Genomic DNA, 63,728 nt, shown 5'->3' on the forward strand with positions numbered 1-63,728 from the left:
TTCACTTTGTCACTCGTCTATAATTATGATGCACTGGACTGTTGTGCTGTTAATTATATGTGTTGTAAGATTAATCGTTACCATAAACAGGAAGAATGGAATTTCACCCTACCTGTTACCACACACACTTCTTTATGGGTGTGTGGAACAGAGAGACATATGAGGGACATTGTTGTAAATCGAGACTGTTTCATTTTGCCTGTTGTTCAGGTGTAAAGCTGAGTTTTGAACATCATGTTTCTGTATCATCTGTTCTCTGCGTGTTTTTATATCTTTGGCGTCGCAGCTCTGTTTGTTCTGCGATGGCGTCCGTCCTCGCAGAGCGTCTCGCCGCAGCCCATTAGCAGCGCTGATGACTCTGAGTAGAAACTGCAGCAGGAACGTCATTAACATCTGTTTGTGGTCCACGCAGCGAGGTTGAAGGCCATGTGAAAACAAAACAACAACACTGACGAGACTAACAACTGCAGAGTCTGGAGCAGCGACTGAACGTGGGTTCCCATGACTGTGTCATCCCCGCCCTCCCCTCCCCTCCCCCCTGCCTCACTCTCCCTCTCCTCTGTTGTTTTTCTTCCCAATAACCGTCCATCCTTCAGTCTCACCATGTATTCCTCTTTACTTTCTTCCACTACCTTCCTATTTCCCATCAGATCACTTTTGCCTCCCATTTCTCACACCCCTTGTCTCTCTCATCTCCTCTCCCTCTGCCTCCTCCTTTTCTGCCCTTCCTTCCCTTTCTACTCTCAAAGCATCACTCCCCTCTGATAAGAAGTTGCTTAGTCCAGCTGCCAGGTGGTGAAAGAAGTTTTCCGACTCTCTGTATCAGACAGCATCTGTCCTGCTACTGTGCCCATAAACAAGATACCAAACTCCTACCACCTGCATGATCTTTCTTTGGTAGTTGGATGTGACACCTGGACTTGCTGTAGAGAAAAGGGCACAAACAGATTCCTTACAGGTTGTACAGTAATCAGCACTTTCTGGAACATGGTTGGAATCTTTAAAACTGGAGCAATTTGCATCTGCAGTCAGTAGCAAAGCTTGATGTGTGTTTTTTGGGGTTTTTTTTGAGTGTCTCAATCTAATTTACTTGCAAATTACGATAAAAAATAAAAACTAGAGCTATAACTGTACCACTTTCAAATTTTAAAGCTATACTGACTAGATGTTTAGGAACTCAAAGCACTTTGCTAAAGTTAGGAAAACAATGCCATTTTTGTAAAATATTTAAAAGTGATCTGAATTCCTAACGTCCTTCTCTGGTCATTGGTTTAACCCCTAAAAACCCCTCTGTATATCAAAGTTACGTATTTAGTAAAATAACTCTACATTATTGTCGTCTCTAGAATGTGCAGATCTCTTTCTGCTTGCATTTCACCACTCGCAGCAGCTCGAGCACACCAGCTTACTGACAGCTCTGCTCAAACACTGTAAAGTTACTCAGTGCTACCCAATGGCAGGCTGTAAAATTGGTGTAATTTATCATGCATGCAACATGTCTGAAAGACAGTAATGCTACAGAGAGCCCCACCCTGCAAGTTGACAGAATTGTTTCATTTGGTTCGTCACATATGAAACCCCAGAAATCTGAATCAGTGTTTCTGTTACAGTCATCAGTACGCTGCAGTTTCGTGGTGGAAATGCTCAGTCAGGGTGTTCACTGCCTGTTTCACTCATGATGTGTCTTTCAGCATAAACAGCATACGGACATGTTAACATGATTTTTAAATGTATTTTTTCCCCTGGAGTGGGTCTTTAAATACTTCCAGGTATGAGTTCCAAGATGAAAACACCAGGTGTCACAATCCTGTGCTTTGTAAACCCACCTAACCACTAGAATGTTATCAGCACAGTAAAACATGCTTTGGCACATCACAGCTCCTGTACATTGACTGGTTATCTTGTCTGCATGGTGTATATTCTGTGAGCTCCAAGCATGCCGTAGGACACTCACAGAAATTTGACATTTCCTTCCATTTACGTCTTCTTATGTTCTGTTTTCTATTTTCTACTTTTCTAGATCATCCAGCTGCATGTGTAAAGACCTCTGACAGGAGTGAGTGTGCTTCTTTTGTTTTGAAGGTTTGTAGTTTGATCCTTGGAGAACTTTTTGTCCATCAAGACAAACTGGATCGATCCCAGTGTTGAGGCTAACAGCTTGTATTCACTGAGCAAAAGGCTAATTATTAGGATCTTTGCACAGATAAAGGTTTTGGACGGGAGCACAATAATGTGTGGGAAGTTGTGTAAAAGTATAAAAATACATTTCTGTGGTAGCCTTTAAGAGCTTTTTGTAATTGTTTATTATCAGTGTAAGTACTTCTAAGGGAAGTGAAGTACACTCACAGTTTTGCAATGCCCTGAAATACGTCCAAGGCGATACTAGTGGGGAGCTGCCACTGCCAAACTGCTCACACACACATTACCACCTCGCAGGCCCTCCTGGCCTGGTGTGTGTGGTGTAGTTATGATAGGGTACAGGTGGCAACTTCATCATCAGCAGAGAAAAGTGCTATAAATATACCAGAGTCTGAGAGGAGCACACGCACATGAAGGAAAGGCGACACATAAATACAGGGAGGGAAAAAAAGTCTATTCATGAAGTAAAAAGAAAGAGAACAGGATCTATTGTGCTGGAATCAAACAAAATCAAAACAAGGCAGTCCCAAAGAGAAGTTAAGAGAAAGAAAAGAAAGCAGCACGGACGCTGTTCTCGTCTTCCTTTAGTGTTCCTGGCTCAGGACCAAACTCAGAGTCTGACTGCCTCCCGTGGGGAGAGTAACTCCAGGCCTGAATTCCTTTGTGTTATTTCATGTTTTCCTCTCTGCCGCAACAATTTTCTCCCTGAGACACAGTCTGTGCAACAGCCCTCATTAAAGGGACTGTACCAATGTTTGCAATGTTGTAAAACACGCTGTTTAGGCAGCTATGTGCAGAATACAAGCGCTTACAAACCGGCTCACACGCACACACAGAAGCCCGCTGCCGGCTGTACAGTGTGCAAACACATGCACACACACACACATTAACACTCCCTCTGCTTCACAAACTTTGTTTTCCTGCCTTATTTACATTCCTCTAAAGCTACAAGTCGAGCAGTTTGGGAGTTTGGGAGGGACTTCAGGAGAAGAGCGAGGGTCTTACATAGACAGGAGTCATTTCCGCTGTGTTGGGGAGGTCTGTGAAGGGTCAAGCCTTCCACAGCCCCGGCTGTGTGAATCACATAAACACTGACTGAAACACTCCCACTTTGTACCCGACTACAGCCCTCCTCCAGCGCTCACACAGCAGGAGCCACACTTAGCCTATTACACACCACTTTGTACTGTACCATTAGAGTGTTTCAGGAGGGAAATGTCCATTCACTGTTGAATCCTGCAGGACTTTAACCTTTTGGACCCTTTTTGGATGTAAAAAAGGGTTTTGACTGGCCACTAACAGTCTAACGAATACTCTGGACAACCCAGATGATACTGTCAGGGTTATTTTCTCAGGCTTTGCAAAGCTCCTCCAAAACCACAGAGGATGTTGTACAACAGTCGTTTTACTCAGAATGACCAAACTGAGCCTCTATGTGCAAGGTTTCTGGACTGCTCTTTATGTTTTTGTAAATTCTATCCATCTATTATCATTCTGAAGTTCTTTGATACACTGACAGGTCGTACTAGAGAACACTAAATACTCCTTCTTTTGCCTAAAATTGAATTACAATAAGGTTTACTGGCGTATTGATTTCTTCCCATGAGAAAATCCCGCTTTAGCGTTTCATTGTCAAACAGCAGATCAAACATAGCTGCGAAGGATCTGGATCGCTGTGTTTGTTTTCTCGCACTCCCGTCAAAATCTGTTCCTCTTTCTCAGCCTCGCAAACACACACAAACACACGTAACACAAAGCAGCTTTACAACAGAACAGCTGACCTTGATGAGAGACGTGCTCACCGCGTACAGTAGATGAAGAACGGAGGCGAAGCGATCAAATATTAACGCGCCCGGTTCTCTTAAAGGTTTCTTTCCTTTTTTTTTTGTTCGAGTTCTGCCAGATCAAACTTTCCTATCAGCTCACTGTTATTTACTGCAAACCTGCTGCACAATCAGCGCTTTGTATCACATGAGAACTCTGAGGATTATCACAAGTTATCATTAAAGGTCGACCCCGGTGCAAATTATTAACATGATCGGAATTCATGTTGGACTGATAAGATCGCTGTTCACATCTGGTAGTATTGTTTAAAAAAATATGTGTAATTGTGCAAAAACTTTAGCAATGAAGTATTTGAAGAGTTCATTTTCAAAAACAGATAACTCCATTTTTGAAGATTTTCAGAAAACTTATTTTGTTGTTGTTTGCTTGAGATAATATCAATCAAACTGAAGTTGAGTGGATTTGACTCAGTAGAAATGACAAAAATAAAGATAACTTAAGTTTGACTGATATTATCGCAGGTCAACGATGGAAAAGGGAATTTTCTGAAGGTTTGTGAAGATGGAGTTATCTGTTTTTGCAAATGAACTCTGGTATAAACCCACAACCAGTCTCACACAAAGTCAATCAGTTGCATTATCAAATGTGATAATTTAACTTTATTTCAATACACTTCTACATTCATGTTCAGTTTTGTGTTTTGTGAAAACGTTTGTTGCAGATGAAGTGATCCAAACTTTTTTCTTCGAAATCAGGCACGTCTAACAGTTTTCTACAACACTAAACATAATCCTTCAGATCACATTTTATTGAACAAGAGGAATATTAATCTGCACTTCATGGGAATTCAGTGGCTAAATGCATGAGCTGCATATTAGGTAGAGTTTACAATACATGACTGAGTTGATACACACAACGTTAAATGGCTGCAGAGTTGATTATCAAGCTGCCAACATGTGTTTTGTTTTTGCTTTTCTTTATTTTATATCGCCGTAAATTCAAGAATTCTAACTTCTGGGCTTAAAAACACAAAGCGACACTTTGGTCCATTCCCCAGAGCTCTGGCTGTGTGTGACTAATCTAGATGGAAACAGGATTTCATCTGGACGGTGCTCGTGCTAGTCCTGGCTTGTCTGAGTGACCGTCTCATTTTAGCCTCTCAGATCTCCCGCAGCGTGTTTATGTGTGTGCAGGCATCTGTGCGTGGGTGATGCAGCTGCGCATGTTTGTACCACGCATGTATTTAAATACTATAATTTACATGCATGTGTTTAGTGTCAGTGGATTTGATGATGTCTATCTGGCTGTGTTTGTGTACGAGTGTGAGTGACGCCAGCGGATACTTCACTGTCAGTGATGCCGGTCAACTCATTTCGCTGGGCTGGGGGGGAAAACGAGCAGAGTTTCAGGTTTCAGTTTGTTCCTGTGAACGCAGCACAGACCCACACTTGTATTTAGTGTCTCCGTCCACAGCTCATTTACAGCTAAGGTGACGGGAGGAAGTATTTGGTTAGTGGTGCACCTGCAGCAACTTTCCCAAGACTGTGTATTAATACACGGGCTGAAAATGGAAACGCAAACTCGTAGACTGAACTGTAAATAAAGAGAAATGCGATAGGTCGGTGAACTTTCGTGACACAGTTGGCGTGGAGATGTTCAAAAGAGAAAAGCGGGTGAAACGCAAAAACAGATTTTCATTGGACTTTTATCGTGAATGATGCTCATTGTTTGTGGCAGGAAGTCCCTCTGTGATTACCGAATAACCCTCTAAATCTAATCTCTGTGTCTAGAAATGGCTTAGAATGAACCCTACACTGTTGTGTCCTTTCACAATATGCAGATCTAAAGAATCCGCCCACTATTTCACCACTCACCGCACCTCGAGCACACCGGCTCACTTATAGCTCTGCTCAAACACTGTAGAACTACAGTAGAATGTTGGAGTGAAGTGATTCGACTATACATGCTCAAACCAGTCGGAAACCAATTCTGAATTAAAACAATCACACAGAAAGTCCCAGCCGTACTGTAAGTTGACATTATTGGTTCTTGAGGTTGTTACAAACGAAATCCCAGAAGTCTGAATCTGTGTTTTTGAGACTGTCATCAGTACACTGCAGCTTTAAGGTCAACCATGGGTTCAACTGCCGATTAACTGTCTGTCAACATACAAACCCCTCCCCAACAAAACGGACATGCTTACAAGATTTAAAAAACCCAGATTCCCCGGTGGTGAGAAGTTGGAGATTTAAAGGATTTTCGAGCCGCTAACAGTGAATGAGCAGGTTCACTGTGGGATGTCATGAGTTCACTTAAACAGGAAACACTGGCGCCACATCAGACTGAACCTGTGGCTTTTTATTTGATCACAACACTGAAGTGATGTTAAATGCAAATGAACCGGTATGGCAGTCTGGATTATTATCTTTTCAACAGCCTACTTTGTTGCTCACAGCCACAGGATTGAAGCCAGCGTTGCTCATCATTTAGGATCACAACAACACAACATGTCAGTACATGTAGCCAGTACAAGGGATTTTAAAATTCTGTTTTTTGTGGGTTTACTGTAAACTAATTATCAGGGTTTGTAGACTAATGCTGACAAGTGCACGACTTAATGGACCGAAGATGTTTATACTCTGTCTTACACGAGGAGAATTATGTGAAATTAGCCACCGTGGAAACAAAACAACAAACATTATTTTTTGTGAATTAACTTGTTTTGTGTTCAGTTTGGTTAAGAATGAAGAAATATGAAGCCGAATGAATCTTCTGACTTTCAGACGTCAACATCCTTCTGTGTGTACCCATAAACTCTGGTGTTCTAAGGTCATTTCCTGTCGCTGATTAGGGATTACTTTCTCACTTCTAGCAAATCTCTCTGCAGTTAGTTCAGAGGAGGAAAGACAACCGCTTCTTCAGGCGTGATTTCCCACTTAAGTTTTAAACAAACCGAACCTGAAGCTGCTCTCATTAATGTGTTCACATTAAACATAGATCAGGGTTTGAAGCTGGGAGCCAAATATTTCCCTCAGATATAAGGCGATGAATATAAAACTCTAGGCTAAATGCACTCAGAGTTCTGCCTCAAGGCCATCTGCAGTGATCCAGATCTGATCACAAATTCAGTGTTTCTTCTGTTGATCACGCTCCACCTCTCCACCAAAGTATCATGAAATCAACTGTCGTGCCAAAAAGTGATCATCTCCTAAAAACTGGCCGCGCGCTGTTTGGTAAAACTGCATTACCCAGTTTATAGCCCAGAGGTCTGCAGCTGTTTTATCTGGATCAAACAAGCATTCATCAAATAGTGCAAACACACAAAACGTTGTATCTGTGGTGAGTGCAAAGGGATGTCTTTGTGAAACTAACATTTCTTGTAACCAAATAATTGTTGCCATAAAATATATTGTTTCCAGACTTTAGCTGCATGTGTAATATCTTTGTTTGGACTGTAATTAACATGATTGTCAGATGGGTTTCATATACAAAAGCAAAGGAAATGATCTCTTTTGTATTTTTTCTACAAGCTATAACCTTTAAGATGTAAACCCTCCTGACTATAGTCCAGTCATGTTGATGCATGAACAACTTTCACAATGTAGGAGCTGCTGTCACTTTTTGGCAGGTGGAAAACTACATTATATGAGCTGAATCCTTAAAGAGGTTTCAACTTAGAAAAAACGACAAAATTGGTTAAAAATAATGCAGAGACATTAGATTTTCAGCTTTTGCCAGATGATGCCTTTTTGCGTAATCCTGCTGACAGAAAACAGACGGAGGACTAAATGCTGCCAGAAGGATGAGCAACAGAGCAGCTTTCAGGTGATCGTCTCTGTTGTTTTAATAAATTGCTCCAAAAATGCAGCTGTTTGGTTTCTCTAAACAGCCCCAGACGTCTCTGAAGCGCACCACGGACCATCTCTCCTCTGGATATATTTTTTTTTTTGCAGGTGCAGCATGCCTCGGGGACGCGCACGGCTGCGCACTCCGGCTCCTCGCTGCACCTCCCACTTCCCCAGCTTGTTTAAGTGCTCGCCTCCTTCACTTCAATGAGCGCTATTGTTGAACAGTCCGTGCGCCCCTGAGCTGCTGGCGGACACTGGGTCTCCGAGCGGAGCGCGCTGCAGTGATACACCTTTCCGTCGTGAACTCTGTGTGGACGCTAACTCTGCGGAGGTGCAAGGAGAAGTTCGTGAACAGTTTTGGGCTTTGCATCGAGAGACTCGCCGACAAAAGTGGATACAAGTTGCGAGTGGGAGCTGCTCCAGCGTATTCCCGCGGACTTTGGATTACTTTGCCAAGGTAAGCCTCTCGTGCGCTTTTGTTGTGGTTTTTAAACTTTCAGTGCGCGTTTCTGTGCAAACCGAACAGCTCAGCAACTCCTTCTCTCTGTTAGTAGACTTTGATGATGACTTTGCAACCTCCTACATCACAGAAACAGCGCTCATGTCTGGACTCTTTCTGATGCTGTGGTATCGATTAGAGGCGCGCGGTTCATCAGTTCTTCTGTAAACTCTGGCGCTGATAATTGATCCAGCCTCGGTTCCCTGTCGTGCCTTTAGTCAGCCTGCTTCACATCTGAACACAGACTTTGTCAGCGTCTCCTCGCATTCCTGTGCCGGTGCACGGGTCGCGGTATCGCGGGTCAGGATCTGGCGTCCAGACGCGCTCAGCCCGGGGGGGACGCACGGAGAGACACTGAGAGGAGTGTTCCCTGCAGAGATATGTGGAAACTGGATTACCTCTTATCTTTGCTCGTTGCTTCAGACCGTGTTAGTGTCGAATGTTTCGGATTAGAGGTTGTTATCTGCCCCGGCACGGTTTTCTCTCTCACTTCTGTTAGTTTTCACCTCCGATGGGAGACTTTAATCCGTATGATTGATCGGTGATCCCCCAGAGAGGAATCAGGCTGTTTCCACCGGGACGTGGTCAGTGTGACAGTTTGGAGTGATGACTTTATGAGGTCTGGCTCTGATGGTTCCTGGTCAGCTTTGGTTATACCGTCTCTAGGTGTGAATATGTTCTGAGAAGATTTGCAATCAAATTGACTTTAACTGGTGCTGAAATGGATAATTAATGATTAGTTGACTGGCATTAGGCAGTTTGCATATATATAAAAGCAACGCTGAAAAAATGCAACTTCTAAGTTATAAGAATTGAGTTTGTATCTTTAAAAAAAAAAAAAAAAGTTAATAGTTACTGGGGGATTATAGTTAATAATCACTGTAAATTCATAGGTTGGAGTTTGAACCAGTGGTCTGATAGAACAACCACATACTGGGAACTATTTTCTGACATTTTAAATAACAAAACATTTTGAAATATAAAAACAGATTAAGACTCCAAACGATCACCTTTCTGATTGTATTTTGGTGAGCAAGATGGATTTTTTCCCCATCCAAACCTCTTTAAATCTGCACTTCATGGCAATCAGTTTACAAAATGCTTAAACCAGTTATTAGGGAGACTTTAGAATCCAAGGCTGCATTCTTCAGTGTTGAGCAACTGTTGATTGATTGATAAATTGATTAGTTGACAGACACAAGTTTAAATGACTTAAAAACTGGCTTCTCCGATGTGCTGTATATTTAGTTTTTATCTGTTTCATGTTATTGTAAGTTAAAGGATTGTAGCTTGTTGAGGAATTTGAGGATGTGACTTTGGGTTTGGGAACAAATTTATCTAACATTTGAGAGAATAAACTGTTAATCTGAAGGATATTTAAGAGAAGAATCATTAATGACGATACAGTAAATTGCAACGCTGGCTGTGATATGATGATGATGATGATGATGATGATGATGATGATGATGATATGAGCTCACATTGTGTAGAGATAAGTTATTAAATAAGGATGGCAGTAAAATGCACACTTACAGTATAATAATCATCTGTCAGATTATCTTTCTTGCAAAAAAGATGAAAAAGACAGATTTTATTGATCTGTATTCACGTCTAGATTGGTATTTATGTGCTTCATGTAATAATAGATTGCTAACGTGTTGCATGACAGAGCTGTTTATCGAACAAACCCACACAGGGATATGCAGATTATGACCTGCTGTTTTCACCTCACATTATAACCTGCTGCCTTCAGCGTCTGCTCTGTGAGGAGTCGGAGGCAGTAAAACAAACCCAGTGTGGAGCGTATGAGTATGGGAAAAGTAAAGAAAGGTGGAGACAGAGGGATGAACCGAGGTACGTACGGGGAGAGAGAGGGAGAAGCAAAGCAAACATTCCTGACTCGGTGTCTCAGCAATTTAATTAAGGTTTTTGTGAGATGCTGCAGCGAGCACCTCGAGGTGAAGGCTTAACCCCGACTCCCCTCCGTTTCAAGCTCGGACTAATCCCGAGGGTCAGCTAATAAGTGTTCGGGTCATGCCACCATGACAACTAAATAGGGGGGAAACTGAAGGAAAGCTCCCCAATCAGGGAGTTAATAACCCCATGAAGGAAGTTAAGAGGTACAAGGTGAAGAGGATCGAGTCAGGGATTGGACAGTGTGTGTGTGTGTGTGTAGGTGTGTGTGTGTGTGTGTGTGTGTGTGTGAGAGAGAGACTTCACTTGTTATCAGCTGCACCGACTCAAAGCCCCTCCTCTTAGCGGAGTTTAAGTGTGCCCTGTGGTGCTCTGATGTTACACACCCACACAGCCATCCACACACACACACACACACACACACACACACTCCTCCCTTCAGGTCAGATTTCGGTCACTGTAGATTTTTTTCATCAGGGAAATAACATCACTGAAACAACTGGCCGTTCTTATTTTCTAACTCTTGTAACTCAAGTCCAGCTTACTCAAACATTTTTCTATTTATATTTCCTCTACGTTTTGAAGCATTGATGCTCCGGCTGCAAAAGTTTTTCTTGGCTCTCAAGGACAGAAAGCGTCTCCCTGCTGTTGTCGTCTCGACCGTTTTTGCCATTCGGTCATTCCTTTCCTGCTCTCTGCATTTGCTGTGTTTGACATGTGCAGATGTGACGTTTTTACCACTGCAGAGAGGCTCGTTTCCAGCCTCACCCTTCTGCTCCCTTGTTCTGCTTTCTGTTCGATCTGTTTTCCATCTTGGTATTTTTTTTTTTTTTTTACTGTTAGCCTAATATTTTCTCCGGGTTTGGCTTTTATGTGGAACAGAATGTCACCATTACTCTCACTCCAGTGCTTGTGATAACCATCCCCATCACCAGACAGAACAGAGTCTGCAAAATCCTGGATTACATGTAATGTCCAATGCTAACTTTGTAAAATGATATACATTTGAAACATCTGTGCTGTGCAACTGTGGCCTGGTGGTTAAGCCTGGGAGAAGATCAGAGACATGGAGAGGATATGGTTGGATACAGGCATATTAAAAACGTGGTTCAGGTTGAAGAATGATTGTGGTTGCGGGTAAATAACTACATTATAAATCTGGTCCATGCACCACCCTGTACTCTCCTACTTCACACTTACCTGAGGCACATTTCTTCCTGCATTGGCACTGGATGTGAATCGTGTGCTGCAGACTTGTCCAATTACAGCCTCCTCTGTCATTCATCTTCCTGTCTCTCGTTGCCTTCCACATAGGTTTCCCGCCCAAAAACGAGCCAAAAGAAAAGACAAACCCGATTATTTCCACTAATTGTCACTGTAACTCTACGTGACATAAGACCTCCTGTACATGCCTTTTTGCTTTACTTTGGTTTTTTGAGGGGATTTCTGGTTGGAGTCATGTAACAGTGGGTGACAGCAGTATTCCAATGAAGTTGTAAATCATAAGAAGAAGATGGAAAAGCAGGTCCAGCAGTGACATTATTCAAAGTCACATGTGAGATCTAAAATTTCCTTTCTTTGGTGCCTCTGGAAGCAGACGTTCCAGTTTTTACTGGAACTGAAAAAAAAATGAACTGAAAGATTTAGTATCATATAAAAAGTCGTCAGCTTAGTGGCTTCAAACAAAAAGGAGTCATGTTGTATTTCTTCTTTTTATCAACTGATTATTCCGTTTCCATTTCTCCACCATAGCCAGGCATGAAAACGTGACTTTTTCTTTTATTTGTGGAGTTTCCATTGCTTAGTTTTTGAACACAAACTGCACATTAAAATAAGTGGAAGACGATCTCTGTGCAGATGTATAGCTGGGGTGGACGGAGCTGTAAGCTCATTTGGGAACGTTTAAGGAAGCAGGGACCGCGCAGATGGAGCGGACGTCCAGCATCAGGCCCGACTGCTGATAAATCATCCGGCTCAGTTCTGTCATTATGCTGCTCAGGGTGTGTTTCCCCCAAGTAGCTTTAGAATTTGACAAATGTATTTTTCCAAATTATCCAGCACTCTGAATCTAAACCATCCAACCTCAGTGTGTCCAGAGGCTTCAAGTGAGATCACTTTGATTATTGATTAATTGCAATTTCCAAGACCGCAAAAGTAACATGTTTGATTTGTTTGCTTTGTCGGACCAACGGTCCAAAACCCACAGCCAGTAAATCTGAAATAAAATAAAACAAAACAGAAAAGCTGAACATACTGATGCTGGAGAAGCTGAAAGCAGAGAATGTTTGACATTTTTCCTGGATGAATGACTTCAGGGACTAATTGACTATCAAAATTCAATAACTGACTTGACCAGTAGAGGTGTCAGTTACACAGTGTGCTCTGCTCATTACTCAGCCTGTGTTGTTTTATGGTTACGTTTAAAGATATTGATGATATTGTGCATTTAATATATATCACCACAAATTAGTCAAACCCTATACTTCCAGTTACTGGCAGTGGACAGCTATGATTGGAGCTGGATATTGCTAAGTTTGGTTTCTGTTTTCAGCGACGTAAAAAGGCTCGCATTACATCTTTACAAGCTTCTTTGACACCAGAGGAATTCTAGACTCTACCAGGCTGAGCCTTAACACGCTCACCAGAGGGGAACCTCCACTTTCCAAGAGCTCGAGCCCTTCCTCCTCCCTCTGCAACCCCCAGGGATGGTTTAGGGGTTGTTACTCCTTTACTAACCCATGAAGCGTGTCTCTAAGTACCTCCCCCCTCCCTCATCCTCACAGTGCGTTGTATAAACACGGCGGTTCAGTAGGAAGGTAAAGAGCGTGACACATGCAGACTCCTCGTAACATTCCTCGGTGGTACCAGGAGACACCGGGAGGGAAAGATGCTTCCAACGGCAGATCTGTTGGCAGATTGTCTAACACAGAAAGACCAGGCTGAGATTACAACAATTTACCTTCTGACAGCAGTTGGTACACCTTAATGAAGAAGAAAACTGACTTCAGATTTGCCTCTTAGTCAAGCAGCAAATCATAGGATAGTAGAAATATGAAAATGATTGAAGACACTGACCAAGAATTAAGCATGCTTTCTTTGCGAGAGCTGACAGGAGCAGAGCCTCTGAATGCAAAGAAAGCTTTCATACTTGCTACCTAATCTGTCTGAAGTCTTTAAGATAGCCCCCCCTCCCCACCATCCTCCCATCCTTCGACAGCAGTCATACCGCTACCTGAGGGCGAGCGTGGGTCTGTGTGTGTGGGGGGTTGTGGGGTAGATTAGGGAAACCCCACCTTCAAGCCCCCTTTTTCTGAGCCCCACTCTGTCTTTTTTTTTCTCCTGAGGGCACATAGCCTGGCTGCACACACATGCACCCTTTCATCCCCATTCAGCGGCCCTCATTCCCCTGCACACACACACACACACACACACACACACACACAAGCGCACTCAAGTTGCAAGCAGACAGCGGCCCCGGGGGCTGCAGGGCCTCACAAAGCACTTCAAAGGGCCGAGGCCTGGACCTGTGATATTCTGAACAACTCGAAGGCACAACAGGTGAGGAGAGACGGCGTTTGACACACGGAAGGTAACCGGCAGTGTTGGTTACCGCCGACTCGTGCGCCGAAGTCCACGCTTGTGTGTAACATGTTGTATGTGTCAGGACGTGCGAGAGATTATTGAGCCACAGTTGCCTCGGGTGGTGGTTTCGGGAAATACGATGTTTGGTCCCTGCGTTCAGGTGCACATGTTGAGGATTGTGGTTTTTAAACTGACTCAAGTATGTTGTTGTAGTTGATGTAATGCTATTAAGTGTCCAGCCGTGTGTGTAAGGGGATTAAGATACTAATAATGCTAAACTGATTCAACAGCTCAGAACTGCTGCGTGTAGAGATGTGTTGGTGAAAATGCTGCTGAAACAGCCTCTGTCGCTTAAGAAAATGTAATTGAGGCTATAGATGCTGAGACATCTGCTGACATTCAGATAAATCCATGCTTTGTTAAAATAATAACCATAATACGGGGGGAACGTACACCCGTCGGTCTTAACATATTTAACAACTGACTGGTGACGTGTGTGTTGTTGATCATTTCATTAGAGTGCACCATTCTGATTAAAAAACAACTTTGGTCAAATGGTGATTTTAATGTTGTAGCACATCAGGGTAAGAGTGGTTTACCAGTGGCCCTGAGAAGAAAAGAAAAGGAGAACAGTGGAATTAAAAAAAGCAAATTGCAGCAAATTGGTTGAAGTTGTGGGAGCAGAAAACAGTTGAGTTATCAACAACTGGCATAGCTATTAGAGCACTTGGAAACTTGTCTCTGTTTTCTCTGTGGTTCTACCTTCACCATCCTTTGGTGTTACTATTATGCTCTCATGTTTGTGCACTTCATTCAGCAGAGTTACTCACGGGCTCTCTGTCAGGACAACAAGTTCACAAGTTGCCTCGACACAGCTCGCTCGGAAATTTGCGTGTCAAATTTCACCAAAGATGAACTCGATGCAACCACATGATTGCATTTAACTGACTGTGACTGGGCCTCTCTGAAAAATGTAAATTAACATTTTCAGTGCTTGACATAGAAACTGAGCCGTGGACTGATTGAAGCTCTGATTAGAAGTTTAGACGATTGGAAGATGGTGAAATGTTGTGACGTGAGCGGGCTGAATTTTGATCTGATTTATGGTTTAATGTAATTGAGATGAGTCGCAAAGACAGGACGGGAAGGTGGATGACATGACTGAAAGGAAAAACTTCTGCTGGTGTACCAGGAAGTTGTGTCTGCTGAGAGAGTTTAAAAAAGAGCATTCATGGGAGTTATATGAAGATCCTCTTACCTTTAAGTGTCAAAAGACAAACTGAAACCAAGTGTTGTTCCTGTATTATATCAACTGCTTGATGAGACTACGTGCATAATTGAGCTCTGTCGTTGTGCAACAGCCGAAGCGCATCGACAAAAGTTGCTGCAATGTCAACTGACTGCAGGTGTGACACTAAACTTGCTCCTCAACAGATTTAAGGGAGACGCTCGGTGATTGTGCACAACAGGAAAGTTCACTTCTCTATTAAATAACAGCCTGAAGTGTGTTTACAGCAAGGTTAGGGGCTGTGAGTGTGTTCTTAGTATTGCCATACCCAGTTATGTCACAACACCCTGCAGCTCATTATATTACCCTCACCCTGGAGGTCCCTGCACCGGGACCAGGCCTGTTATCAAGAAGAAACTGGTCCCATTGTTCAAAGCTTGCCAACACGGTAAATTTAGCGAAGATGCCCAGTTCCTAAATTGTTCAAATTTGTCAGAGTTGCAGTCGTAAAAACCTTAGAAGTGACTCCTTTGTGATGAGGCTGCTGTTTACTCGCTCATTTACAGCTTTGATTTGGCACAGGGACAACTGTCATATTCAGCTGGAGGTTTTGCAAAGGCTCATTTTGTCGTGGGGCATAAGGATAAGGAGACTTACTGTTTTTCAAAATCCTCCCAAGTGTCTCTTTTTCATAGAGCCCGAGATTGTTCACTTTGGCCTTGCAGTTTTGCAGCTGTTACTGACTAAATTTGGGGAAGTTATTTCTGGTGGAAATTTGAAAAAAATAGCTCAAGGCAAGAGGAGGTCAACTGACACAACCCTTCATACATTGTTATCGCACACTGCTGCAGGGAGGATTGATGCCACACACACACACTCTCCAGTCCACACTATTATACACACACACACTCATGATGTGGAAAAAATGAGCTCCTAGACTACTGATTTTGACAGATTACAGCTACATAGTGGACACCAGCACACAGTCCTGTCTTTCGGAGACATTTTCCGCTCGCTTTCTGTCACACACACACACACACACACACACACACACACATTGACACGTGCATGCACACACAGTCCTCCTTGGAGGCCTCGCTGCAGCTGGCAGGGGATTAAGAGGTCAGGAGTCAAAGGGTGAACCAGTCAACTTGCAGACCGGGATAAGAAACTGACGAAGCAGAAGAAACACAGGCGGAGAACGGGGAGGCACACACACAGAGTGCTGAATCACAGTCAAACTTACAGGCCAGGAACCCACCAACTGTCTGATAACGCTCGGACAGATCAAACCAGCGAGACGGGGTTTGTGAAAGATTTTTAACTCAGGTGTTTGTTATAATGAGAGCAGGTAAAGATCATGATTTCAACAGTCGACTGGCCTCTTGTTGACACATCTTTTAAGATAAGCAGAATTTTGAAGCAAGGGTGTCTTGAGATGAGATGCAAAATCTATCCACCCATTTTCTATATATCGCTTTGTCCTCTGTAGGGTTGTGGGGGGCTGGAGTCTATCCCAGTACAACCTGGACAGGTCACCAGTCTATCACAGGGCTACACACAGAGACAAGCACACTAACTTTCACACCTATGGACAATTTAGAATCACCAAACAACCTCAACATATTTCTGAACTGTGGGAGGAAGCCAGAGTACCCATTGAGAGCCCAGGCTGCACAAGGAGAACATTCAGGCAGAGAAAATACCCATAGCATGCCTAATAGACTTTCTGGTGGGTTCAGGTTTTTAGATCAGATCAGATGTTTTTTAATGTATTCGTTTCTCCACCACTGAGCTGAATAAACCTGTTATGATGTCTGCAAATTTCTGACATTTTGCTGTAATATATCTTTGATATTTTTCTGGTTTCACTGGTTTTACTGCTCCGCAATGCGCAATAAATCATGGGAGGAAAAAGAAAAAACAAAAAAAGATCAAAAGGAGGGAGTAAATGATCCATATAATATAAAGCATTCAAATAAAACTACTGTGGAAGCTGAAGTGTTTCTGTAAATTAAATAGCTTTATGCTGCAATGAAAAGAATTCAAAGGCGGCGCATGTTTCATTGTGAGTGATATTGCAGCGCTGGGTTTTCTGTAAAAATGGAATTTAGATATTAAAATGGGCAGAAAGCTGAAAATAATTACACCAAGCAAACATTGTCCACCAAAAGACTTGTCAGCTTCAACACTTTGGACTTGTTGCTTTGAGTCAACAAAGCGCTGATGATTTCCTCATCATTCCCACATGGCGGGTTTGCAGCGTGAAGACAGAACCAGAGCTTTTTTATGAAGATGACAAACAACTTTTAGTGCGGTCTTGTCTCTAACTAAATGACTAACATTTTGGGTAAAAAGTACACAAGACAGCCAATGCACAATGTAATAAGCATAAAACAATATAAACAGGTTTGTTCTGGTGAAAAGATGGTAATAACAATTTATTAACATTCCCTCCAGCTTTCTAACCAACCCCTTTGTTAGAGTTTGTGCTGTCTCATCTGACCCAGATGCATCATTTGCATCAACTCAGCACTTTACACATCATCGTCCAGATGAACAAACGTAGCAAACTGTGGCTGTGGGCGAGTCTGTGGTCTTTTTAATTTGGACATCTTGTTCACAGATGAGAACCGAATGCCATTTGGGAGAGACGGAAAAAGTGGATCGAAAATGAGGCTGCAGCCGCTTTAATGCCAAGAGGAGTGACGAGTGGAAGCTTGCTGCGAGTGTTGGTTATAAGAAAGTCGGCAAAAACAGGGAAAGTGCACAAAGATTAACAATAAAACAAAGTTAAACTGAAATGTAAGGACCCTGCCCTGTGAAAAAGATGATTTTTTTCTTAATTTGGGTCCTTAAACTGTAATTATACACAACTGTTGCTAGAGTGGTCCATTAGCTTGGCGTTAGCAGCACGTTAGCAGCTGCTCCGTGGTTCAGCTACTTTCAAATGACTTCATTTATTTAGTCAAATTAATATTACTAAGTTACCACATTCATTTTCTCTTTAACACACACTTTAGTGAACAATTATATTGCTGAATTGTACATATAATGCGACAAAACGCAGAGGAAATTGCCACTTTTCAGGTCACGAACAGTCTAAATTGTGTTTAATAAGGTGGAATAAATGAACAAATTGGACTGAGATACAGTACGTGGATGTGTTTGTGAGTCTCACACAGTGTCTGATTTATATACAATTCTACTGGATAGTTGTGTCGTTTCTGCTAAATTGTGTACATCTATCTTTAGTTTGAAGGAGCAAATTCAGTTGTGGTTACAATTATTTACTTTAGGTTGGACTCACTTCAAGTTGTACTCAGATACTAGCCAGGCTCTGTTTTAAACTTCTAGAAATAAGGCTGCATTTATTTATTTGTGCCTGTCATGTGTAGTGTACCAGTACATTAGATATAACCGCTAGCTAAAGCAAGACACTCCATAAACACAGACAGACCGATGCAAGTCCAAAACAAGCAGTCAGCAGGTCAGTGAACTGCACAAACGTTACCTCAGATGAGGCCAAGACACACCAGACCGCTCCCACTACAACAGATGGGACGTATTAGACAAATTGAGGTAGCAAGAATTGATGGAGCAATTTCATCTGTTTGACCGTAGCAGAATATATAATATATCTGACTTGCTTGGGTTGCTGGTCAGTTCAGAGACTTCTGGCTTTCGCTAAGCTCATTAAAATCTGACTGCTGCCATCATTCACAGGAATGGGAAGGTGTGTTTATAGAGAGGGGTTGAGGAAGGGATGTTCTACAAAGAGTTTATCACTGGAGAAAGGCTGTAGATGACCAAATGCACCATTAACTTTAGTTGTTGTGTTTCTGTAGTTTGTATTATATAGTTGTGTTGGTTTTGCCTCGTGACCCTAGTGAGGATTAAGTGGTGTAATGGTTGGATGGATGGATGGATGGATGGATGGATGGATGGATGGATGGATGGATGGATGGATGGGTAATTGTGTTGGTTTTTCTATAGTTTGTCAATCTTAACATCCTAGCCATGCAATCTCACAACATTATTTTTGAAACTATTTATTTATCATGTTCTCAATAGCTATGCAATATAAAAGGGAGCTGAGGGTGCCCCTATAGCTCACCTGGTTGAACTGGCGTCCCATGTACAGGGGCTATAATCCCTGACATGGAAATCATGAGTTCGAATCCCACTCATGGCCCTTTTCCGCGGGTCCTTCCCCATTCTTCTCCCCACTTTCCGTCTCTCTCGACTGCGTTATCGAATTATGGCAAAAATACCTAAAATAATAGTAATTTTAAAAAAAGGAAGCTGAAATCACTAAAATGCTCCATGACTTTGGGAAAATATCAAATTGTGATATTTCCAACTTTTTCTAACAAGTACCAATCAAAGGTACAGTTAGGAAAAACATCCGGAGGAACCACAACTTACTACTCCGCCTCAGGGCATGGGTGTGGTTAGCGGTGGCTTGATAGTGTTGACAAATGTCCATTGAAACCAGTTGTTTTTTAGATGCAAAGTAGCTGCAGCCTGAGTAACAAGTTACTGTTTTACCTCACATGCGATTTTAAATATCCTTGATGTCACAAACATATACAATATTTTAAAAACTGTCCTATTTAATGTGTTTAAATGGAATCAAACTCAACTTGATTTATTCAAACTTGCTTTTTTTTTTTTTCCCAAGTTGCTACAGTTCAAAGAGGCTGCAAGAGAGAAAAGATAGAAGAGTTTGCATCTGCCAGAATGTTGTTGCTTGGGTCTATTTACAAAAAAAAAAGTCTAAGAAGTTATCAAATCTTGCGGGAAAGTCACAACACTGCAAAAGACTAATTTCTGATTCAAATGTCCAAAAATTGAGACTGAAATGATGAGTGCACGATCCGTCTTTCCAACTGAACCCCAGCAAGATGAGAATAATACCACTTTTATTTCTATATTTACTGAACTAATTTCATCCTCGGCAGAAAATGCAGCGTTCACGCGTGTCCCCATCACTCCTTTAAATGGAATGTGTAGATAAGATGAAGACATCAGGCTCGGCACAGTACAGTACAGCTGAGTAAGCAAACAACAGCGCGCATGGAGGAAGAACTGTTCTCAGCTGACTCAGTGATGTTAAAACAAACATGCAATATTATTATAAATGGCAGCTTGAAGAACAGCTGAGCCTATAGAGACATCATGCCCCACCATGCTCACGCAGAATGTGTTTTTAGTAATTGTATCTTCGAACAAAACCCTCAAAGAAAGGCCACATTTCCATACGCAGAGTTTAGATGGAGTGGAAACCACATGGATTCAGACCACAAGAACTAGAAGCGGACCAACTGAGAGATGTGCTTTCTTTATGAGCCAAATCTGAAATTGTATTTAGTCCTGATTTGAAATGATGCATGTGGACACAACACTTGGTCGGTGTGTCCAGTGAAGTTGAGGATGTCCAGGATTAAAATGAAGTTTTGAAATGGCAGGATGAACCAAATCTGCCAGCACATGTTAACATCAAGTCATTTACTAATATTCACTTTGTTTGGAAGGATTTGAGTTATTTTTACGGGCTTGCAGTGACTGTGTATGGGAAAACATGTTTATGACTGAAGGACAGCGTGTTTGATTCGTGCATACATGCATACCTGTGTGTTCACTCACAGCTGCTGTGCTCAAAGCTAATGTGAGGAAATCGACCAACTCGCACATGAAACTCAGCCCGTGTTTGGTGTTTAGCTGAGCCTCAGCTTGTTCCATGACTGGTTAAACGGCCACATATCTTCCCATGAAATTAAACGGACAGAGATACTATCTTTAAAGCAGCATGGTTTCGCCTTTACTGGATCATTTCAGCTTTTATGTAACTGGTTAAAAGAAAAAAAAAAAAACTTCAAACATTCAAATCAAATCCAATTGTTTACGTAATTTTCCAGCGTTCTAGAGACTTTCTCTGTTCTTTCCCTTCTGATCGTCTCTTCTGTGACTTTCTTCACATTCTTAATGAAAATTTAAAGTTAGAAATGACTCACATATGTAATAAACAGCCAAGTCACCGTGTTCTTAACGGTAGTGTGTGACAAAACAAGGAAAGCTTTGTCTGTGCTATCAGTTTAAAATCAAATGAGGCCACTTGTGGCTTCTGTGGAACTGTGTGTGTTTGAAGGTCTGTGTGTGTGTGTACACACTCCATCCATCTACATAAACAGGACACCATTTTTCTCCCCATTCGCTCTCCAAACATCCCTACAAGCCTCCAGGCTTTCTTTCAGAGTCGTGTGTCAGCGCCTGGTCTCCAGTGGAGCGTGTCGTCGCCCTTCCTTCACATTTCTCCAGTTCCACCGCACAGTTTGCAGTGAGGCTTGCAGTTTAACTGCTAACATATGGAGTGACATGTTTGTGATCAAAAAGAAGCATTGGAATGGGCTTTGTCACAGGCAGGCCAATATAAGTGGACTTTGTGAAGTGCATATAAATTCTGACCCGTTGTTCACCATCCTCCAGTAGCTGCGCTGGTGTCTGCTATTTCTCAGCAGTGTCGTGTGACTGCTTGCAGTCTTCATATTTTTAGCTTGGAGTAATGACTTTAGAGTGTATTGACTTTTTCTTTAGTGGATCTGTCTCTCTGCTTTTCCATGCATGCACGACTTCAGGCCCAGTGATTAGCAGCAAGTGAGATTTGAAACTTTAGCCAACGCTCCTTCTGAGGGACTTTATCACAAATACAAAGTATTGTAGCTGTTTGCAGAGCAGCCAAACAAATGTTCTAATGAACAAGTTAGTGAAACGTGGTCCTGAGCAAAAAAGCAAAAGTGAGAAATTGACACTTCATCAAGAACAATAAGAAAATTGTTTGCTAGAATGTTTGATCGTTTCACTTAAATGCACTAGATGCCAACTGCAATGAAAGCACAAGATGAAAACACAAAGTCTAGTTACATAAACAAGTCCCAAGTGTGCTCCTCTCCTGGCTCATAGCAGCCCATCATATCCCTTAATCATGGAGCTTCTTCGCCCTTCGTTGCTCACCCGATGGCATCCGTGCAGATCTTACCAGTTCATTTGATGGAGACTCGTGGTTGACTGATGAGACTGGCTCCAGGGTCCAAAAACCCTTTGTTCCCCGTCTAAGCAGTGCACTCCTGGTTATCTACTCTGTGGCCATTGAATGTGACACAGATTCCTGATGAGTGGTTGTTTCACCTGGTCCATCCTCTGAACACCTCAGGTTTTACTTGCTTTAATTATCTCATGTATATCAAGATGAGATGATTCCTTCATTCTTATTTGTCCATAGACGTGTGTGCAAATTATGACCTGTGTAACTTAATAAATAGGCTGAAGTGCTTCATTAAAAGTAAGGTGCTTACAGTCAAAGTTAATGTTTTTTCTCCTGGTCTTAATTAGAAATGGGTCAAAAATGTGTAAAACATCTAACAAGAATCATTTTCCACACAGCTGTGTCTGTGGCTGCTCCACGTTGAGAAAGTTTGCACTGAAGGTTTGCTACAGATGACCTTTTTGTTTGACTGCTTCACAGTAACAGCCACTCTGTTCTCCGTATAGTTTGCAGCTGGACGCCCGTCCCATACCTCCTGAAAAGAAAACAAACAGAAGAAGCAAGACAGAGTGTTAACGTGACCTCTCACCTCCTGCAGCTAAATCACTTGGAGGGTAACTTGAGCAGTTTTCCTTGCAATGTTACAGTTGCAGCGTAACAGTAAGTTATGGTCATCGTGGCTCCGAAGAAGTTGTTCGTTACTCAAGCAGAGTGCTCATGAGTTTGATATCTGTCACTGCTGATAGCAAAGCAAGTGCAGAGACGGAGACACAGAGAGCCTGGCTTCTGTCGTGATTAATCGTCTGTCGGGGAGATAAGAGCTCTAGTGTGTGTGTGTGTGTGTGTGTGTGTGTGTGTGTGATGTAATCAGTGGTCTGGATTCAGGCTGCTTTGTAAGTTTAACTCACCATCAGCTGTGATCTCAGAATAAACTTGGAACTTTTTTATTGTTTATGTCAGTGATGGTTTGGTGAAGGAGTTTTCGTAACAAAAGTGCTTCAAATGACTGCAGTGTGAAAGTGTTTTTTTTGTTGTTGTCATTTGGCAGTGACATGTTGCTCAACTAGTACAGTATACGCTTTGTCCAAACTCAAATGAGTTCCATATTTTCCTGCTCTTGCTGAAACAAAGGCTCCTCTGCAGTGTCGCCCTCCCAGGACACATTTTAGGTGTCTGTAGCTGCTTTCACACTGTGAAAATAATGGCAGGGAACAGGTCTGGTCTTGTAAACTTAAAGGAGCAGACGGCCCTGGCATGGCTCTGAACACCACCACAAAGAGTTAAACATCCTTGTGGGAATTAATAGTTCTTTTAGTGATGTTTTTTTTTTTTTTTTTCCAGATTCTGATTCTGGAATCTGTGTAAAAATGCCGCCTTTGTTTCTGGGTCATGAACCAGTCAAGGTCAGTGGCTTTAACCGAGCCAAACAAACACACGCAGTTCAGTTTAGCGCTAATTGATTCCCCTTCCAGCAGAAACAGGAATGAGCTTGTGTGTGTGTGTGTTTGTGTGTGTGTGTGTTTACTTTAAAGGCTCTGTCAGGAGTTAAAGCAAATAGATAAGTGACAAAGTAAACACCCATCCAGCACACACGCCAAGACAACATCCTTCTCCAGGGATCCATGTCTACAGACAAACATTAACTGTTCATGCCTCATATGAACAAATTGTTCTGTTTTCACAGTTTGCAGAAGGTGAACTCATTTGCCAATTATAATCCAATTATAATTGTGTGTGGGTCCCTACTGGCAGGGAGTTCCTATGGAAGCCTCTCAGCAGTAAATCCGTCCACACTCCCTGACCTAACGCTGGGTTAATGAGGTGATCCAGCTGCAGGGGACGGTTGGTAGAGGTCTTCGGGCCTGGTTCAGTTTTTTTGTGTGTCGGTGTGTGTGTGTGTGTGTGTGCTTGCATGTGAGGGATTGTATAGCAGATGCAGTGTTCATTATAGTGTGAAGCCGTGTCTGCATGAGACACATATGATCCAGAGATGTGCGACTGCAAATAACTGCACTGACTGTTGCAAATTTTCCAGTGCAAGTCTGCCATGCCCGGGAATTTTCAACACAAATTACTGAGTAGACTTTGACGAAGATGGAAGTCCTATGATGGTACCAGGCCTTTCAAACAGCACTCCAGCATGCAGTTTGAAGCTGAGGCTGAGGTGATGTCTGATTTTCTTAGCAGGAAATCATGCACTGTGGTACAAATGAATTTTTAATTTGTTGCTTAACTCTTTGAACCCTGGTTCAAGTTCCTGAGCGATTTTTGTTTGTTTGTTTTGTTTTCGTCACATTTTTCCCTACTGTGGACTCATCATTCTCTGCAACATAAAGTCCTGCACCTCTGTTCAAACAGCACAAGTATGGAAGGAAGTAGACAGAACTCAAAATAACTTTTAGTGTAGTACAGTAAAGTTATAATATAAATCACAAAAACTGGAAAACAAAAGTAGAATTTTTGTCATGATTCATTTTAGGAAAAATGAACAAAAACATGGAATCAACATGTACATCGACATTTTTCCAAGTGCCCACAGATGGCATCATTACTGGACAATGAGTCCCTGAACGTTGATCAAAACTGCGTCAGTAGCGCCTTCTCAATTGCAGAAGTTTTTCTTTTTTTTTCTTTTACAGAATCTGATTTGTGGCTATTTTTTGAATGAGGCGTGTAAAGTAAAGTGACTTTGATGAAATGTCACAACTTTTATCTTTTAGCTTAGATTTGAGTGTTTGTACCAAATGAAGCTGAAAGTGAAACATGATTGAATTAAGGAGTATTTCTGTTGCAACAGTTTCTATTATGTTATTTTAAAAAAGCTTGTCTTTTAAACCTGCCAGTAGGTTTTGGGGTGTAGAAGATTGAAATATGCTAAAAAAGATCCACCAAGTGTCCACTAGAAGCAAGCAGAACTGTTCCATACATAGTAAATTACAGCTGATAACAGTGTGAACTTCATGTCCTGAAGTCAAAAGATTAAACAGTGTCTTCCTCAGACACATACTGGAATGAGCAAAGGAGACATGTATATAGAGATTTAAGTTAAAGCCATTCTGAATGCAGATTTGGCAGGGCTTTGCCCCAACATTACCAACTGTGTGTCTACATGCACTTTCTCCTGTAAGCTGATAATGTCATGTAAATGAGAACCTCAGTTACCGTAAGTGGGGTAGGGGATTACAGAAACCTGCTTTTGCCAGGCTCAGCGTGATTTGCAAGATGACAAATGTGTTGCACTGACAGAAAGTCATGATCGCTACATGTAACTGTACATCCTCATATTTATCCAAAGTGTGAGTACAACAACAGAAACAACAACAACAACAACAACAACAGCAAAACAGTAGCTGAGCAGAATAGTTAAAATAGGCAAGTAATGTTTCCAAGATCACTCTGGGGGTAATTGAGACATCTGATTACTGATCTGCTATGTGTTTCGGTGGGCTGATGGTAACTTAAGCCAGTAAAGTGCGTATGAATGTGCTCTCTGATTACTGGCGTGACCTTATTTCTGTGAGTAAATGGTTGGACCTCGTCCAAATCTGGACATGAACATTTACACCTTAGTTGGCACATAGTGTGTACGCATGCTTTCAGACACTTCAGATGCATTTCAGTTTTAAGGCAATGCATGTTTGTAAGCGATGGACAAAATAAGAGAAGATCAGTCAGAACCAGAACTGGGCCTGATGGCTGTTAAAGTACAGATAAGGTGTCGTGGTGCAGTATTCGCCTCGACTTGTACAACTCACAGGGGAGGGATCTACCACCCCCACTCATCCCCCACAGTCCAGCCCAACCTGTACCCCGCCAGAGGCCACGGTGTAGAAACTGACAGCTGGGCTTAACAAGCATGAAGGGGCCCCTGTGTGGGTAAGAGTCCCGCAGGTGATCATCAGTCAGTAATGGGGCTCGGAGGTGGATGAATGGACGGATGGATCGGCGGAGGGAGGCAGGAGATTAATGAATGAAGAGATGTGACGAGTGAAGTGCAGCTGACATTAAAGCTGTAATACGCATTAATGAACACTGATGGTAGGATGCGTTGCGGAAAAGTGCAGGGAAGTTTACCGCACCGAGAACGATGTCAGTTATAACCCCAGCGTGCCTCCGCTTCTGTTGAAAGACGTTTATTGCTTTTGTGGCTTTTGTCAGTATCTTCAGAGGAGATGCCGTTTCCAGATGTGAACAGCTCATTAAGGTGAGCGACAAGTGATGGCAAGCCGGGAACCGACAGATCAGAGGGACTAATAACAGACTTCACCGCTTCCAGGTGAAAAGTTTGTTTATTGTAGAATTAAGAGTCTCATCCTAGAAAAAAACAAACACAAAGGAGCAGAACGCTACGTACTTTACACGAGTCAACTCCACATTTGTGAATAACACATTATGATTGTGTATGACTTGTAAAGGAAAGTTGTCTGAGGTTTTGCCTATAAATGCCAGACTTTATTTATTATCTGCACAAATATCGAGAGAGTAACGGGTCAGTGCTTTGCTCTAAGGACTTCAGAATGTACACACAAAAGACTTTAAAGCATCTGGAGGATTTGCGACTTCCCGGCGAGGATTAAGCAAATTTGTACAAACAGTAAAAAGAGAAGCAGAGAAGAAAAGTAGACGTGTTTGACGGGGTTGTATCTGTTGCCAGTTGCCTGCTGGCACACCTGCGAGGGGCCGACTGCAGGTGACATGCTTATTTCCAGCCGCTGACAGACGGGACAGGCTCTGAGCCGCTGAAGCGTGAAGACACATGCGCACAGACTCACACACAGCCCTGACATTCATGACTTTTGCACTGTTGTTGTTCATGCCGAATGCCTCCTCAGTGGAAAAACCAGTGATACCAAAAAGTCACCTGAAATTAAGGTGTGTAACCAACTGTACGACAAGTAAACACCACTCGGTTGGTTAATTCCTCCTATAGTACATGCAGCTTTGTTGTTGCTGCCGCTTGTCTTTATGATTTATTGTCTGCATACTCTCTGTAGCCCTTTTCTGGCATGAGCTATGGACCATTGCTTGCTGTGTTAATCTGTAAAAAAGATGGCGTTCTGTCATCCAGTCATAGGTGACTTCCTCGTATTTTCATTCATGCATACCGTCGACAGTGACGAGGAGAACCGTGGTACACAGGCAGCATTTGTCATACATCAAGTGGCATAATGCTAAGACTCATAAACTAAATCCGCTGGAAAGCCGGTGATTCTGTGTGTGACAGCTCACTTATCTGCTGTGAGGAGAGTATTTAAGGAAGTTGCCTTCTTTGTTCTGCGTGCATAAATAAGGGAGCTCCTTTGCTTTGCAGACGCTCATATCGATCCTGCTCAAAACATAGAAGAAATATTCCAACAAACAGCTGGAAAGCAACAAGCTAAACTTCTGCTCCTGTAAATTCTCTTTCAAAACCCAGATCAAATCGTTTTATTACGTGTCTCATTACTTTGACCGGTTCTGTCTTCATTGAAGTTTTATTTTTACATGTCTGCAAGAGATGTGAAATTGTCGGGTGAAGTGAAAGAGAAAAGAGTTTTGTGATTTCGACATTCAAACTGAGTCTTTTGCTCTCTGGGATGTTTTTGCATCAATATTGGTGCTGAAATGTGGAAAAAGCCTTTTCCCCAAATCACTTGTTAAAACTTGAAGTATTGTCATCTGTGCATCCCTGTGAGGTCAGACTTGTGCAGTGTTAAAAGTGAGACATAAATGTTGTTATGTCCGACTCAGCAAAGTTTCTGTTGTGACTTTTAGAGAAAAGGGAGCCGGATGCTCATTCAGACATGAAGATTTAGATTGAATTTCCCTTCTGGGATGAATAAAGTATTTTTTTTTTTTTTTCAAGCCGATCAGAAGTCATCAGAATCATAGAAAGGGCTGCATTTCTGAAGCCTACGTATGACAGATAGTATCTGTTATATATTTACTGAATTTCAGTTTTAAGAAAACAAAGCGTACAGCTGTTTAATTGGTTCTGACATGATGCTTCAGGATAAACTTTCCCACTATCACGTTTTGTTTTGCTTAAAATCAGTTCATGAGTGGACAGTGTGCAAATGTATTGTCTCTTTTAATAAGCTTCTTATGCATATTGTCCTTGAGGGAGGAAATGTCAATGAAAGGTACTTTGTGGGGCGTTTGGACCACCAGTAGCGCGATACAGCATTATTTCAGTGAGCAGGTCCTTCTGTGGTTTGTATCAGTAGTTGCAGCATTTTGAACCTTCGGATGTATTTTTTGTCACATTTTTCATGCAAATGAAAAAGGAAGAAATATGCCAGCAGAAGAAGACACAAATTGTTACGAAAGCACACATATGGTGCCTTGTTGAAAAAAACGTACATTAACATAAGCTGTTCTAATTTTGTCGGTTCTAAATCTTCTCAGATTTACATGATAGCAAATAGTTTGAGTCAAGGAATCCAAAGCACAACAAGGTTTCAGCTTTGAGAATAAATCCCCCCTTAACAAACCACCGACGCCTGTATACAGTTGTATATATACACATTATGCATTGTGTAAATATGACTGAATGCTATGAGTCAGCTGGCGGAGCTGAGGACTGAACCACTGATGTTGACTGAAGCAGCTGATCAATCAGCTAATTCACACTGGACTGGAGAAAATATCTATGATGAAAGATCCATATTCTCAGAAGTATGGTTTCTGTAAAGACTCCTTAACCTTAACAACAACCTCTCCATCATAGTTGCACTGTGACTTTTTGAACCGACTATGTATTAATATAACACCGTAAATTCTCAGCCATGTTTGGTAGACCTTTCAACTTTGCTTGCTAAACACAGGCTGACCTAATAACCTTGATGATTGTCACTTCTCATTTTGGTGTTCCAGGAAGCCGGTGAGCCAGCAGGCACAATACCAGATTCCTGGCACAGAAACACCTAAATGGATTGCAGCCAGTATCAGTGATATCAGTTACATCTCATAAGCCGCCATGTGTGCTGTAAGAAAGGTCTGCTGATTCCAAAGGTTCCTACAAGTGACATCTTCCCAAGTAGAGTTCAAATGTGAAGCATCGAAGTTCGTAAAGTTTAATACCTCAACCCTAAACTGAAGTTATGGTTTAGGTTTAAGTTGTGGGGCAATTTTAAACACATTAGTCAACCACAACTGACTTCACAAATAGTTCATAACGGCATCACGTTGCAACTCATTTGGTAAAAGAACATGTTGGAACTTCCATCTAATGGATTATATTGACATTTTTTAAGCCTCTTCCTAACAGTAAATGACTATTGTAGTGCAGACTGTGAGCCAACAGCTTAATTATGACATCTTTGTAAATAAATGCGTTGCAACACGACTTTAGATCATTGAGGTCTATAGGAACAAGTTAGCACTTCACATAAGTTTGAAGTTATTTTTGTTTATTCTTTTTAATCTTATCTTCTGACTGCCCACCGATTTAAAGTTATATTTAGCTTCCACTGCTTAAAGGCAACTGGCACCCACCATCACCTATTAAAAAGAATGTTTTCTTGCATGTTGCTCAATGCCTGAGTCGATACTGTGAAGCAGTTAACACACCTTTAAATGTCAGTGCGACAACTTTCACATTTGTTTTTATTGTCTCTTTTGCATAACAGTAATGATGACTTGACTCAATGACTTGATCTTTTACCATTCAGAAAAAACTGATGATGCAAAACTGCGAATGTTCTACTTGGATCTGGATCTGCTCACTGCAACATTGCCGAAACCCACAGACGGGAATTGAGGTCTAACAAGCAGCAGCAGCACACCTAAATACCGCTCTGCATTTTCATCATAGCAGCAGAAGCATAGCTGGCATCTCTGTAATTCCAGAGTCAGACACCAAAAAACACCAAGGCATCACTGACGCCACCACAGAGGCCAAAACTATCCACAAAGTTGACTTAGGTTACTGTCAAGTGATGATGAATTAGTACACAGCAATGCAGTTTGCTTGGTGCCACTAGCATGCCACGCTATATAATTATCTCTGCACAAGCACCATCGATACTGGGAGGTAACCTGATTAATTATCATTGTGTGCATGCTTACTTACAGTCACAGTGCCTTCCCAAGTAGACTCTCTGTAGACTCTTTTAAAGTAAACCACAACTTACCTGTTGTAATGTTCCTGAAGCAGACACTGGATCCCTCCTCTGAACTCTCACCTCTGACTTCTCCATGGAGATTAAACACCATCTGAAGCTGCTTTTACTGCAGACAACAAGCTTGCCTGTTCATAAATCTTAGCAAGTTTGAAGGTATTCCTGTTAATGCAACAAAAGCAGCGAGATAGGAGAAACAAAGAGGGGGAGAGAGTAACTGAAGTCGACTGGGAAAGCCGGTAAAGGGCACCCGGTAAGGAGAAGGTGGCGGAGAAGAATGAAGAAAAAAATACTGCAGGTAAGAAAAGACTCAAGTCAGATCAGGATCAAGCAGCCGATGAAAGCTTGAAGAGGTTTACTGTAGTTTCAAATAACAGGAGGAGATGGGCTGTCACACACTGTGTTATTAATTTGTTCCAGAGGTGACTGGTCATGCTCCCTTTATGTGCTGGTGTGTCTGAGGGCATCAGTGTGAATGTCTGCTTTGCCAAAATGAACGGTAATGAGGTCAAGCTCTCAACGCAGCTGCAGAGAGACGTAGAAAGAGACAGAAATGTAAACTGTGTATGAAACTGAGCTTTTAGACTAATACTTAGTATGTGTTTGCTATTTCTTTCACACGCTCCGCTGGGGTTGGTGTGACATATTTATGTTCTGCTTTTGTGAGTCAGGGGGTGACTGCATGTCTGCACTGATGCAGACATGAAGTTGGTTCACTGTCATCTGGAGTGAAGACCACAACAGTCCCTTTCCACAGCTCCTTGTGTCTTCTTTTAATGATTTTCATTAAGAGAATTCCATGTGCTTTTTGTTTTTTGTGATGTTTTTAATTTCGTCCTCTCGAGTCTCTCTCCGGCCTAATATAGATCATATCACAGTTGTCACTGCCCAGTCTAGACAACAGCTGTCAACATTTGGGCGTCAACTGCGGCACAGAGGATGACTAAGTTGGTGGGGATGGTTCTGTTTAGTTAGATCATAAAAATTGGTATTTCACACCAAACAGCTCTTTGGATTGTTTGGGATCGAAGCACTTTGTAGTTTGGCTACAGCGGTTTGCCGCAATTACAGGGAGAGCACCTGTGAATGTCTGAGCCACTGTCCAGATCCGTGTGGTATTAATGCATTGTGTTTGTGCACTATGTAGGACTTGACCATCAACAATGCAATACAACACTGTCTGCTCGGTTATTTAAACGAGACCACTGGCATGTAAACACACAATTCAAAAAATATTCTGTGGTCTACATCGTTAAACTCCTAAATGTTCTAAAATATCGTAGCAATAATTAGCTGGAGCCACCATTAGGACATAAAAGTTCATTTGACTGGCAGGATCAATAATTCAGACTTGGTGCAGACATTCGTGGTTTCCAGATGATGTACCCCAGTGACTTTCATGATCCCTTTTCCTTGGCACACCTGGACACTTTTTGTTTGAATCGGAAATCTATCACGATATTCCCCAGAGAACAAATTGCAACCTCTCAACAAATGCTCCCTTCAGATCAACATTCCTATTTGTTTTGTGAGTATTTATAAGGTGTTATAATATCCTCACACATGCTTGTTTGTGCATTCCCGTGCAACAGCACACGCGTGTACTTTATCTGCTTACACAATAGTTTTTGGGCCTAAGAGTGTTTGAAAGATTGAAGTCGTTAAACTGATTTTACCGGTAAGCTTTTCAGGCATGAGGTAACAGGATATTCCACTTTGGGGAGTTGGTACCACTAACTCACAGCCCTTTTTCTTTTTCTACGTGAAAATGAAGTAATCTCCCTGTAGACCAACTTTCTAACAGAATTTATGATCCCCACTCTGCGTCTTTGTACCTTCATTCCCTCTTTCACAAATCTTTCCTCAACCTTTTTCCTTAAAGTGGTAATCCTGAAAATCTTTATTAGTTGTTTCTGGATTTGATTGGCAGTCATTCAGGGGCATTGCTTTGGTACTTTCACTCAACACCGTGTTTTTTTCTGTAAGTGGTGCAAACAGTCTCTGCTATTACACCTGGATATTGCAGCTCATACTTGCCAAAGTTTGTTTTTGTTCTAATTAAACCAGAGAACTTCCATGAAATAATAAAGGTTTAGCAGAAATCTTATGTACTAAGTGTCTTCATTAGACTTACAGCTCCAACGGGGAAAGTGGTATCTCCACCTTTACAACTCATCCAGCAGTGTCTGCTCCTTCCTTTGCCCTTTTAACAGAGCTAGGGTGGATGTTTTTCTCCTTAGTCTTTCCAGTTTTCATTAGTAATTTTCTAATCCTCACAAAGCTCCCCACTGTTACGGAGTGTAAATAAATGAGGAATACACGGTCGGCTCCTGGCAAGATTTCACCCATTAGCTGAGCTGCTGTCTTTTAAAGAGGAAAAAACAACACAGAGATGGTGGAGGACATTTAATGCTGAGGTATTATTAATTTCACATGTTTGATAATGATCTGGATGTTCCAGCTGAGGCTCAGGACAGTAAGTCAATGAGTTTGTGGTAAACTGCATTAGTACAAATCTGCCATCTCATTGACTAGTTGGTGCTTGTCCTTCCAAGTAGTTAGAGGCGTCTACAGAGGAAATGCTTTTGGGGTTTTTCTGCAGCACATCAGATGTAAACTATACCTTCTCTAACAACAACCGCACTTCCTCAATAATGAATTTTGGCTCAGGCAGCATGTAGCAGAGGTCTTCACAAGTCCCAATATTTGTGGCAACACACAAAAATAAATGGAAATGTGGTGATATTAGAGAGCTGGGACCCATACAGAACTGAGAAATACAGGACCTGAACCAGCCAGGAGACACATGACCGTCCCTGGTTTCACAGCTGATTGCTATTATCAAGTTAATGTTAATTTCCAAGTTGTCAAAACTGTGTATCCAACCTGTAGGAGAGTGCATTGTTTGTACCGTTATTCTGTTACTCGAGGCAAACTTGGTAGAGTTTTTGACCACCAGCAGCATCAAGGTGTAAGGGCAGTAGGTCGCTAGATCTTATGCACAAGACGCATGAAGAATCACAACAGCAAAGCAGAGAAGAAGACTGGTACCTGCATATATACAATGCAGATTTTACAAATGTTTTATGGGGAAAGACAAATGAAATCCGTATGTTAGAACATGAGGACGTGCAATGTGATTTTAGAAGACCTTTAATTCATTACTAGCCTTATGATGCTTCAGTTTGCTGTTGTCATCAGATGAGTTGTGCTCCAATCAGTCCCAGGAATCTTAAAGGATGAGTCCTATACTGCAGCTTGGGTTTTACTTCAATTCTGCTAACATTGTACTCATCGAGTTCATTCCTGTGTCATGGGAACATGATGACATCAATGTAGTGAAGCAAGAAACACAACAACAGTTTAGAAAAGACTGATTTTTTCGTGCAAACCCTGTGTGACTGAAATTATGACTAAATACAGCGAGAAGTCAGTCTTTAAACTCTTTTCTCTTCTAAACAAGCTTGGCTAACCTATAGGTCCTGAGTGTCTGCTCATGCTCTATCTGACTTGTTTGCAGCCGCTGGGCTCCAAAGTGTGCAAGTTTGTAGTTGTGAAGTCAGTAGTTGTGCTTGTGCAGGATTTTTCAGAAGTCCCTCCACCTCAGAGTGAGAGAACAAACAACAGTCATATCTGGGTTTTGTCATCATGCACTTCAGGTTTAGAGGAGTCAGCCTTTGTTTACAGCACATTGTTGATGAATTAAGGCAGTCGTCAGCTACCAGCTATTAAAACAGCAAATTTTTCTCTCTCCGTCTTCCTCTTGTGTCCTTTTCCCTCTCGGTTTACCTCTCACCATCATCGTCTGCTGGTCTCCCTCTGTCTGCTCTCTCGCTACCTTTCTCTTATCACAGGGGAGGACAAAGGTTTATGTGGGCCTCTCATTCTGTCTCACAGTGAGGGATGGCTGCAGTGTATTGTGGGTAACAGAACCCAGCTGTGTTGTAGACTCCGTGTTTGTGTGTGTGTCTGCTGGTGTGAACATGTGCAGGAATGTGTGTGTGTGTGTGTGTGTGTGCGTGTGCTGTGCAGCTCTGCAGGTTGTTGGTGTGTGTCGACCTGTTTCATGTCATTCTGACGGTGACGTTTCTCTTTCATCATAGCGGCCTTATCTCATACAAATAGCTGAGGATATACTGCGCGCCGAGAAGTCTTACTATAACACCAGAAAACTCACATTTAATTATCGTTCCATAAAAGAGCGAAGGGAACGGATTTCGCAACTCTAAGTTATGTGATTGCAGTGCAATGCAGGATTGATTGCACACAGATTTAGGTGCTCCCCATGTTTCGACTGCTGTAGTTGATATGGCGCATGGCAGATTCTTGGCTTTATGATGTGGGCACCCGGACAATATCAAACCAAAGAAGAGGGCCAGAGACATACTTAAAATGGGCCTGCACGGATTGAGCTGTAAGCGTTCCTTATTTCCCTCCCACTTCATTCCTTTGAAAAGCTGAGCCACATTCAAAATAGAGGAGGTGTTTATGAAGCAGCCTGCGATCGAAGTTAAGAATAGATGTGCCTTTCTTTGAAAATATTGCATTTAGGGCATTTCTGCCATGCTTGTGTGCTGTTTGACACTTGAATAAAGCCTTTTAGTCTTTCAACTTTTCTTTGACATGGCTGAACTGAAAGGCTAAATAAATCTCAAACGAGGACATCGCAGCATTTACCTTTTTTTTCAAAAAATGTGCTACATACAGTAATACTATTACTGGTATTTCTACTAATAATGATTAATTTAAAACATCCTGGGTAAAGTGATACCGCAAATCAAGTTCTTGTAGAAGCGTTACTAGTTCAACAGCATTTCGTAACAGTGCTGTTTTCTGAATCAAACAGCTTTACAATAGGAAAGCTCGTTTATCTGTCCGGTAATTCACATGCTACAATGTGCTGAGCATTTCTGAATTGACGATCAGAGCTTTTAATGTGGTAAGAAAAGAAGTTATGGATCAACACATGTTGCTTTCGTCGTACTCTGACGTTTCAGTGTTGCAGACAGAAGCATTTTTAGATGTACTAGTCCTTAGTGCGGTCTGCTAACACCAGCTAACAGCTTGTCAAGAGCTAGCTAGCCAACTTTTTTTCTTTTTTTACTGTCTGTCGGCAGCAAATGTGTAAAATTAAGAGTAAGAATGAATAAATATTGTGGCTTCTGGTGTAATAAACTACTTTTGCCATGTTTGTTTATATTTGCTTGCTACATTTCTCTGGGAGTGTCGTCAGCGTAGAGAAGATTCATTTAGTGTAGAATAACTGCTAGCTTAGCTCAGTACACCTAAAAAGACAACAGAGCTAGAACATTGCTGCTACAATGCATTTACCACCATAAAATAAAAACTTAATCTTGCAGTACCTGAACATAGTTGAGTTCGATCGGTCATTGTAGAAAACTCTTGTTTTTCCTGGCTACATACCATTAAAAACAGAATAACACAATTCACGAAGACAATGGTGGAGCATCAGAAAAACATAATTTAAAAAGACAAAGGTTTAGTTAATGAAATACACATAAGGCTATTCATTTTATATTTTTGTTGATCTCATTGTAAAATAAACTAAATGGGAACTATTTGTGAAATTCCACCACGATCACCTCATAATGTTGAGAAATATGAGCACCAAGCCAATGTTATACTTTCTGTTTCCACAAGATCCTGAAGGTTTTGTGCCGTTGTAGCACAGCAGTCAACTGTCCACTTGGCTGCTATGCTGCCAGGGCAGTAGTGTGCAACCATTATATAGACACCCAACTGCTGTTCATTTATAGAACATGTCCTCCATGTGGATTAGAACGTAGTAAAACTAGAACACCTAACGGAGACTTAAAATATGCTGCAATGAAACTACATTCCGATAAAACTTGTTGAAATATCACAATACGATGCTTTTTGATCTTCGAAGGGTAAATGAGTTTCATCTTACGCCTTTCTACACTGAGGTCAGAGGTCAGCTTCAGCTTCAGAGCAGCATCCCAGCTTCTCAAACCAGTAGAGTGGATGCTGAAAGTCTCGCTGTCTTGAATACTTCTCCTCTGTGATTGAAGGTGTTCCTACCGTACACCTGGCAGTGTGTTTTCCTGAATTAAACTCGAGGAGCGGTTGTAAATGACACATCCTGTCAGAGGGATTTACCTGCAGTACATGTTCTGACTCTGCTCTTTTGGCAGCAGCAAAGCCTCAAACCACATACACACTGCTTGGAATTTTTAAATTACAGACACATGTTTTATAAAATCATACATCTTAAATAGTGTGATCGTGCTCATTTTTAATATGCAAGCTATAATATTTGTCAAGAGAAAAGCCATCACAGTTTCTTTCCCTTTCTTTCCTGGCTCTTAAACGCTGATGTTCTTTCATTCATTTTCCAGTCATCCTTCTCTTTTCCTGTTATAAAATGATTCACTTCTCCAGTGTGCCAGCAGTAGCACCTTTACAGACCTGACAGGGAGCTCTGCTGTTCTATAAACAACAAGTAGCTGCACACAAAGACAGATCCGGATTCTAGAGCCGAGCGTGTCTTTAAACTGAGACATCTACCTGAAACAAAAGCAGTCATGTGCCTTGTCATAACAGGAATACTTTGTTATTAGTGGAGCATGCTGTCGGATTGTAGACATTTTCATTGTGTGCATTAAGGTATGCGCTATTGTTTGAGTTTGTAGCTTCATTGTCTTTGACAAAAGCCAGTAATAATAGCTCTCTTCATCTGCCTGATGTGACAGAGTGGTTTGGTGACTTCAGCAAAGCCATGCCAGACATTTTTAATGTAGAGCAACACGTAGAAGGAAAGTTTCCACGTCCTTACATTCAATGCAAGTTTAACATGTGTACACATATCACAAGCATCATTTTGAAACACCAGAATTAGTTTAAAAGCCACTCATTGTCCAATATGCAACCTATATACTTCTCCAAATTGAATGAGAGCGAGGCAGTACATGTTAATGAAGAATTTTTAACCTGGTAAATGAACTTTTCATGCAAAAATGTAATGTTTTGGTGTCCTTAAACATATCTTTAAGTGGCTTTTTAAAAAATTTTTTCAGTTTAAAACGTCCAACAATTAAAATCTAACTGAATGCATCTGCAGAAGTGCAATATTTCAATGCAGTTTGCTTCTTATTGTTACATGCTGAGTCAAACAGTAGGCCAGTCAGTTGATTTATTCATTAGCTGTCATAGCAGGTAATACAACCTATGTTTTGTTACACAACTGTGTTGCAGTTCAACAGTTAGAAAAAAAAAAAAAGTTGTTGTTTTGAATCAAGAAACATTGTCATTTGGCACACCCATTTTCTCATGAACAGATTTCCTCACTTCTTTCACCTTTTGGATCACGTAGACAGACACTGTGTCAACACGACTCAAACGGAAACAGAGTTGGAACTTGAAATCAATTTATCAAACGTAGGAACTTGTCAAAACTAGACGACGCTCAGTGGTTCACAACAAGACGAAGCATCAGAAACAAGCTGAGGACTGGTATTTTTACAGGCCAACTAATTAAAATGAACTGCAGATTTAAACAGGTTCATGGAGCTGTAAACTAAATGAAATTACTGCACTGTTATGAAGCATATCGATACTGGTATTAATAAAATTGCCTGTTGATAGGTTGAAAATGCCTCAACATGCCTTGTGTTTTAAGTTGTCCTGACCTTTGCAGGGCCAATGCTGACACAGTTGACAGCCTGAGACTGATATATACAATTAAATTAGTATTAAAAGAGAATTCTAATGCCGTAGTCAGAGGTGGTCGACCGATCTTCCTCATCTGCTGCCCTTAATTGGACGTCTGTGAATCTGTGCTCCTTTTCAAGTACATGCTGATCTAGACTCATTTATATTAGTTCAGTTACTTTTCACTAACCCTCTTCTTAATATTTTTCAATTCTAGTATTTCAGACTTGTCCTTGTAGCATCGCTGGACTGCATTCTTTACCTTCAGAGCTTCACTCCACTCTCCTTCTACCTAACACTATATTACCACTCAGAGGGTGCCTCCATCCTCTCTTGCCCTTGTACTGCCTTGGCTCTTAGCGCTCCAGCTTCTGGAAACACTGAGGCTGAAGCCAGCAACCACCATGATCCTCCACCACACTAGTGTCCACATCAAGGGATTCTGGTGGTGAATTTGGTTGCAATTCTGTAGCATTTAATTATTGAATTTTTTGAAATTACACTTTAAAGTGCGTCTTTTTGGCTTCTTGCATGAGAGTCGTGAGAGTAACACGTTAAAAAGACTTGTGATACGTACCAGTAAAGCCATACCACAGGACTGTCTGCTTTGGTCGCTCGTGGTTGGATTTAGTGGCTCAGTTTTGGTTCCTAAGACACACGTTCTCACATGAAAAAAACTGACCTTCATCTAGAAGACTGGTGCACTTTGTACTGTTTGTCAGCAGTCACTTCTTCAACCTTCCTGTTTTTTTGTTTTTTTCTCTCAGCCTTTCCTGTCTTCTCCATAAAGACAGATTTTGAGGGAATATTACAAATTCTTGCCAGGCTGACGGGCTCTGACCTTTATCTGTTATAAGGAGAGGGGGAAAAATTGAGGCAACAGAGGACTGAAAGGGAATTGAGGCATGAGGCGGGAGGTGCCTTCCTGACTTTAATAAAGCATCTTTCTCCTCAACTTCCACCTCGGGAGTCTCGGAAAGGGCAGCAGTGCAAGAGCTGGCTAACAGAAACCAGGTCAGAGGAGGGGAGAGATGAGAGGAAAGGGGGGGATGCAAGGCAAAGAATGACAAACAATCCTCTACTACACTAGTCTTTTACAATAAGTGCTTTTTCTATATGCAAATTAGAAATCTGTACATTGTTTCTTACGTCACAACAGAACTAACAGTTACAGGATCTTTAAAAGCTGCCATATAATGTTATGTTGTATTTTTATTCCTCCAAATTAAATTTCAGTCCCTTCAGTTCCACTTGCATTTATCTTGTCATCTTGAGTTAAACTCCCTTTGACTGTTGCCAAGTTCACTCTCAAGTTTCAGTGTTTGTGACTCTTAGACACTCTGACAGTGCACAAACTCATCCAAAATGAGTCTGATGAAATTATTCTTTTTGGGCTCCGACTGGTCTGGAGCTGTAGGTCACACTTTCCGTAGTCAACTGAATCATCTGTGCTGACGACGCAGCAGTGTTTCACTTCTGTCTATATAATTTGTATCTCATTTTAACTAAGGCTGAATCATTTAATAGAGTTAAACTAATTTTAGTTTGTCCAGGACAAACTCATTTTCATAGCAGCTTTGCAAAACATGAAGCCTTCAGTCTGCATGTGAGGAGCAGCTTGCCTCAGTTGTCAGACTCCAGTCAAACATCACTCAGATGTATGATACTTATACAATATGGTTTTTGTTCATATAGTTCTGGAAGAAACACATGGACTGTACGCTTTGTCACTGCGTAATCAGATCTGAATAAAAGGCAGGAAGTATATCTAAAGGAGGCCAGGTTAGGAGTAGTTGTGATTGTTAATCTTCTTTAACAGTGAAGTGAATCACTACATTTATTACATTGAGGAGGCACTGTTCCTAATGTAGTCCAAGGCAGTAAATCTATCCTCCGTTTCTTGGACCCTGCTCTTTTGGTGCAGCTGCATGGACATAACTTATCTTTCTTCTTCCCACAAGGGAAGAAGTTAAAAAGAAAAGCGAGAGAGGAGGGGGGTTTGGAAGTTTGAGCCACACTTCCACTGTGCACGCACTTTGGTTTCTAAAGTCTTGTGCTGTAATGTGGTAGAGACGTTTCAAAGTTGTGTTTAAGTTGCATTAGTGCTAGAAATTAGATTTTTTTAAATGAATGCCCTGTTTGTTCCTACACACTGCTCCAGTCTCTTGCGCTGCCAAACACATGCCTTCTCCAGTGCGCACATATACACTTCCCCAGCAGTTCCTCTTTCCCTCCAGCTTCCCGCTGTCCTGTATATGGCATCCATGTTTTTAGTCAGTGTGTGTGTGCCTCACACCATATTTGTCTTGGATATGTTTGTATGTAGTAGCCTTGTGGCTGCGGGTGTCATGCTGCATTACTGCAGACTGGGTTTCATGAGCTAAAGACTGTGTCATAAACACAGGGAAGAGTTGGAAAAGGTTTTCTTACTTACACAGGAAGGGTCACCCTGGGTGGGCTTTGTTAACCTCTGGTGTGCCTTTAGGCCCTGATCCCTGGGGTGTCTGCTCATTAAGGATATGAAGTAGCAAATCTACCATGATGAAGCCGTCGTATTATAGTTTACATCCATATATATGCATATATGTGGAAAAAAGTATGTTAATCTAGCAAATGTGTGTTCAGAGCTGTCCTGTTGCACTATGCTCTATATCTATGTGCTTGTATGCTTTAATGTGATCATAAAAACACAAAGGAAAACAATCCTGTTTGTAGTTGAGCAAGATTACACTCCAGCTTTAGATATTAGAGTGACAAAACAACTCTCCACTTACCTTTCATTTATTTCATAGGTGAATTTCTATTACTACTCTGTCTATTTTATGTTTCTATGTTCTAAATGTTTCTTACTGTAAAGCCTCACTTTTAAATTTTACCAGCTTAGCAAGCAAATGGTGATTAACACAAACCATTTTCTCTCCCTTATGTCTTTCAGATTCTCAAGCCTGCCATCATCATGTTACGTTACTTCCTGTTACTCCTCCTCTCCTCTGGTCTGGTGTTATCCTCTGACTGCCCGGCAGACTGTTCCTGCCAGGTCCAGGGATCGATATTCTGCATTCATCGACGCTCCGGCACTGTGCCAGTTGTCCCCACCACCACTCAGAATCTCTATATCTTCCAGAATGGCATTGTTACTTTGTCTCAAGACGACTTTAAAGGCCTTGTGGAGTTGGAGATGCTAGATCTGAGCCAGAATGAGCTGGCAGAGATTCCAGATGGTGTGTTTGAAATGCTGTCAAAACTGAAGAACTTAGATCTGTCCTCTAACCACATTACCCACATTTCCAAAGACAGTTTCTCTGGGTTGGTCCAGTTGGAGAGGCTGTACCTCCATTCAAACCGCATTCAGAGCATTCATTTGGAAGCTTTTGATGGTTTAGAGATGCTACTGGAACTCAAACTGCAAGGGAACCAGCTCACCTCTCTGCCATCCCTTAATTTCCCAAGGCTTCTCCTTCTAGACCTCAGCTACAACAACATCCCAACGCTGGGACCGTCAGACCTTCAGACTCCCCACCTGGAGGCCCTGAAGGTGGCCTCTTTAGGCCTTACTTCTGTGGATGAGGATCTCATAGCCTCTCTGAAGAACCTCCATGAGCTCGACATCTCAGTAAACCAGTTAGTTGAGGTGCCCCAGGCCTTAAAGCAGGACTCCCTAAAGGGGCTGATCAGGCTGAGCCTGGCTGCCAATCCATTGGGTGAATTGAGGGTAGAAGACTTCCAGAAACTAACTGGACTTCAAGAACTGGATCTCAGTGGACTTAATCTTCAAGGATTTCCCCAGAATTTTTTCCAAACCTTCCCTAGATTGGTGCACCTGACAGCTGCTGAGAACCCATTCAACTGCTTGTGTCCATTAGCATGGTTCCCTATCTGGCTAAAAGAGAATGACGTGACACTTGGGAGGCCTGAGGAAACCAGATGTCACTTTCCTCTAGTTAATGCAGGGAAGAAGCTTTCATCACTGGAGCACCAAGATTTTGGATGTCCACCAACCACAACAGTGCTGATTGGCCCCCCCATCGGAAGCACTGTTGTTCCCCAGATGCCAACCACATCTCCAGAAACCACCCACACCAATGCTATTCCTCCTCCTCCACCACCGAGTGAAGAAACCATCTCCTCAAAAACAGATAGCTACCCCCTTCCACCAGAACCCCCAGTCTCTCCTAGCTCCACTAGTGGGGAAAATGAGCAGCACATCTGCCCACCAAACATCTGCCTCAATGGGGGTACCTGTAATTTTGACCCACAGGGTGAACTCAGCTGTATGTGTCCCTCAGGTACTACTGGCCTGTACTGTGAAAATGTGGATGAGGTTCCTGAGCCACCAAAACCTTCAACAACAGCAGTGTCTGAAGTTGCCCCCGTGATGCCTGATAAACCTGATGCCATCAGCTCACGACAGGTCACCTCAACATCAATCCTTCTTGATCTGCACCGCTTCATCGAGACACGGCCACATATCCGTGGCATCAGGTTGACCTACCGTAACCTCTCAGGGCCTGATCGGCGCCCCATGATACTGAGTGTACCGGCATCCTACCCTGAATACACTCTGCGTGGTTTGAGACCCAACTGTACCTACTCTGTCTGTGCCAGCCCCCTGGGTGAGAGAATCAACTCTAGAGCTAACAGCTCGTGTACAGAGGCTCGCACAGAAGGACTTCCACTGACATCCTTAGAGCCCTGGGTGGAAACAAAGACCTCTGTGACATACACTCGCATATCTGCTTTGGCTGCTCTGGCACTGGTGCTGGGATTGGCTGTGGTGGCTGGGACGATCATTTGTCTACGGAAGAGGAGGCAGGCCAATGGAGGAATGGAGCTAGAACTAGGTCCAGCTGATCCTGATCCCATGGAACTGGAAGGGATAAAGGCTTGCTTGGAGAATGGTGGGAATGGTACACTACCCCTTAAGCAGCCTGACATTGATTCTTGTCACACTCCTCAGCAGCCTCAATTCTTGCAACAAAATGGGGGTTTGGACTATGAAGCACCCTTAATGCAAGGACACTGTCCGTCAAATAACAACGTAGCGTCCCTAAAGCCGTCTTATTTCTAACACTTGGGAAGATTTTGGAAAATAGTGCCCATCAGGACTTCCTGATCCTGCTATGGCTAACTTAGTGGTTAAAATCTAATTTTCATTCCATTTTCAGATATCCACAGTTTGAGAAGTGGCACTTAATATCTTTTGTTGTTCAAATGATGACACTACACGATGGATGATCTATTTCAGAGACACTGAATGATGGATTTAAATTACAGCACATTGGAAATGTGTGAAACCACTGTAGAACAATGAAGAGGATGTGGTTTAAAGTCAAGCAGAGTTTGATGGTGGTGAAACCGAACCAAGTGAATAAATTAAGTGCAATCGACGAGAAGGGTCTTAGTAGCAGACTGAAAACGGAAGTGCCTTTTTGCATTGACACAACTGTAACTGACAGCTCATTTTCTAAAAATGTCTTTGTTTGTATAAAAGAAACTATGTGAATGAGCTGCAATCCTGTTGCTGGATTTGGGAGACGTGGTGTGGAGAAAGTGCCTCAGCGCTGGGGCTACAGAACTGGAGGACATGGCAGTGGTTTAAATGAAAACAGTGATGGAGATGTACACTTGCCTCGACCACATGTCTCAGTACAAATGGAGTTTCTCCAACTGCTCCATGGGGATTATGAAAAATGACTTGCACTGAAAGAAATACTAATTTTCCTTTCCAATGTTCCACTCACAGACTGCCATAAGATTGATAGTAATAAGGAAATGCAATAAAAAAAAAAAACAGCAATAAGTTGATTATCATAAAAACTGTCTAATCTGAAACTTCAAAGTTTCTTCACACGCAGATTTGGATTCTTCAGTCTCAACAGATCTACCATAATTCTCTCACTCTCCGTAGCTTTTGGCTTCGTGGGAGATAAATTTGCTGTGAAAGATAAATGAGGATGGACTTTGCCTGCATTGTTCTGTGCCGTGATGGACATGCTGTTTTGTCTAGTTGATATCATGATACTCCGTTTTTGACATGTGTTTTTGTATTTTTACCTTGTTTTTGCTGTTCATGTAAATTCAGTATTGCTATTGTTGTGAATTGAAACATTCATTGTTCCTGCTTAAAAAAGCCTACATCAATCACGACAGTTTCTGAGCATTTACAATTTGCATTTTAGGCTAAACCTTTCCTAAGCTACTTGCAGTTGACTGCAGAAGTAAATATAAGTTCTTGGAAGACCAAATCTCAAAGCAACAAGCAGAAATTAAATATCTACTTTAACAGTGCAGTCTATCTTCAAAAATGTGTAACAGCGATGTTGGTCCACAGCACGAGAAATTGTGAGATGCCGACGTTTCTTTGGCCATTTCCTTTCGGTGACTAAACAAGTTTCTCGTCATGGTTTGAATCCGTTATCGGCCCAATGCTTTGTGGTGCTTTTACTTGCTGTTTACCTTAATTTTTAGTCGTTTTTGTGAATTTTTTTTTACACCACAAAACTAATTTTTATGACCAAAAGTATTTGGTTACATTTGAAGAAGTGGCACAGTTTGGGTTCAAATACACCCATCAAAGTGCTTTTCAGTTACTGCTTATTTTGAGTCACTGTTTTCTATCATTTTCAGTTGCTTTTGTTTTTTGTTTACCCTACAAAGCTACTTGGTTAAGTTTTGGCGTGTAAAGTGTGTGACAAGTCCAACCCCAAGAATAGATCCTAAAACACGCATTTCACAACTTTACTGCCTTTTTTGTGCAACTCATTTGCTTTGCACTGGGGATCAATGTAGCTGTTGCACATTTTTTTTTTGCAAGACTGGGCTGGTCAAAACTTATTAAGGAAAAGAAGAACCTTAAAACTCAGTCATCTTTACATCGAGTACCGAATTCTTTTTGCCAGCATATGCCTGAGGAACTCACCAAGTGAATGTAACTGTTTAGCGTCAGACACTTTATTCTCTCTGCCAAGTCTGCCGACGCTCCATAAAGACATGGTTAAGACAAGCCTCAGACTGTTTTTGAACACCAAAGCTTCCAAATTTGTGTTCAAAGGCCTTTTGCCTCAGAGCCTGCTCCTATAAAGCAGCACACACGTGCCAAGAAAAGAAAGTAAGTTCAAAGAGATTCAAGACAATTTGCAGTGTCAGTGAGTTTTGGGCGCTTGTTTCCTCTCGGCGCTGCGGATCATGAGATATGGTTCCAATAGTGCTACCCTGTAGGTTTTTTTCTTCTCTCATACCTTCTTGCTCACCATCCAGTGTGGTTTCGGTTAACAATGATTATTGGGAGGCGATTTTGTTTGTTTTCTACCATCCAGACTGTGAAATGTACAGGCTAAATGCAACATTGTGGTGTATTTGTTCTCCTTTTCCTGTCTGGGGCTGGGATTGTGACAAGCTTTTAGCGTTTGAATGTTCCTTTTTTTATATCTTTTCCCTAAAAAAGAAAAAAGTCAGGAAAATAATTAGAGACCATTCAGTATAATGGCTTTACAGACATGCCTTAGCAACATTACTACAGAGTCTTACTGACATCTTGTAGTGTCATGTTACATGCTGATGTGCATTTCCAGAACAAAGGGGCCTTTATTTTGTCTTAAACACATTGTATTGCTTTACATTATGAACTAAAAATGAAGAATCGTGGAATTGCAGGTAGTTGATTTAGTCAGGTTTAAAAAAAACAAACAAACAAAAAGGCCTTACTCGATTCTTGGTTATCTACCAGGAGAAAGCTCAGATGACTGGGTGTTATCAATTGGTTTGTTCAGGTGTGTGTACGTATGTGTGTGTGTCTGTTTTCTGCTTCTCCTTCTACACACTGTTGAGTCCACGCACAGCACTCCAACACTGTCGAGAATCAACTCACCGTTTTCTGGCATCACTGCATTCTGTCAATATTCCAGCATAAACACACACACAGATGCTCATATATCTGCTTTCCTCCAACATATCAACTGGAAGACTCTCTGTGTTGCTTTGGACAGTGAGAGAGGCAGGAAATGTTTGAAATATTTTCAACATGCTTGTTACAGTACCTTCCCTGTTTATTTAGGGAGCCTTGTCTTTTTTTTGTTTTTTTCTTATTGTTGTATGTTTGTCAGTTCCTTAGTTTGTCTATAGCATTTCTGTGTACTTTTTTTTTTTTTGCCAGAAAAGTAATGCTGAGAAAAAGAACAGTATTAAAATTCCTGTAATGATAATCTGCCTGTGGTTTTGTGTTTTGTCAAGAATGTCGTTGGCCGAAGCTTCAAGTCACTTTTGAATGGGGTTTTTTTAATGGTGCAGTAATGTGCATGTTAATGTGGTCAGCAGTGACGGCTTTAGCAGGTTTTTTTCCTCTTACTTGTGGATTTGAAGCACTGAGGCACATTTAAGACTATCAGGCAAATTAAGACTGCAAGCAAAAGGAGCCTAAATCGGATTTTTTTTCCCCCTCATATTTGACTTCGATCATATTGTTTCATAACAGTGTGAACGGCACAAATCACAAAGAATCTGATCATTTCGCATCGGTTTTGGGCCACATCCCAGTGTGGTCCCTAAGTGAGCTACTCTTCTCAATACATGTGACTTTCATATATCTCTAAATTGACATTAATCACACTATTGTGCTGGAAGGAGTCACACAGTGTGATGGAGGTATGGAGGTGTGTTGGGGTATAAATTCATTTTTCTTTGTAAATGGTAAATGGTTATATAGCACCTTTACAATGTGTTTCACATTCACACACACATTCATACACTAATGGTGACAGAGCTGCCATCCAAGGCTGCCATTGGGGAGCAACTTCAGGTTCATTGTCCTGACCAAGGACACTTCAACTGTGGAGGGGCGGGCGATCGAACCACCACCCTTGTAACTGGAGGACAATCTGCTCTACCACTAGAGCCACAGCCACACATTAATTTATAGATGAAACTGCACTAAGGTTGCACAATATGTTGTTTCGGCGTTAACAATGTGATGTGTGAAGAGTGACAGTAAGGAAATGCAATGTGAAGTAAAGCAAATTAATTCAGACACATCACGTTGCAACTTTTTTCACTCTTCGATGCAGTAATATGTCACAGCTTGGGATGAAGCACAGTTTTGTTTTTTCACCATCTCTTACCATCTTTCAGTTTTGCAGCGTCAACTTGGAACCAAGACGGCTGCCGCAAACGGTGCAAACTAAAACAACCCGATCGCAGTTGTTACTGTGCATTGTCTTTGTAAATGCAAGGTCACAGAGGAGGAGGAGAATTTATTCAGCACCTTACTTTGACACAACCTCCTCCGGCAGGACATCATTTATTTTTTTTCTTTTTATTTCAGGACAAACATCTGATTAGAAGCACCTCGGCTACGTTTTAGCGTCATCACAACTCTAGAGCAGGGACTCCCGATACTTTAGGTGCTGGTGACGATTCATCCCAACAGGTAGTTTTATTACCCCAAACTTCTTTTTTGGTACCTCTTTCTCCAATCAGATCCGGTTTTTGTTTGTAACGGCAGAGATCAAATTGTAGCTTCGGGTTCAGTGTTTTGCCCAAGGACACTTCGACTGTGGAGAGGCCGAGGATCGAACCACCAGCCTTGCGATTGGAGGACAACCCGCTCTGCCACTGGAGCCACAGCCGCCCTTTTTAGTGACTAATCTACTCGAGAAGTCTGATGCACTTGGATACACTTTTTCTTAAATATACAAAGCTTATTGACATGTAGGCTCCACATTTGCACAGCAAAATGAGCAAGGAACAGGAGAGAAGCACAGTTTCGCTGCAGAAAGAAGTCTTCAGCTGTATGTAAATGATTCAGCTGCAGAGAGGACGATGTTGATCAGAAACAGGTACTCTGTCGACAGCGTCTTGCAGTTGTTTCCACCGCATGAGGCAGCACGGCTAATTTGTTTGACATTTAGATGAACACAATAAAACTCCGCATGACGAGAGCAAAGCCAGATTTGAATGCCATCCAGAGCAAGAATCTATTTCAGATGCAACCTACCAGTGTTACACCGAATGAGAAAGAGTCCAAGATGTGATGCGATTTTTACCGCACATATTCGCTGTTTTACCAAAGAGGATTTTAAAAACATGATCCACTCTCTTGACAAGCAGGATCTTATACCACCGTGCAGCTATATTTCTCAAGTTGCCATCACAGAGCTAAAAGAGGTCAGAACGTAACAGGGCTGTTGTCTCGAAGCAACGCAAAACAGCTAACATTGGTTTTCCATTAACAACAGAAGCTGATTAAACACAGCCAGTATCTCCTTATTACCTCATTACACACACACACACACACACACATTGGCGCGAACCTCAACCACAACATGATTACTTTGTGACGTCGTGTTGGTTTGTGGATGAAGGTCATTTTCAGTATTTTCCGCTAATAGCCAAGAACAGACGCCAGTGGAAAAGATTGCACAACAACACGAGCAGGTTCCAAATGACGGAGCTGACATGGCGCTGCTGCTAATGGCTGGCTGTTATTATTTTTTATCTCAGATTTTTTTTAGCCAAAAGAGAATGAAAACAGTACAATATACTAAAAAGCCTAAACTCACAATAAAAAAAATTGCTAAAAATCTGATAAGTCTTTTATAACAAATGCGAATGCGCTGATTAGATAAAAAAGAAAAAGACGGTCCTGGTTCAGTGCTGTGTCAGTGATCACAATCCATCCAAGCAAACATGAGTGACTTCATCGTTCAGGTATGTCTGTTCTGATATGAAAATACAAGACCTGCTGTCCAGACTGAGCATGTCGTGGACATTTTATAATACCCAGACCTGCCTTGAAAGAATGGGCAGGCTTTCTGATTTGTCGAAGCAGGAAACACAGCTACTTATTATCATTTCAAAGTCTTGTCAAGCCGTGACGGTGAGCCAGCAAATGCCAGGACCTGTTATGTTGAAGCCGGTGTTTGGAACCTTTTCCTTTATCCAGTCCTCATGGGCTAATTTACAAATTTGCTAAATATTTGGATCAAGTTTAAAAAGAGCAGAATGTTTTTTCCTTAAAGACTCACATATGATTAGATTTGAACAGTGAATCTGAAATGTTTGCTTGGCTTCAAAAAGATGGACACAAACTGAATGAGGACATCCGTTAAACACATTTCTGAGGTCTGCATTACTCAAGGTTTGCCAGCTGACCACATTTAAAAACAGTAGAAAGTCTATACAGCAATACAAATACCTAATTATATATTCATGGAACAGATTATACCCTTTCAGTATTTAAAAAATGAAGGATTAAAATTAGGGGGAGTCTTTTAAAGCGCTGGAGAGCCCAAAGAAGCCGCTGCGGCTTTTTAGATTATCATTATGAATTCCACAGAAATTACCAGGGGTTCAGCTTTTTTTTTTTCTTTGGCTGTTTTGTGTTTGATAAAGTACGAGCCACTTTCAAAGGGTGTGACCTCATATGGCACGCTGAGGAAAGACAGATTAAAATTCAACAAAACTGTGTGTTGTGGCTACAAAAATCAATACAAGTAATGAAATGCAATAATAGAACACAGTGATGTAAGAAGGAACTGAGAATGAGCCATGTTCAGTGTGTTTGTTAAGATGTTAAGATGGGCCAGCCACTTCTGAAAGCCTCTAATATTATAGAGGCATTGAACTGGAGTTTTGATTAGGAATACAAAAAAAAGCAGTTCAGACTAAACATATTTTATTAATGCCAAACCTGAGTAAAGACAATGTGTTGCCCCGGAGACATAACCACATTGCAACGCTAGGATGGTGTTCAACTTTATGCTGTCTGAACCTGTCAAAAACATGGATACACATGATGTATCGTGATGAGGTGTGAAAGCACAATTCAGACGACACCTTCTCTCTCTGCTTCGATTCCAGAAACCCGACGGATGAGGTCAGCGGTAGTTAAGCAGCAGCTAACAAGTCGGTGCTGAACCTGTTTTCATTCCGACACAACGCCTCGCACTGACTGACTGTGCACTTGGCTTCCTTTCACTCTTCAGTTGAGCTGACAGGCGACCGAGCTGTTCAGAACTACACCGTTTGTCAAAGTCGTGGCTGCTACCCCGTGGTCACAAAGTTGTACTTTTTTTCACACAGAAGTAACGAACATAACAACCGCATGGATTACATTCACAGACAATATTTTACAAGGTAAATGAAGCATTATGTTTACTTGTAAGCCTACTTTCCCGACTCATTTTAAGCAATTGTTGTCTAAAGTTTAATAATTCTCTATTTGCGGCTGATGGATGTCGTATCGCAATACTTTGATATAGTTCCTGTTGTAAATGAGTTGAACAGAAATGTGTCTGCTCAAAGAACTGGATCCTTGATGACAAAATGTGTTACAGGAAAAGTTGTGAAGATGCAAATTCACCAGAGGAACAATAATCTCTTTAGCAACTGGCTGCTTTCATATATTGTCAAGAAAATTTGAAGCAAACTTTTGAAATTCCACAAAAATGTAAAAAGAGAATGCAAACCAAACTTGTTACCATGTGCTGCTTTGGCATGTATGCATTAGGCTTTGTAGTGTTGTCAGAAGGTGGCGCTATAGGCTACATCACATATGGCTATAATAAACAGAGAAGAAGAAGACAGAACAAAAACCAGCTGTTTGCTGAGCACACAAAAAAAAAAAAACTCAAGGAGAAGAAAAAACAAACCAAACTGGCATGTATGAGGGAAAAAAATGCAGAGAAGTCTTCAGGAACTCGTATCAGTCATGTTTCCTGCTTTTCAGAGGTGAAGCCAAAGAACTACGTGGAAACAGCTGATGATCAGTCGTGTGGGTTAAAGGCTCATTCCTTTAGAATTGATTCAATAAACAGATCAAGCCAACATATTTTTTTTTCTAATGACATGCTTTAAAATGTGAATAAAAATACGTTATGGTAACAACAATGGTTAAGCAGAGGTAAAGGGTTTTGGAGTGCCACCATCCAGGGCTGGGAATCTGCCAACTGCTTATTAGATGGAAAAAACATAATTGGGCCCAAACCCAACCTCTACATTTACAGACTCACAGAATTTGAAGCACATTCCTACACGACAACTGAGATGCGTCCATCTGTCAACTTGTCAACAGCACGATGGTTCTCTTGTAGACATTTTCAGGCGTTTATTCAAACACTCCAGAAGTCTGGGGGAACCTCCCCAGACTTGGTGGCCTCCCTCACTTGTCTCCTTCTTAGTCTCGGTCACTTAGTACCAGAGGACAGCCTGCTCGAGGCAGATTTATGTATGTGCCATATTCATTCAGTTTCTTAACTAGATTGAATTGTACTCCAAGGGACAGTCAGTGGCTCTGAGTTTTTCTTATATCCATCCCCTGACTTATGCTTTTTAATAACATTTCCACAGAGTTTGTCGGAGTGTTCTTTTGTCTTCATGGTGTGGTCATAACCAGGAGAACTGATTCACTAGTGAGTGGAACTTCAGATACAGGAGTCTGAATACTTCTACCACCAAGTGGCTGCACCTGTAGTAAAAACTTATACAATCACTTATTTTCCATTTTATATTTGTAATTAATTGGCATTACTTTGTAGAAATCTGTTTTCACTTTGACATAAAAGAGGCTGTTTGTAGGTAAGCTCCTTTCCAAAAACTCCACATTTTATTGGTCATAATTTAATAATCAAAAACACTAAAGGAGTAAAACTTCCAAGCTGGCTCTGCATATTGCTCTCGTTTCCAATGCCAATACGTTTAGTCCAGTTTATGCTCAACTATTTCATTCACAGAGGCAGTGGACAGCAGGCTACTTTTAAAAGACCTTGCTATACATTTATAACCAAAGATAACCAGACCTAGTTTTACATGTGACCAAAAACTGGTTTGACTTTTGTTGTAGCTACAATTTTAATTCAATTGAACCAGCAAATCTGGTTCATTCGCTGGAAGCAATCATGCACATACATACACTGGAGCCACTATTGGGCCCTAAATTAAAACAAACCTCAACTTCACAGCCCATCACCGTCATTAGCCCCTAAATATGCTTCTCGTTTGGAGACTTTCTTGTGCTCCAGGGTGCTGAGAGAAAAAAGAAAGACACACAGAGTAAAAGCAGGCAGGAGAAAGGCGAGGGGGGGAGAGGTTTGATTTATTTGAACAATCTGGTTGTAATGAAAGCAGTCAAGGCTTGCTGGGGGTGGATAGATGGAGTGAGTGGTGAGAAGAATGGGGAGGAAAGAGTGAATGGGGTGAAATCCAACTGCAGACAGATTTTTGGACTTGATAATGGCTGAAACAGACCCTACAAGCCTCTTAACTCCCTGGCTCGGAGTGCGTGTGCATACATACTTGTGTGTATGTACCGTGCCCAGCTTACCCTATTACAACCATGCATTCCACATGCAGCTCATTTGTGCTGCACTATAACTTTCTATCAATGCTGACATACCTGTGTAGCATATAAGAGCCAGTGGGAGATAGAGGAAGAATGTTTACTACAGCTGCGAGCACACTAAAAGCATGGTTTATGTCTTTTGGACACTGATGCATTTTGAAGAGAACCTTCTGGCACAAAAGGGCTTGAATATCTCTGTTTAAAGGGGTTCACATACTTCATAGTATTTAAAATCATTTATGATTGCACTAAACCTTTTAGCGCTATTTCATAACACAGATCGATGGTCCGTTGTTGGAATGCGTTTCTAATCTTGAAAAGGAAGCTCAGTCGCAGTAAATCTCGATCATCCCCACTTCCAGGAGTACATCAGTGTCCTCGTGATGGACAGCTACAGTTTACTTACTGTTTTTCTCTGCAAACTTTACTGCTTTACCAACTCCATCATCGTCTTCAGTTTTTAAATGATCCCTCTGTGTTTGGTTTACATTTCACTGATCTGTGTGGGATGCAAATACTCCCCAAAAAAACAACTAATACTCAGCATCTATTAAGATTCATGACGATAACTTATATGTGAAGTTTCCATTCTGTTATCTCAGGCAGCACATTTTCCCCCCTGATTTAAATCTGCTTAAATCATGTACTTTGATGCAAGCGGCATCCATACATTTCAGAAATTTCAGAGTCGAGGTTTCGGCTGGATATTTAGACTTCAATTTATCTTTAAGAAAAAATGTAATATGTGAGACATCCTGTGGACTGAGATTTGTTTTTTATTGTCCTACTGCTTATCCGCTAGCACACCAAATATTATATGAAACTAGCTCCCAAAAAATGCACTAATACATTTGTTCAACAGACGTTTGTTAAAATTAAACTGTCCATCTGTTGATTACATAACTGAGCCTTTTTAAATGAGAGTTTGGAGTCGTTCTAACAGCTCTGTGATCTTGTGCTCGGGTGCAGCGGTGCTTTGAGCAAAAGTCAGCTTGCTAACAATGTAAATAGATGTGTGATATTTAAATCTAATAATAAATGTACAATATATTACCAGTCAAGCATTGTGGAGGTTGATGTCGCTGTTGTTATTTTGTAGGTATTTAATTATGAATCAAAATATTGGACAAATGGAAGTCTTGACCCGATTATTGCAGATAAAAAATAAAGGGTTCACCAAAGTATTAGAATTCTTCATTAGAGGATTGTAAATATGCGTAGTAAATGTCATGACAGTCCGTTAAGTAGCTTGCCTGGATCCAGACTTCTAAACATATACGCTCCACAAGCTGACTGATCCGTCTGGCATCTTGATATGAAACAGTGATTTCTCAGTTGACAAAGTATTCCAGTGAGTGTTGCAGGAGGACCAATGTTTAACCCAACGTTGCCATGGGTGGTACTCCTGCTGTTGTCAAGATGTTGTCAAACATTGCCAAGCTTCAGGCAGATTCGTTGGTCTCTTGTGACTTCCTTCAAGACACAAAAATGAAAACTCAAGGTGGTGCCAGAGGAAAAATTGCCAAAATCGAGTTTGGATTCATCTGCTGGGGACAATGAATGTCTGAATAAAAACAAGTGGTGATTCAACTTGTGGATTTTTAATCACTAAACAACTGTAAACCTGGATGGACTAGAGGAAAAGTCAAGGTATCACCAAAGTCATGTGGCGTCTCTGGGACCAGGATTATGTGAAGCTAATTTCACTGCAGTCCATCAAATTGTTGTCAAGATATGAACTGACAGAACTTGTAAAAAAAATGTTAACACAGCTTTAAATAGAAAATGTTAAAACACTGTGTAACACTCAGACCAGTATCTTGATTTTTTTTTGTTTTGCTAATGAAGAGTTGTGTCTTGACTTGGGTTTGCATCAACTCTTAATTTGGACTTGTCTTGAATTACCTAGTACAAGATTAAGATTTAATTAAAACCCACAAGTAAAGTACTGCCTCGAAGAAAAACCTTTCTGTATCTTCACTTCAAGTTCAGTGGAATTAGATCACTTACATCACTGCTTTTAGACAAAATGAATCAGTTAAAGCGACACAGCACAAACTCACTTTGTAGTTCTTTCCAAAATGGCTTCCCACACTGTCTGGGTTCAGAGCTCATGTTGCTTATTCTCATGAGAAAAAAACACAGTGCATAAAGCTGTGGATGGCTCTTTTCCCTTCTGAAATGCAATACAAGGTTTAATCGAATTAGCTTTAATTGCCGCTCGTCTGCCCGTAGAACCCAAAGGTCTCCTCTTACCCAGGGCTCTTAATGATTTCCATGTTCTCTGAGGCAGAAGTTAAAATTGAAGTCTTTAACGCAGCATATCACAGGACCACCCGAGATCTCACAGATCCTTGGATCCATTAGTTAAAAACATTTTCTGAAAGTATGCAAGCTGGAGTTCTTCCCATCTCAGCTGTAAATAATAGATGAAATGAAATGATGAAGATGAAGAAAGCAGAAATGAGAGCAGAAGAGAAAGGAATTTGAATGTTTGTGTGGTTAAATCCTAATTTTCTTGTCAAATGAAACTATCAGACCATTTTTGGTCAAAGACAATCAGTTTCTAAAAGAAGAATGTAGGAAGAAAAAGGAAAAAGTAGAAGAATAGCAGCAAAAGAATGCAACAGAATTTCAAATTTGGCCTGAAACCACGAAGAGAGAGGACCAAAGGAAAGTGAAGCGCTGTGTGGAGGTAAGCTGCAGGTACATGAAGAGAGGAGTTGTGTTCAGCGGTGCCTTGGAGCAGCAGCCGAGGGTTTATTGGGCTCCAGTATTTTTGTGGCACAACAATAGGCCCTGAGGGCCAGGCAGGGTCATGTTGTGATAAGAGTTGACATGACTGCACAGAGTAGGGATTACGAGGGGCTTGCTCTTTTTTTAGGCCCTCACTGCAAAGCATAACAGGCAAGACTAATACTGCAGCACGGTGAGGGATACATGCCTGTAAACCATATGCTTGCAAACATGCATATAATGTGCAGGAGGCATAAATCATGCATGAGCATGGGAAAGGCCCATTCATGCGTGCAGATGTGTCTGAAACACAGAGAGAAGCGCTGATAAAGGTTGTAAACACATAATGTGTCACGTCTGTGATTCCTTGCTCACACATCACATCAGTTTTTTCAGGTAAAAACAGTGTAACTCAGTGGAAATGACCTGCTGCTGGTCAGATGAATTAATGTGATGAAGCTAAGTGAAGGACATATTTTACAATGTGCAGCATACCTGCACTGTAGCAGAATGGGCTTCCTCATAGCTCCTTAAGCCTGTGAGCATAATAAGCCATCTGTTATCAAAGTGTTGATGGACTGGAACACACCGAAGAATGTCAGAGATGTAGATTATATGTAGGAGTGGTGGGAGAATCATTATCTTAACTGCCGTGAAACCAAACTAATTACAGCTTCTATTTAAGCAGCTAGCAAGCTACGACTCTCCAGATCCACCTTTAAACACCCGTCAGTCAGTGAGTATTTGTTTATTCCTGTAATTTACGCTGTAGTGTCCAACTTTTGCACTCAAATCTGTTGCTAATGCTGCCTCTCAGCTCGCCTGCACAAAGTTCCTTGTCTAAGCTCTGGACTGCTGCAGGGCTTGGTCCTCTTGACCTTCCACCTTTCAACGGTCAACCTTTGCCCTTTGGCAGGAATCGGCGATGACCGGCCTCTTTATGCCCACTTATATAAGAAACTGTGTATTTGGACTGTTTGTCTATTTTCAGCAACACATCTCATCTCCTTGTCAACTTTAATTACCTGCTTTCTATCACTCTCCTTCCTGCGTCGCTCTGTTTTTCTCCCATTAGTCATCCCACTTAGCATCTTTTTACTTAGTTTTACGAGACTCTTTAAGTCATCCTTTGTCTTCCAGGCTCTCAGCTGCATTGCGACACAGAAGTTACATCCAATTTCTTCATCAGTGTCTTCCTCTCCTCCCTCCCTCTCTGATCTAAAGAACGATCTGGAAAACCTCTGGGCTTCTCCTCCTCCCTTTATCAAATTGATAACAGTTGTCTTATTGAAGTGCCACCCGCATAACAAAGAGCTCTGTTTTATTGGTGTTTTTCAGGCCAGAGGTGAAGCAGGTTCGAACACGACGTGGCAGGAAGGAGGAGAGGGACGGGGGAGAAATTGTAGGGGAGGTTTAGGAAGGTGGAGTAAATGTATGTGGACAACTTTAGACATGTTGATTTCTCTCATCACGTGGTATTTGTTTGTTTTAAGGAGTAATCCACACTAACTGTCAGTAAGATTCCAGAGTGGGACCATGATGTTACAGTATCCTGGGGTGGTTTTTTTTTTTTTAGGACGTTCAGGTGAGATGCACCAACAAGAATCAACCTTTCCTCTAGACTAAGTCACTGTTATTGTGTTTCACCAGAAATTAAACATTAGGCTCGGTGAGAGGTTTTTTGAGGATAACTGTAGGAGAAAAAAAAAGCAGAAAAACAAAAAAAATCTAACAGATACACTGTAGTTTATTGTTTCAAGATAGTTTTCATTTTCATGTTTCCCTCTTGGCTTTGGGTTTGGATTCCCATTTCTGCACCAGCGGGCGTGCTGATCCGTACAAATCGTCTGCCAGCTGAAGCCGCATGTGACGCTTTTATCTATTTGTTTTCCTGTCAGTCAAAAATTCCACGAACTGACGATGAAGCGGAAGAATTACAGCCACTGACAGTTCCTATGTTGGATTTTCAGTTTTGAAGCAAAGAACTAGGAAACATTTCATCTTCAGTTGTTTAAATAAATGGTTAAATCATCTGACAACAGTAATAATAACAGTTTAATTTAGACATGACTTAAAGAATTAGTTTAAAAATGGACAGTCTGATACGATAAAATATGCAGATACAGACTGCAGCCAGGTGCCGTAGAACAAAAGTGTAAATAGTTTTTCTGTCCAAAATCAACCTCCCAGCAGCTTAAATGCTCTATGACCCATTCTCAATCCAGTAAAAACCAAACTGGTTGTTTTTGTACCAGTTAAATGGCAGTTAAAATCAATGTAATGAGTCAACGAGCAAACAAATCAAATAAGCATATTTTCCACAATGTCAAACAAATCGTTTAAACTTCATTTACCAGCAGCAGATAAAGTGGCCGACTGGAGAAGAGAAGCTCGTGAACTACTCCCAGGTTGTTTTACGTACGTTGAATTTTCCATTGGCTTTCTAGATGCGCAATCATCATAATCCTTATTTGTTTTTACATCAGGGAGGATTAGGTTTTTTCTCTGTGCGGTTTCTGCAACCAAACCCTGAGCCGGTCTTCTCTGTACTCACAGTTTCCTATGGAAGACGGTTGAGGCTGCTGCTTCGTGGCTCTGGTGAGGTGAGGAGAAAATAAGAAACCCAATAAATGGCATTTTGCAAAATTCAGTGGAATACAAGCCTAGTAAATGAATCATAGCTCGGTGTGTCCTACTGTGTGCAGACTATTTTGAACTTTTCCTTTAAGCGAGAGCAGGAAACGTTTTCATATAGGGTGGAGTTTGTCTCCCGTCTCCAATATTTCATAAACCCCATATTGTTCTGCGCACTTTTATGAGTATGTGGTGCTTTTTTAGTTTCCTCTAGTTAAATTTGAAATAGTTTTTCATTTCTTGGCTCAGCTGAAATGTTATATGATGAACTGCAGCCAAGTGCAGGATTTGTAAACTATCCTGAGAGACGTGGTAATAACACCGTTCTTTACATTTAAAAATAATTTCCTTTAGACTTCACATCTGCACTTCAGACATGTTTGGCTACTTTAAGCTTGTTGACTGACAGACACCAGTTCATTTCCTTTCACGTCGATAATCCCCAAGAGCCTCCAAACAAAGGAGTGACCTCCACTCTCAGATATGAGATTTTCCTCCTCACACAAAAGACAATGTGTCCCCCTCTGCTGAAATGACTGAGTGTGATGAAATGTTTAATCTTGTTAGACGCTGTGTAGAACAGACTTGGTCAGCAGGTGCAGTCCGACCGAGGCACAATGATTTCACCTCGGAGACCAGACAGACAAGGTCAGCTATGCTCCCATTGTGAGAGGGACACAATCGCACACAAAGACTTGAATGTACGCACATGCATGTTCGAGTTGTGCTTTGCTTCCTCTGGCCCTCACTATATGTTCCCATATGACTGTCAAGCAACACTCACGGACTGTTGCTAAAAATACGATCTGCTGGGTTCAAATGTTACGAACAGTTGACTTTAAATAGTGCGGTTTGTGAATATTAAGAGTGCCGGCGTGGCTGTGGGCCCGCTGAGCGAAGAGCAAATCATAAAAGATGTAAAGGAGTTAACTTGGCTTGATGAAGGCTTATAGAGATTGCGACATGGCTTTAGTTTTTACACTGTCAAAGTTAAAGATAATGTCTATGTTTATTTAATTGCTGAGATTTGTGAAAACCGCTGTGACGTTACAACCCTCATGTGGCCACATAGAAATGATGGGCAAATCGGAATAAACAAACTTGAAATTAAATGGAAATAAACCTAAACAAGTTTAATGTATAGGCTTGAATGTCCAAAAAGTATGATGTACTCGGGCTGTTGCAGGCATTTTTATTTTATTTTATGGAGCTGGAAGCAGGTTAGTATTCCATGAAAAAATCTGTAGAATTAGAAATGTCACATTTACTGTTCACAGTTTTTCCCACTTTTTTGATTGGTCCCTGAATTATTATTATTTTTTCTCATAAATTTACAAGTACCATCGCCCTCCTCCATGGGCTTTATTATGTTTTTTTTATTTACCTACAACAGTTGAAACTCAGTTGAGTCTGAGGCTGACAACATATTCAAGGGTGCCTTCATGAAAGACCATTTGCCACACTTTCAGGCAATTTAAAATCACTTCATTAACCCCAAATAAAAACATACTTGGCTTCAGAAGAAAGTATGAACTGATGGGCTTGGCTTGTAGCTAACAGCTGATTAAAATAAAAGTAAATCCAGAGAGAAAACTAGTCATTAAGCTGATAATACAAAACCGATGTATGTCTTAGGGTGCGTTTCTTCACAAACTGTGTGGCTGTAAAGGCAAAATTAAGGACAAAGATGCTCAAAAGTTTTTTTTTTTCACAATCTGTTTTCAGTTGAAAATTTCTAAATCATAAAAACAGAACTCTATGGATGCACTGTGCCAAACAATCCCCCCCTCACACACACACAGACATGCCCTCCCTGGACAGACTAATCACTTTCCCTTTCCAGCACTCACAGGGAGATTACGACTGTGTGGGATCAGTGAGAGAAACTTGCAGGTGGCAGATTGAATATTAAATCCCAGCAGCAGGTTGTGTGGAACCTGCTGAGAGGAGATATGAGCGAGTATCACACTGACAAACGACCAGGATGTGCTGACAGGTCGTCTGGGAGAAACTAATGATGACACATGTTTAAACGGCTGATACAGGACACACAGCAACACAACAGAAAAAGGATGTACTGATTGGGATCCGTCTCCTTCAACCGTATCTGTGTTACGCAGGATAAGTTGTTCTTTCTGTATAATTTGGGGAAAACGTTCTGTGAAACCCCACAATCGTCTAAATGTCTCTGCATTTTAAACAGCCCTCACGCTAATTATAGTTCAACCTCATCCACGTTCACATGTGGGGTTCTGCGTTCGTCTGACCGTGCACGAGTTTCCTTTCATGTCCCTGCTCAAGCTACAGCTTCCTTCCAGACTTACATAAACACAGTTAATTGTCTTAAAGAAAAACTTCCACTGGTCATAAGTCTGTCATTTCCATAAGCCAAACCTGCGCAATTCAGCTCCAACAAACAGTGGAAGAAACTGAAGCAGTCAAACAGGAAAAACAGAAGTGTGTTCCAACAAACAGAGGCTATAACTAGAACTGCGATGACAACATAATCTTAAGGCCTATGGCAAAGCTCTGTGGAAATCTTCCGCTTCTTCGTTGGGTGTCGACCTGTTTGACAAAGACTTAAACACAGGCGACCCATTGAGCATGAACACACGCAACACATATGCACACATCTGTGATGCTTTCTGTCCAAAACAGCCTCAGTGAAAACAGTTCCTTGTCTCGCTTTGGTGCCACAGAGTCTCCAGAGTAGGTCACAGAGCACCAGTGTTATAAATTTGATTCGAATTATCTTGTTTTTTAAATCTGTGTTTAGTAATGGAAATCATCTAAATGAATATTTTAAATGTGGCTCAGTTTGCAGCGTCTTTCTTTAATGAATTCAGTGCATTGTTTCTGACATTTAATCCACTCACAGTATGGGAGCTGAGCATGAAGAGTTATTGGAATCACTTGTCTGGTTTACTGGATTCATTGTAATGCAGTAGTAGCTCTTAAATTTGATTTGTGTGCAGTTCGGGAAACACAGTGTATGTTTCTGAATGAATATTTTATATCTCACACCAGTAAACCACTCAACTTGTAAACCGCATAAATAAATTGAAGTTGTTGAAAGGACAGATTTCAAACTGAACGATTAAAATGCAAAAATGCAACTGAAAAAAACCCCCACGAATGCCTACGTTGTGAGTCACAGTCTTTTCAGGCAGCCTCTTAAAGCCTCAGGATCCTCTACTTAACCTAATCATCACTGAACTATTAAAGCTAATGATGAAAGTCCTTCTCCTGGTGTTGATTTAATCCCTTAAAACTCATCGCCGTGTATTAAAGTTGCATATTTAGAACATTTTTCTTCTATTAAAATAATCCCTCTGTGCCTTAAAATGGATTAGATGTAAATCTACAATGTTGCTTTCTTAAGAACGTGCAGACCTATGAAGCACTTTGCTGCAGCTCAAGCACACCAGCTCACCTACCACTGAGCTCAACCACTGTAAAACTAAATTACTATATTATAATTCGGCCATATATGTTTGAACTCGAAACTGAATCTAAAAAAAAGGATAATGAAATAAATACCCTCCAAATTGACAGGATTGAGTCCTTAGATTTTATACGTATGAAACTCAGGAAGTCTGAGGCTTCAAGGTGGACACACTCAGCCATGGTGTTGACTCCTTCTTTGGCTCATGATGTGCCTTCCAGTATGTAAAATGCACCAGATGGACATGTTAACAAAGGAAAAACAAACCTAATTTTCACCAGAGAGAACCTTTAACGTATTGTATAAGTCACTTGATAAGTCATGATGCCTAGATGTTCCATAACTCTACAGCTTCCTTCAATAGAGGAAGAAATTGTGTTGCAATGCTCGTGTAAATTAGATGAACCTAATTTATTTTTTGAAGCTGAGAACTGATCTTCTAGTCCAGTAAACCGACCTTGTTGTGCAAGTTGGGGTGTCCCCTAAAGCTGTACATTTAGATTTCTAACAGCACAGCCTCTTTCCTGATGAGGACATTTCACGTCTTTCTAAAGGGCTTCACCTCTCTGGTTTCACTAAGAAACTCCTGCTGGTGCAAAAAATGTGCCTTTTCCCTTCTTGTTCTCATTAGACTAAAATGCCCCAATCATCCATTGTTGTATAATAATTAAAAGGTGTGTCATGTAAAGGTTTTAATTACGTCTGGAAATGACATTATGAGTTGATGGATTACAGCGTTAACTGAGCCTCTGTTGCACAAGCTGATCAAAACCTCTGCTGAAACGCCAATGATGCATGTGGTCGAAGGCTCTGTGGAGTGTTAGTGGATATATTATAAACAGAAAACCAATTCAGACGTCACTTTCTGTTTAGAGTCATTCTCTTTCTTGTCTTTACCTCTGAGGTTGTTGTTTTTGCTCACTGCTAATCTGAATATAACTTTCTCTAAAGGATACAAGAAAGAAGGCCAAAACCATAAACTGCCACACTTCATGTCCAGGAACAGCTGACTTTGACTTGTAAATGTATTTCTTTGATTTGAAATCAACAGACTGTTCAGTTATGTGGTGTCTTTCTGGCTCAACCACTGGAACAAGCAATAAACCCCATTTACACCTTGCAGCAACATGTGGTCTGTATCTGGAGTCAGAACTGCATAAATTCATGTTCTTGGGATCCTGCTGACTTTGTGCTTCGATGTTAATATGCAAAAAAAGGAAAGTAAAGCTGGAAGGCTTTCTACAAAACATGGTGCATCTAAAATCAGTCCACATGACTGAAGTTTTTCTTCTTTGGTGAGACAGGAGACTGCTTGGCTTGACTTAGTTAAAGACCCAATCACAGTGAGAGTCAGACCACCTTACATTGTGTTCCTACTGTTCTGCTCGCACTCAGATTACAAGGAGCTCTGGGTGGATTTACACCTCCATGCAATGTGATGTGCTGTCCTTTATCCAGACATAGATTCAATATTCAGTGTTAATGCCAAGTAATTGGGCCACAGTGGAAAAACTCCCAAAATCTCAAAACGTTTCACTCAGACCAGCACAGGTCTACTGATTATTGATATTGGAGTTTTTGATATTGGATATTGGTCAGTAAAAAAATGCTACAGTTGTAGTTACATGGTTTCCACCATAACGCAGATGGAAACACCTCATATCGAACGGAGAAAAACAAATGAGGGTATCGGGGAGGTTTCCGAAAGTCTGACTGTGACTTTACCGTAATGTACGGACTATAAGCCGCTACTTTTTTCACACGCTTTGAACACTGTGGCCTAAACGATGATGTGGCTAATTTATCTCGAGACGAAAGTGACATTGACAGCGACGACGAAAGAGAGACTGAGGAAGTGTGTGACGAAGTTATTCTGAGGCTGTTCAGTTCTGACACTGAAGAAGACGACTTTAGTGGTTTTAGTGAGCAGGAGGAAGAGGAAGATAGCGATCAATTACTTTTTCTGGTAGGCTACTGTATTTTTTATTTTTTTAACCAGCCGTGTTACAGAAAAAAAGCATTTACGGTACGTATTTGTGTATGTTACCGGTACGTATTTAATTAAAAGTCAAAAAAATCTTTTTGTGTAAATATGTCATGTTACAACGTGGACACCTGCAGCTTATAGACAAGTGCGGCCTATACATGTACAAATTTGTTTTTCTTTTGAAAGTTAGTGGGTGCAACTTATATTCAAGTGCGCTCAGTAATCTGAAAATTATGGTACTTTTTGTACATTATATAGAAACTACTTCCAGACACTGAGTCAGTGTCGGAGCACAACATTGAACTTAAAACTGTGTTCAGAAATCATGAGTGAATTAGAGCATTCTTCTTCAGTCGCAACGCTTTTAATGAAGGATTGTAAAGGTGTGGAGAGTCTCATCACCGTCTCACGTGTTCCCCAGGCACATGTGCAGTCCACACAGTTGATATTGGGCAAATTTTGGGCTTGTATGTGGGGCAGATGGTGAAATTTAAATCACGCGGACCGTTGCAGACATGTGGGCACGGAAAGCATGATTTGGCCTCGACGAGGACCGAAGTGGTCCTTTCAAAATCTGGAGGCTGCGAGCAGCTCAAGAGACTGTGTTGTAAGATTGTGGTTTACCCATCACATGTTCCAAACTCGAATAAGTAGAGTATCGAGATTGATGGTTTTTATGAATAATAATAATAAAAATAATTAAAGCCGCAAGCGGCGATAGACGGGTCCTCCATGTCGTTTTTGTCAAAAAAGGTCACGT

General features: G+C 41.3%; 1 protein-coding gene across 1 annotated transcript; it reads left to right on the forward strand.

The window, feature by feature from the left end:
* Positions 1-7,980: 7,980 nt before the first annotated feature.
* On the forward strand, positions 7,981-46,035 carry LOC103367032 (vasorin-like). Its single transcript, XM_008294927.1, has 2 exons — positions 7,981-8,229; positions 40,770-46,035. Exon 2 carries the CDS (start codon positions 40,791-40,793, stop codon positions 42,900-42,902), a length of 2,112 nt encoding a protein of 703 aa, XP_008293149.1. The 5' UTR covers positions 7,981-8,229; positions 40,770-40,790; the 3' UTR covers positions 42,903-46,035.
* The last annotated feature ends 17,693 nt before the right edge of the window (positions 46,036-63,728 follow it).

The sequence above is a fragment of the Stegastes partitus genome, unplaced genomic scaffold, assembly GCF_000690725.1.
Source record: "Stegastes partitus isolate 25-593 unplaced genomic scaffold, Stegastes_partitus-1.0.2 Scaffold1007, whole genome shotgun sequence".
Lineage (NCBI taxonomy): Eukaryota > Metazoa > Chordata > Actinopteri > Pomacentridae > Stegastes > Stegastes partitus.

Bases quoted from the DNA above. Each gene is read 5' to 3' on its own strand.
- LOC103367032 (XM_008294927.1), top strand. From the start codon at position 40,791: ATGTTACGTTACTTCCTGTTACTCCTCCTCTCCTCTGGTCTGGTGTTA.